Genomic DNA, 72,089 nt, shown 5'->3' on the forward strand with positions numbered 1-72,089 from the left:
CTATCCCTATATTCTTTTCTATCTGCCACCTCTCGCTAGATAATTTCATCATCACCTGTGGCCTAACTTCACCTATACTGATGACTCCTGAATTTATATCTCCAGCCTGACCTGCCTCCACACCTGTGGACCCTATGGATCCAATTGCCTATTTGACCTGCATGCTTGGACGTCCAACAGATATCTCAAATATAACAAGGCCTAACTAAATGTCTTGATATCCCTTTTCATCTTAGTACCTATTCCATATCCATTCTGTCACAAGTCAGAAAAAACATCCCCTTAAGTGCATAACAAAAATATCTACAAGTCACCTGTAATTTCTTTTGTTCCCGCTCACCAAACAGCAGAGCCAGCAGCAAATCTAAAATCTGTCCTGAATCTGACCACTTCTCACCAACTCCACTAATTAACACCAAAATTATCTTTTCCTAAGACCAGTATCACAAGGGTATATAGTCTGTCATATAAATGCACATATCCTAGAATTCAACTGGCTGGCTTGGTTTCAAATTCCAGCTATACCACTCAATATCTGTGCGACCTAGAACATTGTCCTTAATAACCCTATGCCTCAGTTTTCTCATCTATAAAATGGGGATAATAAAATATCTCCCTCATGGAGTTGCCATGTGGGGCACAGGATAAGCCTTCAATAAGTGTTCATTGTCATGATTATTATCACTATTACTGCAACTACTTCCTAACTAATTTTCTTGATTTCAGTCCTTCCACTCTCCAGCTGCTAAAATGTTCTCTCTCTCTCTTTTACTTTAAAATCATTATGGAGTATAACACACGTGCACAAAAGGGCCATCTGCATACAGCTCAGTAATTTTCAGAAAATAAACATCCATGAACTCAGAGCCAGGTAAAGAAATAAGATTTTGCTAGCACCCCAGATGACCCCTTCATACCTTTTCCCAATGAACACCTCCCATCTTCTTCCCCAAAGGCAATCATTATTATTTATAACACTATAATTCAGTTGTGCACCACACAGTATGCATTATTTGCTATCTGGCCTCTTTTGCTTAATATTATGTTTGTGACCTTCATCCACGTTGTGTGCAAAAAAAGTTCATTCACTTTAACTGTAATATAGTAATGTAGTACTTCGTTATATGAATATGTGAAAAAATTGTATATTTAATCTACTATTGATGAGCACATGGGTTGTTTTTAATCTTTAGCTATCATGAATAGTGCAGCTGCAAACAATCAGGTAGGTGGCTCTTGATATACATCTGCATACATTTCTGTTGTGTATGTAACTAAGAGTGGAGTTTCTGTGTCATAGTTGAGTGTATGTTCAGTTTTAGTAGACAATACCAACCAGTTTTGCCAAGTGGCTGCATCAATTTACACTTCTGTCAGTAGTTTGAGAGCTTTACTTGCTTCACCAAAATCTGGTAGTAAAAATCTGTTTAACCTTGTTAACTCTGCTGGGTATATAGTGACATCTCACTGTGGATTTGAGTATCATGATGACTAATAAGTTTGGGAACCTTTCCAAATATTTATTAGCCATATGGATATATTTTTTAAATTTCACAGCTGGGGACCAGACACCCAGTTGTCACCTGACATACAGATGTGTCAGGTGACTGGAAGCAAGGGGAAGGTGAACAGGGGCTATGTGTCAAGAGGGAATTTGAAGTCTTGAAGATAAGTCTACAGTGATGGAAGGAGTCTGATTCAAGTAGCCAGATTCAGCTAAGTAGTCAAGTTCATGGTTTCTGAGTCTTGAAAGCCTTCCTGACCCAGCTACCCTGCCTACCTTTGAGAACTGCCGGGGAAAATACCTGTGAACATGAACTAAAAGAGCCTTCTCACTAAACTCTTAAACATCCCTCCCATGGGACACACACACACCAAGGACTACACACAGTGGGTGACACAGTGACAATGACCCTACAACCTGGACATCTCTCAGTTCTGTTGAGACTTAAATCCCAGTGGTAAAATATTAGCTTTGAGAAGACTGAGTTCAGCAAAGGCAAAAACAGCATTTCCAGTTTCCGGTAATGATTACAGAATTTCTGGTTAAGGACAATTACATTTTGAAATTTCTATTCTGTCAGAAATGGGCAAGTATTATTATCACAAGCAGAAATACAGGCCGAGATACTGAAGAAAGCCACAGTAGCAAAAAGAAAAAAATAACAAAAAAAGAAAAGAGAAAAAATATCGATGAGATAACCACTACACAGCTCTTAGAATGGCCAAAATCCAAAAACACTGACAAATAACAAACGCTGTCAAGAAAAAGAAGCAACAGGAACTCTCATTCATTGCTAGTATAAACGCAAAATGGTAGAGGCACTTTGAAAGACAGTCTGGTGGTTTCTTCCAAAACTGAGCATACTTCTACCATAGATCCAGCATATCACTGTTTATAGTAGTTTTATTCACAATTGCCAAAACTTGGAAGCAACCAAGATAGCCTTCAATAGGTTAATGGATAAATGAACTGTGGTACATTTAGATAATGGACTATTACTCAGTGTTTGAAAGAAATAAGCTATCAAGCCATGAAAATTCATGGAGGAAACTGAAATGCATATTACTGAGTGAAAGAAGCCAATCTGAAAAGGCTACATACTGTGTGATTCCAACTATATGACATTCTGGAAAGGCAAAACTATGGAGGCAGTATAAGAGTAGTATTGGTTTCCAGGGGTTGAGGGAGGGAAAGATAAATAGGCAGAGCACAGAGGCTTTTTAGGGCAGTGAAACTATTGTGTCTGAAACTATAATGGTGGATATGTCATTATACCTTTGTCCAAACCCATAGAACATAAAACACCAAGAGTGAATCCTAATATAAACTATGGGCTTTGAGTGATAATGACATGTCAATGTATGTTCATCAAATATAACAAATGTACCATTCTGGTGGAGGATAATAATATGGGAGGCTATGAATGTATGGGGGTAGCGGGTGTATAGGAACTCTACACTTCCTGCTCAATTCTATAGTGAAACTAAAACTGCTCTAAAAAATAATGTCTGTTTTTAATAAAGAAGATAAGCAAAACAGGAAAATCCTATTGGAAGCACTTTGAAACACACACAAAAAAGAAAAAAAACCAGTGGGGCTCAGTTCAACTAATACCAACAGATACAATAGATATGCCAGTCTTCTGCTTAAACCCTTCAGTGGGTTTTGGGTTGGGTTTCTAAGACACTGAGATGAGAATTCATGTGAAACAGATTTATTTGAAAGTATTCCCAGGAAAAATGTGGGCAGAGTGGGTCAATGGGACTGGGGTGTGGGGGAAGGAAGCAAACAAGGGCACACTATCAAGTTAGTCCCACAATGGTAACTTTCTAGGAACCCTACAGGGAAGATGAAGACAGTGTTGGTCACTCCTGAAACTCCCATTAGGACAGGGAACCTTTGTGCACTACTGATGAGAATATAAACTGGTGCAGCCACCATGGAAAACAGTATGGAGGTACCTCAAAATATTAAAATTAGAACTGTCATATGACCCAGCAATTCCACTTCTGAATATTTATTCAAAGAAAACAAAAATACTAAGTCAAAAAGAAATATGGGTGGCACAGTGATTGAGAATCTGCCTGCCAATGCAGGGGACACGGGTTCGAGCCCTGGTCTGGGAAGATCCCACGTGCCGCGGAGCAGCTGGGCCTGTGAGCCACAACTACTGAGCCTGCGTGTCTGGAGCCTGTGCTCTGCAACAAGAGAGGCCACGATAGTGAGAGGCCCACGCACTGCGATGAAGAGCGGCCCCTGCTTGCCACAACTAGAGAAAGCCCTTGCACAGAAACGAAGACCCAACACAGCCATAAATAAATAAATAAATAAATAAAAATTAAAAAAAAAAAAAAAGAAATATGCACCCCAGTGTTCAATGCAGCATTATTTACAATAGTTAAGATATGGAAACAACCTGAGTGCTCACTGATGGATGAATGGATTTAAAAAACATCACACACACACACACACACACACACTAGAATATTATTGAGCTATTAAAAAAATGAAATCTTGCCATTTGCAACATCATGGATAGACCTCGAGAGTATTATCCTAAATGAAATGTCAAACAGAGAAAAACAAATACTGTATGATCTCATTTATATGTAGACACTGAAAAAAAAAAAGGCAAAAATAAGTCAAGCTCATAGATACAGAGAACAGACTGGTAGTTGTTGCCAGAAGGTGGGATGGGGGGAGGGGTTGGAAGAGAAATGGGTGAAGAAGGTCAGAAGGTACAAACACTCAGTTATAAAATGAACAAGTCATGGGGATACAGTGTACAGCAATGGTGACTACAGTTAATAGTACTGTATTGCATATTTGAAAGTTGCTAAGAGAATAAACCTTAAAAGTTCTCATCACAAGAAAAATAGTTTTGTAACTCTGTAAGGTGACAGATGTTAACTAGACTTATTGTGGTGATCATTTACAATATATACAAATATCGAATCATTATGTTGTACACCTGATTTTATGTCAATTATACCTCAATTAAAAAAAAAAACAGGTTTAACAGCACTAAAGAACAAACTGAAACTTCTGTAACTTGAAAAACACCATAGACAAGGTCAACAGAAAAACAACATAAATGATAGAAAAAATCGTTTTAAATATATAAATATTTCCCATACATTGACAGGAAAAATCTAAAAAGGAAAACATGGTATTAAAAAAAAAAACCCAGGACCTGGTAATCCATCCATTAAATCGTAAAAGCATTTGGCTCATTCAAATATGAAAAGATGCTTAGATTCACTAATAATCAAATGAATATTAATTAAAACAGAGATATCACTTTTTAACCTATCATATTAACAAAGATTTAAAAATAACAACAGTATATATGTGAAAACATTGGGAAGCAGGTACTCATATTATTGGTCGGCATATAAATTGGTACCACCTTTTGGAAAGAAATTTAGAAGTGTATATCAAAATCTAAAATTTACTGTACCCTTGACCCAGAAATTTTATTTTAAGGAATTTATCCTACAGAAGTACTAATACAAGTTTACCAAGATAGTTATACAAGAATGTTTGTGTAGACTTATTTATAACAAAGAATTATCATCTAAAGAACTTTAAAATATTTCCTTAAGAGTACCCTATAATTATGGCATAGTCATAAAGTAAAATCATCTGTAGTCACTAAAAAGAATAAGGCAAATCTGTATATACCAATAAAGGAAAATGTCAATGGCATATTAAGTTACAAAAGCAAATTATTAATACATACTACATGTTTGAACTTCAAAAGCATTATGCTATTCAAAAAGACAGCTGTAAAAATCACACATTGTATGATTCCAATTACGTGAAATGTTCAAAAAAAGCAAATCTATAGAGATGGAAACAGATCCCTGGTTGCTTGGGACTGGGGTGGGCACCACTTGCCTGCAAATGGACATGGGAATCTCTGAGGTGATGGAAATATTCTAAAACTGAACTGTGGTGATGATTGTACAGTTAAGTGTCAATTTACTAAAAATCACTGAATTCACTTTGTGAACTTTATAATACATAAATTACACCTCAATAAAGCTGCTTCTTAGAGACAAAAAAGCAAAATACTGATCAGTATAGTAATAGCATGTGCATATGCAGGTGTATGTACATTTCCACAAAGAAATCTCTGCCTTAGAACATTGTTATATTGTTTGAATATGTTTCAATACGAATACTACTTTTACATTCAGAATAAGTTATAAAGACAAATAAAAATATTATCTTTGAAAGCTCTTGGATTAGATATGGTTCCCACGCCCCAGCCTCCAAAAAAACAAAACCTGACTTCATATATTGTCTGACAGACACGGCAGTCTGATATATTTTGAAAAAGCAGAGTAAATCAAGAAGACCAAGCCATTTGTAAATGCAACACTGCAGAATGGAAGGTAGTAAAGGTCGTTGTTAACACAGACTGCTGCTCTAAGTGCTCTGAATGACCTCACCTATTTCATCCACATAACCACTCAATGTTGCAATCCAACCACAGTGCACCTGGCAAAGACCACAGAGCTGGTGAAAGCAGATCAGAGATTTAAGCCCAGGTGGTCAGACATCAGGGCCTGGGCTCTAAAAACTCAGCCAGACTGCCCTGTACTGAGGCTGTAGTCATATTATACATACAAACCAATTCTTCTCTGATTACACGTTTGCTTCAATAAAACATTTTCATTTTGATTTTGGTAGTCAGCTTTTAACTTTTTAAACTATTTCCACATTGCCAATTCAAGTCAATGGAACATGTAAAGTAGGTAGTCAAGGCTCTTATACAATGCTAAATAGCTAATACAGGAAATGGCACAAAATGGGGCTTAGAAAATATTTGTTGAATTATACTGAACGCTTTCAACAACGCTGCTCTCCACAAATTCAGGTTGGCTGAATGTTTAAAAAACAACAAAGAAGGCATATACATGGAACAAAATCCTTCCCATTTCCTTCAAGGTTTAAGACATCAGGAAGCCTGATTGAGTAGGGACTGCCCACCGAAAACTCATCGCAGCTCAGGCTTCCCTGGTGGTGCAGTGGTTAAGAATCCGCCTGCCAATGCAGGGGACATGGGTTCGAGCCCTGGGCCAGGAAGATCCCACATGCCGCAGAGCAACTAAGCCTGTGCATCACAACTACTGAGGCTGTGCTCTAGAGCCTGCGAGCCACAACGCCTAAAGCCCGCGCACCTAGAGCCCGTGGTCTGCAACAAGAGAAGCCACCGCAATGAGAAGCCCGTGCACTGCAATGAAGAGTAGCCCCTGCTCGCCGCAACTAGACAAAGCCCGCACGCAGCAACAAAGACCCAGTGCAGCCAAAAATAAAATAAAATAAATTAAAAAAAAAAAAAGAAAAATCATTGCAGCTCATCACATTTCACTATCACTCACTATCAAGTAATTAATAAGCCAAGCTCCCAGAGACGGTGATCATAGTGATTGTATACCAAAGAGACGTGGCCGGATCTTCTACACCTCCCACCGAAACAGGTAATGCAGCATGTTAGCACTGAAAGTAGGATATTAAAGCCCATGTAGATTCTCACATCATTAGATAAGGAAGAGAAACCTGGCACTAATGCTTGACTATGGTTTCCTCAAAATGATGCTGATCTCCTAAATCCCATAATTCTGCAGTTAAAGGTTACAGATGTTCACACCACAAAATGAGCTTTAGAAACACAAAGATTCCATTGGTCTTAGAATTTGAAAATAATAACCTATTTTCTCATGAAGTGACCCGTAAGGCCCAAATAAATGCAAATCCTAGTATATCCTAGTGTACTTCTTCCCTTGTCTTGGGTTACTGATATTATCCCTCCACCTTTCTTCATCAAGCTGGGATAAATGTTAACAGTTCTCTGAAACAGCTGGGTTCACGACTCAATCTAAAAAACCTCACTTAAATGTAGCCTCATTCATTAATTTTGTAATTAAGTTATATCCGCTCTTGCCATCTCAATGTGAAAGTCCTCAAATATACATGAAAAAGTTATTATCTTATTCTTCTGCAGTGTTTAAAAATTAATAATGGTGAAATCCCAATTTTCAACTGGCCACATCATGGAATTAGAGTCAATAAATTGCATAGATTTTAAGAAGTTCGGGCATCATTACTAATTTTAGCCCCCTGTGAACTTATAACCAACATTCATATTCTGCCAATATCATATTAAAACTCTTGGCATTATAAAGCTAATTTTACACACCAATTTCTCATTGGTTGTCGTACTCCATAATGGGTAATATTTTCATGTTAAGCATTGATATAAAGTCTCTTCTGGCTGAATTCTTACTGAGAAACTGAATTCTGTTTAAAACGTCAGTTTCAATCTCTGGAACGCTGACATGAGCTTCCATATTTTGAGTTTAACTTTTATATTGTTTCTGATTTTAATTTTGATGAGAATCATTGTTTTAGATCATCTTCTGTTACACAATTGAGGAACAACAGGCTTATGTCTAAAATACACACTAAATTGTTAATATACCTAATGACTTAGAGGGAGGTGTGAAGGATATCAGCTTTGTTGCACAGATGTGGTGAGTTTTCATGGATTTTATAACAATCACCTTAAGAATGGTTACACTACCTTGTGATCAGGACTGTTACAAAGACAGCCTCTGTAATTTTGATTTGCTTCTCCTGACAGTTAGGGGAAGTGTCTTATTTTGTGTCCAGGACAGTTCCTGGCACACATCAAGCACCTGATAGGAAGGGAGGAAGGAAGGAAGGAAGAGAGGGAGGGAGGGGGGAGGAGGAAAGGGGGAGGGAGAGGAGAGTTGGTATTCAAAAGTGCTTTGAGGGCTTCCCTGGTGGTGCAGTGGTTGAGAATCTGCCTGCCAATGCAGGGGACACGGGTTCGAGCCCTGGTCTGAGAAGATACCACGTGCCGCGGAGCAACTGGGCCCGTGAGCCACAATTACTGAGCCTGCGCGTCTGGAGCCTGTACTCTGCAACAAGAGAGGCCGCGATAGTGAGAGGCCCACGCACCGCGATGAAGAGTGGCCCCCGCTTGCCACAAGTAGAGGAAGCCCTCACACAGAAACGAAGACCCAACACAGCCATAAATAAATAAAAATAAATTAATTAAAAAAAAAAACAAAACACAGAGGTCCCCCCATCACTGCTCATGAAACCATTGTTTAAAACAAAAAAGTGCTTTGAAAACTGTAAATTCCATGCATATATAAATGCTCAATATAATTATCATTTTCATAAGCACCAGGAAAGTGGCTGATCTTATGTGATTAACTGCAGTTAGAGCATGTCCTCTTCAGGATACTGTGTCTTGCTCTCTCAGTAGGACTGAATTAACTGTCTCCTCTTAAGGCCTGACAATTCCTACACCAAAACAAATCCATCTTCTTAAGCAAAAGGAACGACTGTTGTGTACCTAAGTCTAGCTGACAGGGGAATAAAAAGCTTTTCCATTCTACAAAAAAAAGAAAAGAAAGTAGTCTCTGTTTTCTTTCAAATTTCACACCTCACTCAGACTTGCAGATTCCCCCAAAGAAAGGATGAGCAGGCCAATAGGCCATTGAGATAAATGTCACAAAGAAAAAACTACTCAAAATAAACACCACAGTGTTCGTTGTCTTCAGACAGATTTATATTCTTTTTTTTTGATCCTCTCACAATGCCTTTTCCTGAATTTAGAAAGTATCTTAAAATTACATTTAAAATAACAAGACCATTCTGTGAAAATCTGTCAAGATGTGTTGGTTTTTTTCTAGGTATGATTGTCCAGTTTTATTTAAAAGAACAACAAAACAGTAACACTGCTGACATATAAAAACACATTCAATACAAGGACCTGAAAACAATGCATATATACTGATAAATTGTGTGTGAGAGTGGGGTGGGAGCAGGGGAGAAAGGGGAGGAGGGGGTGGGAGGGAGGAATATCCCATACTCTCTAGACCATATCAAAAATATAAGATTTAATTCTAGTTGTCATATTTTGAGAGGAACAATGAAAACTGGGATATTTACAGAGAAGAAAGTGATCAGTCTAAGAGTGTTGTTACATGAGGACATTTGAGTGAAGTAGGTTTATTGAACCTGGATTCCAGAGAATCTTAGAGGAAAAGAGGTGTGTCTGGAAAAGAGGTGTGTCCATTTTCTTTAAGTATTTGAAGAAATCTCCTACAAATATGAAAGTGGCATGTTTTGCATGCCTCTTGACAAAACTAGGACCAATGTATTCAACATAAAAACCTAAACACCTTATGGGATATTCAGTTCCCAACAACTTAAGGGGGAAATTCAAGAGTTAGGTTTGGGAAATGTAATTTTGGGATACCTAGTAGAAGTTTAAATGGAGATAGATAGATAGATAGAGATAGATAGATAGATAGATAGAGATAGACAGACAGATAGGAAAATACAGACACACACAAATATAGGTATATATAGACACACCACACACACACAAATTTGAGAGTTGAGATTCTGAAAAGAAGACAGCTTGAGGCCTAATTTTGATGATATTTGAAATCTTAAGTTTGGTTGAATTCACCTAGGAAATATACTTTTGTTCAGAAAAGTGGTCCAAGGACTAAGCCCTTGGCTATACTAACATTTAGATATCCGAAAGATAAGGATCAAGAAAAAGAGACAGAGAAGTGTCTTAGTTTGAGTTTCCCCAGAAGTAGGCCCTGAAGCAGGTGTTTCAGTACAAGTAATTTACTTGAGAGGTAACCCCAAGAAACAGTAGTGGAATCAGAACAAGAGACAAGGAAGGGAAAGCAGTCAATAAGGGTGCCTTATCGAGCCAGTTTATCATCGTGCACAGCTGGGGCTTAATTCCCCTGGAGAATGCTGTCAATCAGTATAGAATGCATGCCTCAAGGTTATCCTTCCATAAAGAAAAGAAACTAGAGTATTTAGATACCAACTGCCGTCAGTCTTTAGTTGGAAGGTGGTCCCAGGAGGCATAAATATTTGGAATTTTGATATTTTGAGCCTCCCATGCTTCTGAACTGAGTGGGCTCCAGCAGCCAAAAAAAGGCTCAAATGTTGACAGTTGAAAGTTAGCTGGAGGACACTGACCTGATGGAGTATGGGCAAGGCCACAGCCTCTATACAGGATGGAACAATCAGAAAGACGGAGGAAAAACCAAAAAGAGGGCGAAATCCCAGAAGCCAAGTGAATCATGAGTTAATAATGCAAAATGGGTCCCTGCATTATGTTTAATATTAGGGACATGCCCTCTGTTCTTTCAGCAACAGTTTTCTGTTATGTTAACCAGTAGAAAAATAAAAAAATCATTGGCATAGAGTCCCCAAAGTGAAACGCTCCTTCTTCCACCTTTAGAATGAGTTCTGTACAATAGGAGATAAGTGGCTTATAAAGATGCATTGAACAATATGTTAATTAAAGGAGTAGTGCCAACTGCAGGAACATTTATAACCTTCGTGGCAAAACGAAAACTTTCTTTTCAGAGGACACCATGGAGGGCTATTGCCTGTGCAGAAGATATTAGCTGAGCAATCATAAATAATGTTTACCACTGAGTGTATTATACCTTTTATAAAATCCTGAGAATATGCATATTGGCTTCTAGATCCAGCTTCGATTTCACTAGAATTTAATGACTTCCCAGATAAAATTCCCCAATTTGAAAATCCCAAAGCCTCATCAATTATGTTCCCTTACTCACTGTATCTGTTTCTTTTTAAAATATTTTCTACACTGTTTGAAAAATCATTATGGGTATTCTTTTAAATTCTTACCTGTGTGCAAAAGAACTGGAAGCGAAGATTTATCTGCAGGAAAGTAAATAAGTAAGTGAGATTTGTTCTTCATCTCACCTTCAGGTAGAAAGGTAACCTTTTGTGACTTTATCATCAGGAAAAAGCAGACAGCAGGGAAACTTGCTGGGTAAATAATGGCCTGTGGCAAGATTAGAAGCAACCAAATCCTAAAGCACTCTTTCTTAAGCAACTCATGAAAAGATACTTAGCATCTCATCACTGCTATTTTGCGTGTAAAAGACACCACTTCGAAATATAAGTACCTGTATACTGCCTGAGAAGGCGTTAACTGAAACTCGGAATCGGACATTTATTTTGAAGACATTTCTCAAGGAAAATCATCACGGCTGCTGCTCTGTGGGACTGACAGTACCTCCTCAGCTGTTTGCCTTTAAGAACCATTTAAAGGATCAAGGGAAGAAGGGAAATTGAAAAGCAAATTAAATGTCACAAGAGAAGGGCTGTCACCCTCAGATTTAATAATGTCGTTATTGAAAGTTAAATACCAGGTAATTATGAATATGAAGATATGCAAGAAATCTACAGCATAATTACATATAGCCAGGATTTTTGGAGCTAAGAAGAATTTAACATCACCTGAAGAACTTTCTAAACGACGACTAGCATACACAAAGCCCATCCTTACCAGTCCACCAAATCGAGGTAGTTAGAAATTACTTGAATTATAAGGATGGAATTTGGATTATTTTTACTCAGATGCAATCGATTTAATTTTTTTCTTATGCTTTGTTTGATTTTAGTCCTTTAAAAATGGATGTGGCCAAGGTGTTGATGGTGTATATGCCTAGTTACCTAGCAAAATGGTTCCCTCTGCAGGCAAATACTTTGGGATTATATGATGCTAAACATGGATAATAATTGTATCACAGTTTTCTTGGGGATCATTCAAGAATGCACAGCACACAGACTCATCCCTCAACTTCACTCCTCCATCCCTATTCTAACATACATCACCGGAACGATGACATTCAGGACCATAATTCATCAGCACATGTCTTTCTCCTGATGTATTGTGTTTCATACCATCTCTTTGAAAGTGACACAGAATTCCTAGTGAGCAAAAACTCATAAATAATATTACAATTAAAAATAAAAGATTACTTACAAGGTAGCAAGTATATTCAGATGTGACTTTTAAATGGCAGATGCGTGGCATTTTTCAAATCTCAGAAAAACCTATTATGTGGGCCATGAGAGACCTGGGGAGATGATGGATTTCTTTTATATTTCTGTGCTTTCTTGGTCCTTTCTCAGATAAACACACACTCAGGGAGACAATCTTACAGCCAGATTTTAGGGGTCTTGGGGATGGATGTGGAAGTGTGTTCAACCCTTTTGTATTTGAGACTGTAAAGACATCTCTTAGATTATTAACCTTCTCAGAAGTGTCAAAAATAGTCTATGTACTGATTTTCTTTTTTACTGTCCTTTCCTGTCCCTCTGTCTTCCTCATTTCTCTCTGGTCAGTCTGGACAGGATAAATTGAAGTGGAAGAATAGTTTGGGGAGAGCAAGGAGCAGCAGATATCTCTCAGGCCAAACCTAATGACCACTATTGCAAACCCTACTGAAGATGCCAAGCTACTATGGGACGGACAGTTAAAAAGCCACAGGTACTTTGTGTCCAAGGGCTAGCAGAAGGGACTACTTAACCCATAGAAACCAATCCAGGACCAAGGTAGCAGCTAATTCTTTTGCTCAATTATTTAACAGTTATGTTTCATACATCTGTTTATTACAAAAATATTTCATTTACAGAGTTAAAATATCACAAGGTATAAAAGTATAAACAATGAAATGTGAGTCTTCATTGCATCCTAAATCTCCAATTCCACTCCTCACATGTAACTGCTTTTAAGTTTCTTGTGTATTTGTTACATCACTACTGTCTGCACTGAAATATCATGCAGGCCACATATGCAATTTTAAATGTTTTAGTAGCAGCATTAAAAAATTGAAAGAAACAGGTGAAATTAATTTCAATAACATATTCTATTTAACCCAATATATCCAAAACGCCATCATTTCAACATGTAATCAACAGAATAGCATATTAATGAGGTATTTTGCATGATTTATTCTAAATCTCCTAAATCCAGTGTGTATTTTACATTACAGCATATCTCAGTTCAGACTAGCCACATTTCAAAGACTTAATCATCAGTGGTCATTGGCTACTGTAGTACACAGTGCAGTTCTAGATATTTTCTCTGATTTTATATATATATGTATATGAACAAATTCAACACCTTGTTCTGTATCCTACTTTTCTCAATTATTACAAAGATTTCAGTATCAGCAAATGAAGATATGACTCCGTTTTTAACTGCTGCATTTTGGATGCTTTCCTTCTCTTACTATAATTATCCTTTAAAATTCATCATTTCTTGCATGTGTGAGTATACAGATTTCTGTGAATTCCTTGATCTAAGAGCATATACATTTAAAATCTTGATTTTTGATGCCAAACTACCTTCCAAAAGTGGAAGATTTACGTTCCACCCTTTAGTCTCATTCTTTTTTTTTTTTTCAAGGTGCAAACAGGGTTTATTAGTCTCATACTTTTTAATCTCGGTCAGTTGGATAACCTAAAAATATGGTGTTTTGTATTTCCCTGATGTCCAATGAAATGAGCATCTTTGCAGATGTTTATAAGCCATGAATATTTTCTGAACTGCCTTCTCATGTATTTACTCCATTTATCCACTGAGTCATCGTCCTTTTTCATTGACTGTCAAGGACGTTTTTAATATTAAGAAAATTTGTCTTTCCTCTGTCAAATATGTTGTAAACTTTTCCTTTAGTTTGTGTTGGGTTTTTGATACTGTATATAGTATTATTTTGCTGAACAAAAATTTTTAATTTTATCTAGTTAAGTTTATTAACCTTTTCCTATATTATTTCTATCCTTTTTGCTTATTCCAAGATTATGGAAAAATCACTGTGTTTTCTTGTAGTACATTTCTTGTTGTACTTTATTATCTTTTGGAATTCAGGTGCACAGAATTGGATTAAACATAAATTTTCCTCCATTCCCTTGTATGAATGAGTTTTAATTAGTTTGTAATTTAGTTATTTTTAATAATGTAAAAATCATCACAGCCCAAAATCAAAGTTATAATATTCACAATGAATAACAATTTACTATATGTTTCCCCCAACATTCCATCCTCCTGGTTCATCACCACCCTCAGAAGTAATCATTTTTCTGAATTCTGGGTTCATCGTTCCCTTGCCTAAAATTTCCTTTTTAGGTTATTTATTGTAAATATTTATTGCATTTCCTTTTGTATTTAAAAAGTATGTGTGTGTATATGTGTGTACTTTTAGCTATTTTAAACTTTACAAAGGTGTCGTGCATATCAGGAGTTCCTTTTTAAACTAAGTTATACAGCTAAGATTCAACAAATGTTGTATTGTTAACATAAATATATCTTGTTTCCTATCACTGAAGTTCATTAATACACTATTCCACTGTGGGCATATCCACAATATATTCATCTATATTCTGATGGGTGGCATTTGATTTAGTTCCAACTTTTGGTACTGTAAACAAGCCTGCTATAAAATGCTTGAAAATGTCTCCTCTTGGAAATGCAAATCAAAACTACAATGAGGTATCACCTCACACCAGGCAGAATGGCCATCATCAAAAATCTACAAACAATAAATGCTGGAGAGGATGTGGAGAAAAGGGAACCCTCTTGCACTGTTGGTGGGAATGTAAATTGATACAGCCACTGTGGAGAACAGTATGGAGGTTCCTTAGAATACTAAAAATAGAACTACCATATGACCCAGCAATCCCACTACTGAGCATATACCCTGAGAAAACCACAATTCAAAAAGAGTCATGTACCACAATGTTCATCGCAGCTCTATTTACAATAGCCAGGACATGGAAGCAACCTAAGTGTCCAGCGACAGATGAATGGATAAAGAAGATGTGGCACATATGTACAATGAAATATTACTCAACCATAAAACGAAACGAAACTGAGTTATTTGTAGTGAGGTGGATGGACCTAGAATCTGTCATACAGAGTGAAGTAAGTCAGAAAGAGAAAAACAAATACCATATGCTAACGCATATATATGGAATCTAAAAAAAAAAAAAAAAAAAAAAAACAATGGTTCTGAAGAACCTAGGGGCAGGACAGGAGTAAAGACGCAGACATAGAGAATGGACTTGAGGACACGGGGAGGGGGAGAGGTAAGCTGGGACAAAGTGACAAAGTGGCATGGACATATATACACTACCAAATGTAAAATACATAGCTAGCGGGAAGCAGCCGCATAGCACAGGGAGATCAGCTTGGTGCTTTGTGACCACCTAGAGGGGTGGGATAGGGAGGGTGGGAGGGAGACGCAAGAGGGAGGGGATATGGGGATATATGTATATGTATAGCTGATTCACTTATAAAGCAGAAACTAACACAGTATTGTAAAGCAATCATACTCCAATAAAGATGTTATAAATAAATAAATAAAATGTCTCCTCTTGTACATATGCAAGTTTGTCTCTTAGGGATATAACTAAAAGTGGAACTGCTGGGTCATAATGCTTATGGATGCACAACTTTAGGAGAAAATGCTAAAACTTTTCACAAAATGGTTGCAGAAATTTACACTCCCATTAGCAATGTGGCTCTGAGTCCACGGCCTCTTCAAACTTGGCATTGCCAGACTTTTTTTCTTTAACAGTGAAGTGGGTGCTATATGATATCTTAAGATATTCCATAGTTTTATCAGCCATTTAATTATTGTTTTTTGTAAACTGGCTGTTCAAATTATTTGCCCACTTCTTCTTTGGGATAATTTGGAAGAGTTCTTTATATATTTTTGATATGAGGGTTTTGTCTGTTATATATAAACAAATATCTTCCCTCATTTTCTGCTTCATTTGGCACTCTATTAAGGTTGTCTTCTGCTAAACAAAGAAAGAGGTTCAGAGAAAAGGAACAATATATGCAAATGTCCTGAGGCAGGAAGGTATCTGAAGTATTTGAGGGACAGAGAGAAGAAAAGTGTGATCTTCAATAGAAAAGTGGTATAACTTGAGTATAGGCTTTTCAAGAAATCTTTTAATGGGATGTGGGGTTAGGAAATGTATTTTAAAAATTATCCTGGCTTCTGTGTGGAGAATTGCTAGGGAAAGAAAGTGGATACCTGAACACCAGTTACTGGAATAGTACATGTGATACTAAAGAACATCTTCATTTAAGTGGTGGCATTGGAGATAAACAGAAGGTGGATTTAAGATAATTTGGAAGTAGTATACCACCATTCTCCATGTCTCCATTCTACACTCCAGCCATAATAAACTATTCAGTATTTCCCAACAGAGCATGCGGGTTCACACATGCCACTGTGCCCACACTGCTCCAGTGTCACTTTCTACCACAAGCAAAAAAAAGACTGTCATCCTTATGTCCCCAATATGTCCCATGGGTATTTTATAATAGTAGCTCCTCCAGATAATATGCGCATGTTTTTATTACTTCTCCCAGATCTGGCAATATGCCTGGCATACACCAAGAAGACTGACTAATAGTTGCTTATGATATCACTACACCCTTTTGCCTATCTAATAAAATGAAACTCTTAAAAAAACCCACAAACTTCCTTCTCTGAGTATCCTAGATCATAGAGATATAGAGAACCTTCTTATACTTCCTGCTACATCTTATTCTCCTATATATTTCCCCAGAAATGGGGAGCTGGAAGTACCATGTTTCAAAGGGCATCATGTCAGTATCAATCTCTGATGCAGCGGTTGGTGCTGGATGGGCAAGTAACCCTGGGATCTTCTCTCCAACCTCAGTAACACTGCACAACAAACCAGAGCCCACCACCAGACAATCCCAAGGGACTTAACTCCACTTTGCCTACAAGGAAGGCATAAAAGAATGATACCAGCCCTGCTTCCGGTTCTTGGCTCCTCAAGTCAGCAGCCCTGCCCTCGTACCAGACACCATCCTTCATTAAGGTGAAACACAACACCCTCAAGTGTCTGTGGCAATCACTTAAGGAACCCTTTTACCTTCCTTACACCACACTCCAGGCCCTATCCTCCTCTGGCCTTTACACTTAGTCAGTGTACTTGATCTCTCGTGGTCAACCTTTGTCCTTCCTTAACAGACTGAGACTTGATTTTGCCCTGAGTGCTTCATGCTCTCAACGGTCTTGGGCTGAACCTCTCACTTTAACTTCATTCTTATAAAACGGAAATCCTAATATTAAATAGCCCTAGATTTAGGCTTGGCAAAATTTTATCTTCTTCTAAAGACCCCATCCTTATGACAGTATGATCCAGAAAAATATTCATGATAGACTGAGCTTGGAGAGGGAGAACAAAGAAAATCCAGCTGTAGTACTCAGTACTCTCAAAGCCCATGAAATAAAGGTGGGACATCTAACTAAGCTGTTATCCCTCTCTCTGATCAAGTGTAGTGGATCTGTCTTCTTTTCTCTAGACTGTAACTAAACTGGAATAATACAGAATTCATTTAGTGGGTGTTTGTGTCTTACTGTAAAGGAAAAGCTATCAAGAGGTTAACTATAAGTATTTGACCATTCAAGACGTTATGAATGTGACTGGAAGTATTTCCCTTCCCCCATGGACATAACTTGAAATGGAGTCAAGAGGATTGATGAGCCTGTAGAGATGATGAGGGGACCAGGCTGAAACTGTCGCTGTGAATGTCATTAAGGAGATTAAGTGCACGTGAATGCAGTTCCGTCTGGCAGCAGAGATGTTCTCCCATGTAATTCACTCCCAGATCAAACAGTGTGGCCATCATTATCTCAAAACAACAACAACAACAATCAGTATGGAAGTGGCAGATTTTGAGGACATCATCTCTACAGAACAAAACTGAAGGAGGTAGAAGACCAAAGTTAAGACCTAACCAACAAGAATACTTTTGAAATATACTGATAATGTTCCAAATCTCTGTTATGGTTATCAAATAACTGTGAGATATGGAAGAATCAAACTGTTATCTTTACTTGAGAATATGAAGAGTACACAACCCAGAGAGGCTGAATGTAACAGCACTGAAAAATCCTGGACACAAAATCAGCATATTTGAAACTGAGATTCCAGAAATGCTGAGCTGAAGCTACTTCATGGTGACTTTACCGTAGATAGATAAGTAAAGGAATGCAGCTCCTCTGCCATGGATGTCTCCCTAAACATATCCAGCACCCTTTGCTGTTCCCAAAAAGCGTTTGAAATTTCCTTTATATGGAGATAGTTTCCTTCTAAGACACAATGTTGTAGATGTGTCTTACTTGCTCTGGGATAGCTCAGAGGAAGTTCAATAGTTGACCTGTCCAATACGGTAGCCACTAGTCACACATGGCTATTGAGCATTTGAGATGTGGTTAGTCCAAACTAAAATGTGCTGGAAGTGAAAACTGCACACCAGATTTCAAAGACTTACTGCGAGAAAAAGAATGTAAAACATCTCATTAACAATATTTTATGTTAATCACACATTGAAATGTTATTTTGGACATATCAGGTCCAATATAATATATTATTAAAATTAATCTTAGCTCTTCCTATTTTTTTAATGTGGTTTCTAGTGAATTTAAAGTTACATAGGTGACTCATATTATAGTTCTATTGGACAGCATTGCTCTACAGGATTTGGGGGATGGGGGAGTTATGAGGTTAGCATAAACCAAGAAGGAACGGGATTACAGAGATTCAATTGTTGATCTGGTCTGAACAACCACGTAAAAGCTTAGGGATAGAACTGGTTGCATAGGGTTATGCCCAGTGTGATTCACAGGATGACACTAGCCTGCAAACTGTCACTGGTCCATGACAAGTACAGAGATTAAGGGTACCTCTTTAGAAACTTTTATACAGTTTGACAGAGTCATTCTACATCTGTTGAGTTTAATGTTTTTCAACGGGCTCGTGTTTTGTATGTCTCTGTGTTCTTTTATTTCAGGTTTATTTATTTTTGTAGATAACCTTACAAAATTGTCAGTCTGAGATGTTGGGAATATGATCTTCACCACCAACAGTTTGAAACACACTGAGATGTACAATGCTGGCGAGCCTAATGCTTAGTTCTGATATCCACAGGAACAGAGATTTGTGGGTTTCATATATACTTACTGAAAGCCAGTGTTTAATGGAAAACAAAAGTATTCCATTTTCTTTTTTTTATAAATTTATTTATTTATTTATTTTTAGCTGCATTGGGTCTTCATTGCTGCGCACGGGCTTTCTCTAGTTGCGGTGAGCGGGGGCTACTCTTTGTTGCGGTTGGCGGGCTTCTCATTGCAGTGGTTTCTCTTGTTGCGGAGCACAGGCTCTAGGAGCACGGGCTTCAGTAGTTGTGGCTCACAGGCTCTAGAGCACAGGCTCAGTAGTTGTGGCGCACGGGCTTAGTTGCTCCGCAGCATGTGGGATCTTCCTGGACCAGGGCTCGAACCTGTGTCCCCTGCATTGGCAGGCGGATTCTTAACCACTGCGCCACCAGGGAAGTTCCAAGTATTCCATTTTCTTATCCCTACCTAAAGGGTAGCTCTATCTAAATCTTTTAAAATGTGTAACCAGTTTAAATATCAAGCAAAGGAATGGGCTAGACCCCTAACTCTATAGAAACATTCCATTTCTGTAACATGTGGAAATCTGTAAAATTTCTATCTAACCAGCTTCAGAATTACAGAATTTGTGCAAGTCCGAGTTTACATGAGGAGCTGGTTGAAGTCTCCATTATAGTGGGTGCTAACCCAGCCCCCCACTAGGTTAAATTGGATGTGTGATATATTTTGGCCTGGAAATGTGAAAGGAAAAATTAGTAAAAGCTGCTTGATAATAATGAGAAGAAACAATTTGGAGTTAAGTGTAATCCAGTTTGGCAGTTCATTAGCACATAACTGTTCACTCTGCCAAAGTATGAAAACCAAAAAATCCTGCTTAGAAGAATTAAAGATTTCTCCCCTTCCCTTTGAAACAAAACAAAACATGTTCAACCCAGACACGGCAACTGTAGTCCCTGCATAAACGTATCACAGAGTCGGGCAACTCGGATCCGACAGCAGCGCACTAGGAGATCTCTTGAATATCACAAGAGCACGTCAACCCTTGATTTCATAAGATGCTCTCAGATACAGGGTCCATGATAAAAAGGCATACACAACAAAATAACTGAGAATTTTTAAGTTTTTTTCTCATATCCTCAGATTTAGCAATTCACCCAGCTTGATTCCTACAAATTTTAGAAGAGGCCACAAACGACCCCTTGATAATGTCTTCTTGCTCAGGTGTTTTCAAGGCCCTTTCTATTAGGCACCGTAACCATTAATCTGATTATCCTCCATTCCATTGACATTTGATTTGCCAAGAGATATAAGACAACTCGGGGTCTTGAGAGGGTTGGAGAAAACAGGTACGGACAGTCCCCATTCCAAAAACATGAGAGTAGTGTATTCCAGATGTCAGCTCCTGAAGGGCAGGCACTCTTTCTTGCTCACAGCATTTACAACTCTCCTTGGCAATTAGAAAACCACTCAATAAATACTGTGACTGACTCTAAGCAGATAAACACTAGTGAAGCATCTACTACGTGCCGACACGGACTGAGCATCTTGTTCTTCAACATAATCCTGTAAGCTAGGTGTTTTGGATGTTGAAACTAGAAGTTTGATAACAAATTCAAGTCGCCATCTTCCCCTCCACGGTTACACGTCTCCCACCTAAAGGAAACATCCCAGGTGCACTTACTGAACCATCTACTAACTCTTTACTAGTATTCCCTCATGACTTCCCTTCTGGCTCTGCCTGGAGGTGAGTGGGGAAAGCTCTGCTCTGGAAATTAAAGGAGGTTTCTTCAGTTGCCCAGCCTAGGTTTTCTTTGACCTTGACTTCAGCTTTGCCTCTGTGAATACTGTGCCACAAGTTGACATGTGAGAGACTCATTCCACGTGCATTTGAGATTCTCTCTTGTCACCAGATGTCCAAGTTGCTCATTTCCCTTATTTGTTTTCCCATTATTTACTTGCTGGGCAGAGAAAGCCTGAACCTGGTCATTCACCAAAGAGAGCAGCTCAGTAATGATTCCCTGAAAGAGCATGTAGACTTTTCTTCCCCCCAAAATACACGGAAATTCTCTGTGTAGAACTGCCCTTATGAGTATACAGATTAAGCTGCCATCTGTGACAAGGGTCCTTCCTTTTACAAGGTAATGTTTCTACCACTTCGCTGAAATCTAAGTCCCTTACAAAGAACACAAAGGAAGAGTTTTCTCTTCTGCAATTAGAGGAAGGCAGTGTGCTCAAAGGCTGTGAACATGAACCCTGCAATCAGGCTGACTTAGGTTCCAGCACAGATTGCTGCTTAATTACTGTGTGACTTTAAGCAAAACTATCATCAGAGTTTAATCAGAGAAGCCAAAACATTCTAAGCATTTCAAGCAGGAAGAAAGTACATTTTAAAAACATTGAAAGGACTAGGGTAGTAGAAAAGAGGGGAGAAGGAAAAGTGGTGTTATCCAGCGCTCAGGAGCTGTAGGAAGCCTGACACCATTGCTCCACCCCCCTCTCCCCTGCACTGCCTCAGCTGCTGCGGGAGCCCCCAAGCCAAGCTCCCATCACATGCTCCCTCACCCTCACCCCTGCTGTAGGTGCCCACATTTCTCATGCCGTCACCCAAGTGTACCGCCATTGCTGCTGCCAAAGCCAGAAGAATAGCTTCTACCTTCCTTCTGTTTCCAATCCCAAGGGAGAGCCTCCTGTTGAAAGAACCTAAACCAAACCTTCTAGCAAGTGGATCTAGGAAATGTAGTTTCTAGGCTTTTTCATCTTCTGACATACAGGGGAGAGAGCGACACAAAATAGCCATTATAAAAAGTTACATAACCTGTCTGAGCTACAGCTTTCACCTTCATAAATAAGTGGCTTGATGCTATATTCATGTTTGTAAGTGTTTACTATGTGTTGAGCTATTATATGCTGGGTATTAATCAAACTGTGGATATGAGGTTTACTTTAAGTACAGTCTCTTTCACATGATTACATAAATACATATTTAAACAGAGAACTGTAATAACAGTTTAATGCCAACTCTATGCACAGGGTCACATAATATCACACCAAGAAAAGGCGGGGGTTATCTAAATAATTCTGGGAAGAATGGAAAGAGTTTCTAAAGGAAGTGATACCTACTTGAGTCTTCAACCATGGGGAGATTTAGCCAGGCAATTGGTAGTACAAGATTGGGGGTGGAGAGAATTCATAAGTTCAGGAAGAAATAAAAGCTAGTACAAGAGAGCAGATACAGCATAGAGAATAATGTCAGCAGTTTTAAATCCTGGAGAATAAAACTCAAGGAAAATAATGAGACGAGAGAGAGAGGCAGAGGCCAGAGCAACAAAGGCATCCTTTAACCTGTTAAAAAAGTTTAGACATCAACCTACTAGAAGAGGACATACTTAAGAGCTTGAAGTCCAGCTGTGGTGTGATCAAATTCGTGTTATGTTGAGTGGCTTTGAGAGGAGGGTAAAATATGAGCAGAGAGGCCAGTTAGGAAACTTCCAATAGCTCTGGAATGAGACAGTGAAAAGCTAAATTAGGACCAATGCAAAAAAAAAAAAGGGGAGTCAATCAGACACACTCTATTACAGGCACTAAAACAACACTGGACATGTAACTATGATTGAGCATCCTATATTTTCCAATCTACTTTTGGGCGTAGAAGTATATGCATTTAGAAGGAATTCTTTGATAAGACGACTGGAGTGGGAAAGAAAACTGTCCAACTCCCAAGGGGTCATACCTTATATAAAGAATGTATGTTCAGACAAGTATAGGGCTTTTATTTTGCTGGGGTGGACACAAAGCTTGGAGCAGGGCTGGATTACTCTGGACAACAGAGGAGAGACTGATCCTACAGCCACCAGGAGTCCTGATCTCTGGCTAGATTAGTGAGAGCAGGAATAGAGGCAAAGAGATAGATTCTAGAAATAATGATAAAATTGTCAGGATCTGATAGCTGGTTAATGTGGAAGGTGCCAAAAGCCAGAAATCAGGAGTTATTAAAGTACATAGGCATAATCCTTCATCTGAAACCCATGTGTCCAGAAGTGCTAAAGGATATGGAAAGTTCCAATTTAATAAAAATAACATGGTGTCTATATCATGTTTTCCAGAACAAAAGCAGGAAGGTGTACACCAGTGCCATGCTCCAACATGTTAATATTTTTTCAATGAAGTATATGAATATTCATAACAAGTGAGACAAATAAAAAATTGAAGTAACTTCATTTCATTTCAGTCAGGTTTTAACGCAAATGAACTGAGACAAGGTCAAGTTTCATTACCAAGTGGATAATGAAAACCTCTCCATTTTCAGAGCTATCCCAATTTCAGAACCATGAAACCCATATTTTGCTGGGACAGAGATGAGAGTGTTGGGTTCTGGGTGATTGAGGCAGGTTGACATTCCATTGGCTTCTGTCTCCAAAGGTGGGGACCTTCTTTTCTATCATGAACTGAGGTGGGATTATGGATGCCCAAGGGGCTCAAGAGCTCTGTGAGAAAACACTTGACCTCAGCCATATTACCAGACCTTATGGATTTTGTTATGATCTGGGTGTGTCATCTAGGAGTCCATTTTAGAGACTGAGAGAATGAAGTCTCTGAGAGAATATTACCATGAGATAATAAGAAATTTATCCAAATATGCCAGACTGAGTATACTGGGTACCTTGACTCAGAGACTGACTCCAGGTAAAGAGTGAGTCTCTGCCTGACCATCTCACCAGCCAGACTCCCTCTCTTCCCACCACCAGACAACTCCAACAACCATTAGGAATACCTCTCTCAATGAGGTGGTCATCCTGGCCAGAAAAGGAGAAGAACACAGCGTGTGAGTTGTTAGGGTGAGGTGGGGGGTTAGTAGCGATTCAGGGAATGGTCCATGGAGATTAGAGATCTGAAGGAGGCCAATGGTACAGAAGAGAAGTAGAAAAGGTTTAGGGATGAGCAGCAGAGTGTGAGGAATCCAGGGAGCAAAAGAGGGCTAAAGTGAGAGACAAGAGACCATGGGGTCTGCAGAGCTGTCAAGTGAGGACTGATCACAACACCCACCCCTTAGTAATTGAAAGAGGATCATTGCAAAAGCAGAGAACTAGGATAAATGACTTTCTTGTTTAAGAAAATGGGGATAGTTTATACTTGGAGAATTACTATGCATCTTACTATATATTTGTACTCACTAGCAAGAGTCATGTGGAACACATTGTTTATAAATGACTCAAAGGTCTACAGCTAGGATAACTCATTGGATATTGGTGCTACCAAAGAAAATCTTTAAACAAAAAACCAAAATTTTGGGGGAAATAGGGTTACTTCAACTTAACATAATAAATGGGGTCATGTTAAGCCAAGGTGCTCACATATCAGGCAGGTGGAGCTATCTAGTGAGCTACTGGATGTATAATTTTCAAGCTGGTAGGAGATACCTGTGCTGGAGATAATGATTTTAAGGTGTAGTGTAAAATAAAACCATAAGAATGTTGAAATTACTCAAGGAGAAAAGTCGGTGAGAATATACTCGTTGGTTGATGATGGAATCCTGAAGAATAACAATAAAGAATGAGTAGTGGGACAGAAGCCAACAGAAGAAAAAAGAAAAAAACGAGAAATAATAGTAAAAAACTAACAAGAAGAACTGATTAGTACAAAGTCAGGGGAGAATGAAGATTGATAAGGATGTAATGGCTGTCAAGTGAGAGAAAGAGTAAAATGTATCCTTGGAATTTAGAAATGAGAAGGGCATGGAGATATAAAGGCAACAACTTCAATGCACTGGTCCAGGTTGACACCAGGTTGTAGTAAATGGATGAGGAGTTAAGTGAAGACAGTAAGTACAGAATAGTCTTTCAAGGACTGACAGAGATTAAATGAGGTAATTTTTTAGTAGAGTGTTTGGCAATTAATGGGGCTTCAGATCACATAGAGGCATAAAGAGTGACGTCAGGTCCTTTCCTGGGAATGTATTTGTCTAAATGAGAGGAGAAGATGGTTGTTGATGCCTTGTTTACTCTCACTACCTATCTCTGGGCATGCCCAACACTCCAGGCACCTGGAAGGGGGAGGGGAACAACCTGAACAGCAGGCTTAGTGCAGGTAAGATGCTGGCGGTGTAGGGACCAGAATGGTGGGGCCCAAACTGCTTTAGAAACTTCACTTTGGTTCCCCACCCTACAAGAAAAGAGATGTACTATATTTACTTTGAAACCTGTGCATTCATTGTCAAAACCCTAGACTTGTAACCACCCCAGTGTATTACCTTTAAAGCATTTTCTTATGATATGATAGCTGACTTCAAAATCAACCCAAGTACCATGATTATTTGTCTAAAATCCCTGGTAGTTATAGAGTTGTATTATTATATTTTAATCTCCATATCTCAGAGATTCTTCCCATTTTCCCCTGAGGGCAGAGGACCTTGCAATATGCCAAGCGATTTTCCTGTCACTCTATCCTATTAATCCTCTCCTACTTCCCTCACTACTCTAATCAAGGATGGGGGTGTTGGCTCAAAAACATGGCTGGCCAAAATTATTTGTCAGAGATTATGATCTTCAGGTAGGAAAATACCTTCCAGAACAGGTGGTTTTCACTCTCCCCACAGCACGCAGTTAATCGTGTTGAAGTAGATGACTAAGCAGGTAGGTACAGGGTGACCATGACTTACTGACAGGGAGATCAAGCTCTCAAGTTTCACAGTCTCCATATCCTCACAATCATTTTTCCTTTGGGGAATAGAAAAAAGCAGCAGAAGCCCTTCCTTTTTTCTATATTCTTTGTGGAAATATCTAGCTCCCATTTCGAAGGAGATCGCTGTAGATATTTTGCTTTTGCTTTCAGAGTGGGTGTGGAAGACAACTCTCAGCGATGATTTATTGCAGTTCTCCAGCATTCTGTTTATCTGTCCATGGCCCAAATCTTCAGAGACTCCTTTATCCCCATCCCTGGGCACTGATTCCAAACCAATTTATTCTGGTCGTCAGAAAATTAGCTTTCACCTGTCTAAAGTTCCTTCCAAAGAGCAATGCTGGTGGGCATGCCACTATATGACTTACGATTTAATTGTTTATGATTAAACCAGCGAACACAAAGCACGTCTGCAATAACTCAAAAGTGAACTCAGGTAAGCAGGCTTAAGTTAATCCTTTTGTCCCTATACAAATTATTCAGCTCATGAACCACCCTCCAAACTCTTCCCTAGACCATTTCCAAAGGTGGAGCTATTTGGACCACATGTTGCTTTGTCTCTAATTACAATATATTTAATGAACATGTAGGATTTTTTTTCCCATTAGGTTATCATCATCATAAGGTTGGGAACCCTATTGCCAGGGCAACCTGGATGGGAATATACACAAGTCAACCTCTATTAAAATCCTAACTCAGCTCGAATATAACTGTGTTCTCGGCTCCCCTGTCTAAAAAGTCAAAAGAATGCTAATTTCTCCAACTTGTCAGTCTCTCCAAAAACGTACCAGTGACTTGTATATATGTTTCCTTGAATTTACTGACCTCAGTGTTTCTGCTCACCAGCCTTAATACCCTTGCTTCCTCCCAGACCATCAAATTTCCTGTTGGATTTTCATTCTGGTCAATCCTGCACCCTGAGAAAAGGGAGCACTACAAAAGTAGCAAAGGGGATACAGAAGGAGTCTGTTCCCGCCACTAGTACTTTAAATTCTAACTATATTCAAGGCTCAGCTCAAGGTATGTTCCCTCCACGAATTCCTCTTTAAGCCTCTCAGACCTTTTCCCCTTCAGAACCTCTAACCTTCTCATTCTATGAATCTCACTGGGCATTAGCCTGTATAATTTGAACTGATAATTTGATATTTTGTATACTTTGACTTGCTCCACAATTAAATCATAATTTCTTTCTAACATAAATTCCTTTGACCACCATTTACTAAGCAATAACTGTGTTCTACACACTGAACTATGTGGTAAACTTACAAAAGGAAGAAAAGAAAAACTTGTCTTTAAGAAGTGCAGTTAAAGAAGCACTGATTTGCATATGGCATTGTCTCCCCAGGACACAAATGTTAAACTATGAAAAGGATAATCACATCAATAGGATAAAATAATAACTAGATTTGCCAAGTGGCAAAAGACTCCAGGAGAGGAACCAAGATGGCGGAGTAGGAGGACATGCTCTCACTCCCTCTTGTGAGAACACCAGAATCAAAACTAGCTGCTGGACAGTCATTGACAGGAAGACACTGGAACTCACCAAAAAAGATACCCCACATCCAAAGACAAAGGAGAAGCCACAATGAGATGGTAGGAGGGGTGCAATCACAGTAAAATCAAATCCCTTAACTGCTGGATGGGTGACTCCCAGACTGGAGAACACTTATACCACAGAAGTCCACCTACTGGAGTGAAGGTTCTGAGCCCCACGTCAGGCTTTCCAACCTGGAGATCCGGCAATGGAAGGAGGAATCCCTAGAGAATCAGACTTTGAAGTCTAGTGGGAATTGACTGCAGGACTTCGACAGGACTGGGAGAAACAGAGACTCCACTCTTGGAGGGCACACACAAAGTAGTGTGTGCATCGGGACCCAGGGGAAGGAGCAGTGACCCCAGGGGAGACTGAACCAGACCTACCTGCTAGTATTGGAGGGTCTCCTGCGGGGGGGGGGGGGGAGGGTGGCTGTTGCTCACCATGGGGACAAGGACACTGGCAGGAGAAGTTCTGGGAAGTAATCCTTAGCATGAGCCCTTCCAGAGTCTGTCATTACTCCTACCAAAGAGCCCAGGTAGGCTCCAGTGTTTGGTTGGCTCAGGCCAAACAACCAAGAGGGAGGGAACCCAGCCCGACCCATCAGCAGTCAAGTGGATTAAAGTTTTACTGAGCTCTGCCCACCAAAGCAACAGCCAGCTCCACCCACCACCAGTCCCTCCCATCAGGAAACTTGCACAAGCCTCTTAGATAGCCTCATCCACCAGAGGGCAGAGGGCAGAAGCAAGAAGAACTGCAATCCTGCAGCCTGTGGAACAAAAATGACATTCACAGAAAGATAAACAAGATGAAAAGACACAGGGCTATGTACCAGATGAAGGAACAAGATAAAACCCCAGAAAAATAACTAAATGAAGTGGAGATAGACAACATTCCAGAAAAAGATTTCAGAATAATGATAGTGAAGATGATCCAGGACCTCGGAAAAACAATGGAGGCAAAGATCGAGAAGATGTAGGAAATGTTTAACAAAGACCTAGAAGAATTAAAGAACAAACAAAAAGAGATGAACAATACAACAACTGAAATGAAAACTACACTAGAAGGAATCAACAGCAGAATAACTGAGGCAGAAGAACGGATAAGTGACCTGGAAGACAGAATGGTGGAATTCACTGCCGCAGAACAGACTAAAGAAAAAAGAATGAAAAGACACGAAGACAGCCTAAGAGACCTCTGGGACAACATTAAACGCAACAACATTCGCATTATAGGGGTCCCAGAAGGAGAAGAGAGAGAGAAAGGACCCGAGAAAATATTTGAAGACATTAGAGTCGAAAACTTCCCTAACATGGGAAAGGAAATAGACACGCAAGTCCAGGAAGTGCAGCAAGTCCCATACAGGATAAACCCAAGGAGAAACACGCCGAGACACATAGTAATCAAATTGGCAAAAATTAAAGAGAAAGAAAAATTATTGAAAGCAGCAAGGGAAAAATGACAAATAGGACACAAGGGAACTCCCATAAGGTTAACAGCTGATTTCTCAGCAGAAACTCTACAAGCCAGAAGGGAGTGGCACAATGTATTTAATGTGAAAAAAGAAAAGAACCTACAACCAAGATTACCCTACCTGACAAAGATTTCATTCAGATTCGATGGAGAAATCAAAAGCTTTACAGACAAGCAAAAGCTAAGAGAATTCAGCACCACCAAACCAGCTCTACAACAAATGCTAAAGGAACTTCTCCAAGTGGGAAACACAAGAGAAGAAAAGGGCCTACAAAAACAAACCCAAAACAATTAAGAAAATGGTCATAGGAACATACATATCGAAAATTACCTTAAACATGAATGGATTAAATGCTCCAACCAAAAGACACAGGCTGCCTGAATGGATACAAAAACAAGACCCATATATATGCTGTCTACAAGAGAGCCACTTCAGACCTAGGGACACATACGACTGAAAGTGAGGGGATGGAAAAAGATATTCCATGCAAATGGAAATCAAAAGAAAGCTGGAGTAGCTATACTCATATCAGATAAAATAGACTTTAAAATAAAGAATGTTACAAGAGACAAGGAAGGACACTACATAATAATCAAGGGATCAATCCAACAAGAAGATATAACAATTATAAATATATATGCACCCAACATAGGAGCACCTCAATACATAAGGCAACTGCTAACAGCTATAAAAAAGGAAATTGACAGTAACACAATAATAGTGGGGGACTTTAACACCTTACACCAATGGACAGATCATCCAAAATGAAAATAAATAAGGAAACAGAAGCTTTAAATGATACAATGGACCAGATAGATCTAATTGATATTTATAGGACATTCCATCCAAAAACAGCAGATTAGACTTTCTTCTCCGGTGCACATGGAACAATCTGCAGGATAGATCACATCTTGGGTCACAAATCAAGCCTCAGTAATTTTAAGAAATCTGAAGTCATATCAAGCATCTTTTCTGACCACAATGCTATGAGATTAGAAATCAATTACAGGGAAAGAAACGTAAAAAAGACAAACACATGGAGGCTAAACAATACGTTACTAAATAACCAAGAGATCACTGAAGAAATCAAAGAGGAAATCAAAAAATACCTAGAGACAAATGACAATGAAAACACGACGATCCAAAACCTATGGGATGCAGCAAAAGCAGTTCTAAGAGGGAGGTTTGTAGCTATACAAGCCTACCTCAAGAAACAAGAAATATCTCAAATAAAAAATCTAACCTTACACCTAAAGGAGCTGGAGAAAGAAGAACAAACAAAACCCAAAGTTAGCAGAAGGAAAGAAATCATAAAGATCAGAGCAGAAATAAATGAAATACAAAAAAAGAAAACAATAGTTAAGATCAATAAAACTAAAAGCTGATCCTTTGAGAAGATAAACAAAATTGATAAACCATTAGCCAGACTCATCAAGAAAAAGAGGGAGAGGACTCGAATCAATAAAATTAGAAGTGAAAGGGGAGAAGTTACAACAGACGGCGCAGAAATACAAAGCATCCTAAGAGACTACTACAAGCAACTCTATGCCAATAAAATGGACAACCTGGAAGAAATGGACAAATTCTTAGAAAGGTATAACCTTCCAAGACTGAACTAGGAAGAAACAGAAAATATGAACAGACCAATCACAAGTAATGAAATTGAAACTATGATTAAAAATCTTACAACAAACAAAATCCCAGGACCAGATGGCTTCACAAGTGAATTCTATCAAACATTTAGAGAAGAGCTAACACCCATCCTTCTCAAACTCTTCCAAAAAATTGCAGAGGAAGGCACACTCGCAAACTCATTCTATGAGGCCACCATCACCCTGATACCAAAACCAGACAAAGATACTACAAAAAAAGAAAATTACAGACCAATATCACTGATGAATATAGATGCAAAAATCCTCAACAAAATACTAGCAAACAGTATCCAACAACACATTAAAAGGATCATATACCATGATCAAGTGGGATTTATCCCAGGGATGCAAGGATTCTTCAATATACGCAAATCAATCAATGTGATACACCATATTAACAAATTGAAGAATAAAAACCATATGATCATCTCAATAGATGCAGAAAAAGCTTTTGACAAAATTCAACACCCATTTATGATAAAAACTCTCCAGAAAGTGGGCATAGAGGGAACCTAACTCAACATAATAAAGGACATATACGACAAACCCACAGCAAACATCATTCTCAATGGTGAAAAACTGAAACCATTTCCTCTAAGACCAGGAACAAGACAAGGATGTCCACTCTCACCACTATTATTCAACATAGTCTTGGAAGTTCTAGCCTCGGCAATCAGAGAAGAAAAAGGAATAAAAGAATACAAATTGGAAACGAAGAAGTAAAATTGTCACTGTTTGCAGATGACATGATACTATACATAGAGGATCCTAAAAATGCCACCAGAAAACTACTAGAGCTAATCAATGAATTTGGTAAAGTTGCAGGATACAAAATTAATGCACAGAAATCTATTGCATTTCTATACACTAATGATGAAAAATCTGAAAGAGAAATTAAGGAAACACTCCCATTTACCATTGCAACAAAAGAAAAAAATACCTAGGAATAAACCTACCTAGGGAGACAAAAGACCTTTATACAGAAAACCAGAAGACACTGATGAAAGAAATTAGAGATGAAACCAACAGATGGAGAGATATACCATGTTCTTGGATTGGAAGAATCAACATTGTGAAAATGACTCTACTACCCAAAGCAATCTACAGATTCAATGCAATCCCTATCAAATTACCAATGGCATTTTTTACAGAACTAGAACAAATAATCTTAAAATTTGTATGGAGACACAAAGGAACCCGAATAGTCAATGCAGTCTTGAGGGAAAAAAACGAAGCTGGAGGAATCAGACTCCCTGACTTCAGACTATACTACAAAGTACAGTAATCAAGACAACATGGTACTGGCACAAAAACAGAAACATAGATCAATGGAACAAGATAGAAAGCCCAGAGATAAACCCACGCACCTATGGTCAACTAATCTATGTCAAAGGAGGCAGGGTTATGCAATGGAGAAAAGACAGTCTCTTCAATAAGTGGTGCTGGGAAAACTGGACAGCTACATGTAAAAGAATGAAATTAGAACACGCCCTAACACCATACACAAAAATAAACTCAAAATGGATTCGAGACCTAAATGTAAGACCAGACACTATAAAACTCGTAGAGGAAAACATACGAAGAACACTCTTTGACATAAATCACAGCAAGATCTTTTTTGATCCATCTCCTAGAGTAATGGAAATAAAAACGAAAATAAACAAATGGGACCTAATGAAACTTCAAACCTTTTGTACGGCAAAGGAAACCATAAACAAGATGAAAAGACAACCCTCAGAATGGAGAAAATATTTGCAAACGAATCAACAGACAAAGGATTAATCTCCAAAATATATAAACAGCTCATGCAGCTCAATATTAAAGAAACAAACAACCCAATCTAAAAATGGGCAGAAGACCTAAATAGGCATTTCTCCAAAGAAGACATACAGATGGCCAAGAAGCACATGAAAAGCTGCTCAACATCACTAATAATTAGAGAAATGCAAATCAAAACTACAATGAGGTATCACCTCACACCAGTTAGAATTGGCATCATCAGAAAATCTACAAACAACAAATGCTGGAGAGGGTGTGGAGAAAAGGGAACCCTCTTGCACTGTTGGTTGGAATGTAAATTGATACAGCCACTATGGAGAACAATATGGAGGTTCTTTAAAAAACTAAAAATAGAATTACCATATGATCCAGCAATCCCGCTACTGGGCATATACCCAGAGAGAACTATAATTCAAAAACAGAGAGAACTATAATTCAAAAAGACACATGCACCCCAATGTTCATTGCAGCACTATTTACAATAGCCAGGTCATGGCCGTGACATAAATGGCCATCGACAGATGAATGGATAAAGAAGATGTGGTACAAATATACAATGGAATATTACTCAGCCATAAAAAGAAATGAAATTGAGTCATTTGTTGAGACGTGGATGGATCTAGAGACTGTCATACAGAGTGAAGTAAGTCAGAAAGAGAAAAACAAATATCGTATATTAACGCATGTGTGTGGAACCTAGAAAAATGGTACAGATGAACCGGTTTGCAAGGCAGAAGTTGAGACACAGATGTAGAGAACAAACGTATGGACACCAAGGGGGCGTGGGGATGGTGGTGTGCTGAACTGGGCGATTGGGATTGACATGTATACACCGATGTGTATAAAACTGATGACTAATAAGAACCTGCTGTATAAAAAAAATTTTTAAAAAGACTCCGATAATTCTTCATAAAATTGTCAGTCCCTTATTACCAACTTCCCTCAAGAATTCAAAGCAATGACTTCGAAGTCCCCTTCTTAAGATTCTGGAGGTCTCTTTTTGCCTTGGTATGCTGAGCAACCTCACTCATCTCTGCAAACTGTCTTCACAAAGAAACAACTTGGATTTCCCTGGAGAAGCTCAGGAAAAGAAATACCCTCCATTCCCCTTCCACATCCTTCACATCATTCTGAGAGTAATTTCCAGCCTCCTTGATGTCAGTGAGGCAGTTAAATGATGACCCTTGAAAACCTGATCAATTCTAGCTACTTCTTGAAGGGCTGATTCAATAATGAATTAACAAAACACTCCTCCATGATCCAAGACATGTATCATAAAATATTGCTAGGTTCAGACAAATAGAGCTGATGATGCCAGGAAAGTCCTTTTTATTTGTGATTAGTAAACAGAGTAACAATTGTGGGGATAATTTGGTTATTTACTCAAGACTCAAAAAAGTATTTGTGTACAAGCAGATTTTAACCATTGTTCCAAGTATCATGAAGCAAGAAGGACCCTGATGCAAACTGTCATGAGCCTTTTGGGATCATGAAAGCACTACTTCTGATATCCATAGACACTCCATCAAGACATTTGAGAGAAATTCATATGATAACTTTCCTATTCTTTACTGCACAAATCACAGAGGTATTCTGAACTTAAGTTCTGCCTGATTCTGAAGAGTAAAGGATTAAGGAGTAACACAGAACTACTCCTACGAGGATATGTTTAGTATCAGAAGAAGTGTCACTACCTCATTCGTTCTGCTCGGTGTGCTGTCAGTGTTATCCCTGTATTGTTATTAAAAAGACACTCTTTTCTCCAAATGGTGGGAAGGGTAAAACGTTGCTCCAATACAAACATCGCCAAGAATGATGTACGTAAATGAGAAGAATGCACCACACATAATAGCATAGGTCAACCCTCTAGTTATTGCTATTAGTAGATATCTAGAAAAATTACATCACCTAAATATTGCTGGGCACTCAATACTCTGGAAACCAAAAGAGGAATAAGCATGCTATTAGCGCTGCTCAGAACATCCTGTTAAGGGAGACCATTTCTGTCTGTCTCACGCATATTCATTCTACCTACATAGAGTGGGACAATGGTGAGAGTGCAAAAGATACACGTGACCTGGTGTCACTTTCTGTGACTTACAGCCTCGGTCATCACTGTCTCATGGAGGCATCTAGAAAATCTCGATTCTACTTTGTGTTTGCTAGGACTGGTTCTAGTAGAAACTGCCCCCATAATTCCACTTCTGCCTCATTTTAACCACTTTGGAAGCCCTGCTTATGTTTCTTATATCAGCCCCATACTCTTTCTCCTATACCTCCAAAAATCTGTTCTCTGACCGAGCAAAATTGGAGGATATCTTTGCATGATCCTTCCCCGGGATACTTGAGTCAACAAAAGCTGAAGTGAAATTTCCCCCAGCAGCCAGCAGGTGGAGGGGGGCCTTACAGAAAGAGAACTAAATCAGGGCTCTCCTGAGATGGCTGTGAAATCACACTGTGTACACAATGGCCAAACCCGCTTGTGAATGACTGGCCTGAAGTTAGGAATAAGATTCTAGGAAAACTATAGCTCCAACTGGCCCTGTTCCTTCCACTGTATTGGTACTCATTAAATGTTTCACAGCTTGGACACCCTAAAATCTCACCATTGTTTAAAGACTGAAGCTGTTAGGAAATCAGGAATCCCTGCTAGCTAAAAGAGAGACAGAGTTTGAGAAATAGTTATATAAAAAAACAGTTGAGCCTGAGCTCTGTCTGCTTAAAGGTCAAATTAAGCACATCCATACTGCTTCTGATTAACGGGACAAGGAAATACAAACCCTTGCCTCCCCTTGATTAAAGGAGATTTAACCAATACAAGCAGAGTGTCATTTATTCAGCTGCTTTCAGACAAATCTGCTCCAATTTACCTAATTACAGGATGCTCTCTGCCCAGAAGATTCTTCAGCACAGCCCAGTGAGGAGAAGCATCAGTAATTGGTCAAAATGTGTCAGGTACACAGTCTTTCAAGTAGAGAAGTCTCTGCAAAGGCCATTTCACACAACAATGAATTTGTTGTTAAAAGTTCTTGATAGAAAACCAAGGAAATGTGATGCCAAGTGGTATCAAAGGCAATAATACGCTCTGCTCGATGCATGTATCCCTTCATTCAATCAGTGAGCATTTACAGGATTTAGAATGAGGTTACTGAAGCCAAAATGAGGTTTTAGTACTCCTACCAAAGGCACAAATATACAGAGGTAGAGAGAGAGAACTTTAGTGATGGGAACAGAGAGAGTGCTAAAATAAATCCTCAGCCATCTACATTTGCCCCTCTGATTTTCCCCTCTCATTCTGGGTGATGGTTTGTGCACCTAAGTAATGATACACAAACCTAGACAAGGCATGATTTGGAAGGTGGCAGGACCTGGCTTAAAGAATTTCATAGCCAACAGGAAGAGATAAGACGGGAGAGGTAGAAGGTACAGGAGAAGCACTCAGGGAACTGTAAAACAATGTACCATAAGAATGTAAACTGATACAGCCACTATGGAGAACAGTCTGGAGGCTCCTTAAAAAACTAAAAACTATGAGACCTTCAAAATGGCAGAGGAGTAAGACGTGGAGATCACCTTCCTCCCCACAAATACATCAGAAATACATCTACATGTGGAACAGCTCTCACAGAACACCTACTGAATGCTGGCAGAAGACCTCAGACTTCCCAAAAGGCAAGAAACCCGCCCACGTACCTGGATAGGGCAAAGGAATAAGGAAAAACAGAGACAGAAGAATGGGGATGGGACCTGAACCTCCAGGAAGGAGCTCTGAAGGAGGAAAAGTTTCCACACACAAGGAAGTTTCCCTTCACTGGTGAAGACGGGGAGGGGGAAGGATGGTGGTGGGGGAAGCTTCGGAGCCACGGAGGAGAGCGCAGCAACAGGGGTGCAGAGGGCAAAGCAGAGAGATTCCCGCACAGAGGATCAGTGCCGACCAGCACTCACCAGCCTGAGAGGCTTGTCTGCTCATCCGCCGGGGCGGGCGGGGGCTGGGAGCTGAGGATCGGGCTTCGGAGGTCGGATCCCAGGGAGAGGACTGGGGCTGGTGGCGTGATCACAGCCTGAAGGGGCTAGTACACCACAGCTAGCCGGGAGGGAGTCCAGGAAAAAGTCTGGAACTGCCTAAGAGGCAAGAGACTTTTTCTTGCCTCTGTGTTTCCTGGTGCGTGAGGAGAGGGGATTCAGAACACCGCCTAAACGAGCTCCAGAGACAGGTGCGAGCTGCGGCTATCAGCGCGGACACCAGACACAGGCATGAGACACTAAGGCTGCTACTGCAGCCACCAAGAAGCCTGTGTGCAAGCACAGGTCACTATCCACACCTCCCCTCCTGGGAGCCTGTGCAGCCTGCCACTGCCAGGGTCCCGTGATCCAGGGACAACTTCCCCGGGAGAACACACAGCGCACCTCAGGCTGCTGCAACGTCACGCTGGCCTCTGCCGCGCAGGCTCACCCCGCATCCGTACCCCTCCCTCCCCCCGGCCTGAGTGAGCCAGAGCCCCCAAAGCAGCTGCTCCTTTAACCCCGTCCTGTGTGAGCAAAGAACAGATGCCCTCAGGCGACCTACATGCAGAGGCGGGTCCAAATCCAAAGCTGAACCCCGGGAGCTGTGCAAACAAAGAAGAGAAAGGGAAATCTCTCCCAGCAGCCTCAGGAGCAGCGGATTAAATCTCCACAATCAACTTGATGTACCCTATATCTGTGGAATACCTGAATAGACAACGAATCATCCCAAAATTAAGACGGTGGACTCTGGGTGCAACTGTAGACTTGGGATTCGCTTTCTGCATCTAATTCATTTTTGGTTTTATGTTTATCTTAGTTTTTAGAGTTTATTATCATTGGTAGCTTTGTTTATTGATTTGGTTGCTTTCTTCCTTTTCTCTTTTTCTTAAATAGATATATACATTTTTTTCATTTTTCTCTTTTTGTGAGTGTATGCTTTTTTGTGTGATTTTGTCTGTATAGCTTTGTTTTACCATTTGTCCTAGGGTTCCGTGTGTCCTTTTCTTCTTTTTTTTTTAGTATAGTTTTTAGCACTGGTTATCATTGGTGAATTTGTTTTTTGGTTTCGTCGCATTCTTCTTTCTTTCTATTTTGCTTTTTTTTTCTTTTTATTACTTTTTAATTTTTTTAATAATTTATTTTTATTTTAATAAATTTATTTTACTTTATTTTTTCTATCTTTCTTTTTTTCTCCCTTTTCTTCTGAGCCGTGTGGCTGACAGGGTCTTGGTGCTCCGGCTGGGTGTCAGGCCTGTGCCTCTGAGGTGAGAGAGCTGAGTTCAGGACGTTGGACCACCAGAGTCCTCCCAGCTCCATATAATATCAAACAGTGAAAGCCTTCCCAGAGATCTCCATCTCAACACTAAGGCCCAGCTCCACTCAACAATAAGTAAGCTCCACTGCTGGACACCCTATGCCAAACAACTAGCAAGAAAGGACACAAACCCCACCCATTAGCAGAGAAGCTGCCTGAAATCACAATAAGGTCACAAACACCCCAAAAGACACCACCAAATGTGGTCCTGCCCACCAGAACAAGATCCAGCCTCATCCACCAGAACACAGGTACCAGTCCTCTCCAAAAAGAAGCCTACACAACCCACTGAACCAACCTTAGCCACTGGGGGCAGACACCAAAAACAATGGGAATTAAGAACCTGCAGCCTGCGAAAAGGCGACCCCAAACACAGTAAGTTAAGCAAAATGAGAAGACAGAGAAACACACAGCAGATGAAGGAGCAAGGTAAAAACACTACAGACCTAACAAATGAACAGGAAATAGGCAGTCTACCTGAAAAAGAATTCAGAATAATGATAGTAAATGATCATCTAAAATCTTGGAAATAGAATGGAGAAAATACAAGAAACGTTTAACACGGACCTAGAAGAACTAAAGAGCAAACAAACAATGATGAACAACAGAAAAAAATGAAACTAAAAATTCTCTAGAAGGAATCGAGAGCAGAATAACTAAAGAAGAAGAATGGATAAGTGACCTGGAAGATAAAATAGTGGAAATAACTGCCGCAGAGCAGAATACAGAAAAAAGAATGAAAGGAATTGAGGACAGTCTCAGAGACCTCTGGGACAACATTAAACACACCAACATTCAAATTATAGGGGTCCCAGAAGAAGAAGAGAAAAAGAAAGGGACTGAGAAAATATTTGAAGAGATTATAGTTGAAAACTTCCCTAATATGGGAAAGGAAATAGTTAATCAAGTCCTGGAAGCACAGAGAGTCCCATACAGGATAAACCCAAGGAGAAACACGCCAAGACACATATTAATCAAACTGTCAAAAATTAAATATAAAGAAAAAATATTAAAAGCAGCAAGGGAAAAACAACAAATAACATAGAAGGGAATCCCCATAAGGTTAAAAGCTGATCTTTCAGCAGAAACTCTGTAAGCCAGAAGGGAGTGGAAGGACATAATTAAAGTGATGAAAGGAAAAAACCTACAACCAAGATTACTCTACCCAGGAAGGATCTCATTCAGATTTGCCGGAGAAATTAAAAACTTTACGGACAAGCAAAAGCTGAGAGGATTCAGCACCACCAAACCTGCTTTACAACAAATGCTAAAGGAATCTCTCTAGGCAGGAAACACAAGAGAAGGAGAAGACCTACAATAACAAATCCAAAACAATTAAGAAAATGGTAATAGGAACATACATATCAATAACTACCTTAAGGGTAAATTGATTAAATGCTCCAACCAAAAGACATAGACTGGCTGAATGGATACAGAAACAAGACCCATATATATGCTGTCTACAAGAGACCCACTTCAGACCTAGGGACACATACAGACTGAAAGCGAGGGGATGGAAAAAAGATATTCCATGCAAATGGAAATCAAAAGAAAGCTGGACTAGCAATTCTCATATCAGAAAAAACAGACTTTAAAATAAGGACTATTACAAGAGACAAAGAAGGACACTACATAATGACCAAGGGATAAATCCAAGAAGAAGATATAACAGTTGCAAATCTTTATGCACCCAACATAGGAGGAACTCAATACATAAGGGAAATGTTAACAGCCATAAAAGGGGAAATCGACAGTAACACATTCATAGTAGGGGACTTTAACACCCCACTTTCACCAATGGACAGATTATACAAAATGGAAATAAATAAGGAAACAAGCTTTAAATGATACATTAAAAAAGATGGACTTAATTGATGTTTATAGGACATTCCATCCAAAAACAATAGAATACACTTTCTTCTCAAGGGCTCATGGAACATTCTCCAGAATACATCATATCTTAGGTCACAAATCAAACCTTGGTAAATTTAAGAAAACTGAAATTGTATCAAGTATCTTCTCTGACCATAATGCTATGAGACTAGATATCAATCACAAGAAAAAATCTGTAAAACATACAAACACATGGAGGCTAAACAATATGCTACTAAATAACCAAGAGATCACTGAAGAAATCAAAGAGGAACTCAAAAAATACATAGAAAAAAATGACAATGGAAACACAACGACCCAAAACCTATGGGATGCAGCAACAGCAGTTCTAAGAGGGAAGTTTACAGCAATACAATCCTACCTCAAGAAACAAGAAACATCTCAAATAAACAACCTAAACTTACACCTAAAGCAATTAGAGAAAGAAAAACAAAAAAACCCCAAAGTTAGCAGAAGAAAAGAAATCATAAAGATCAGATCAGAAATAAATGAAAAACAAATGAAGGAAACAATAGCAAAGATCAATAAAACTAAGAGTTGGTTCTTTGAGAAGATAAACAAAATTGACAAACCATCAGCCAGACTCATCAAGAAAAAAAGGGAGAAGACTCAAATCAATAGAATTAGAAATGAAAAAGGAGAAGTAACAACTGACACTGCAGAAATACAGAGGATCATGAGAGATTACTACAAGCAGCTTTATGCCAATAAAATGGACAACCTGGAAGAAATGGACAAATTCTTAGGAAAGCACAACCTTCTGAGACTGAACCAGGAAGAAATAGAAAATATAAACAGACCAATCACAAGCACTGAAATTGAGACTGAATAAAAATCTTCCAACAAACAAAAGCCCAGGACCAGGTGGCTTCACAGGCGAATTCTATCAAATATTTAGAGAAGAGCTAACCCCTATCCTTCTCAAACTCTTCCGCAATACAGCAGAGGGAGGAATGCTCCCAAACTCATTCCACGAGGCTACCATCACCCTCATACCAAAACCAGACAAAGATGTCAAAAAGAAAGAAAACTACAGGCCAATATCACTGATGAACATAGATGCAAATATCCTCAACAAAATACTAGCAAACAATCCAACAGCTCATTAAAAGGATTATACACCATGATCAAGTGGGGTTTACCCCAGGGATGAAATGATTCTTCAATATACGTAAATCAATCAATGTGATAAACCATATTAACAAACTGAAGGAGAAAAACAATATGATCATCTCAATAGATGCAGAAAAAACTTTCAGAAAAATTCAACACCAATTTATGATAAAAACCCTCCAGAAAATAGGAAAAGAGGGAACTTACCTCCACATAGTAAAGGCCATATATGACAAACCCACAGCCAACGTCATTCTCAATGGTGAAAAACTGAAAGCATTTCCTCTAAGATCAGGAACAAGACAAGGATGTCCACTCTCCCCACTATTATTCAACATAGTTTTGGAAGTTTGAGCCACAGCAATCAGAGAAGAAAAAGAAATAAAAGGAATCCAAATCAGAAAAGAAGAAGTAAAGCTGTCACTGTTTGCAGATGACATGGTACTATACATAGAGAATCCTAAAGATGCCACCAGAAAACTACTAGAGCTAATCAATGAATTTGGTAAAGTAGCAGGATACAAAATTAATGCACAGAAATCTCTTGTATTCCTATACACTAATGATGAAAAATCTGAAACAGAAATTAAGGCAACCCTCCCATTTACCACTGCAACAAAAAGAATAAAATACCTAGGAATAAACCTACCTAAGGAGACAAAAGACCTGTATGCAGAAAATTATAGGACACTGATGAAAGAAATTAAAGATGATACCAACAGATGGAGAGATATACCATGTTCTTGGATTGGAAGAATCAACAGTGTGAAAATGACTATACTACCCAAAGCAATCTACAGATTCAATGCAATCCCTATCAAACTACCAATGGCATTTTTCACAGAACCAGAACAAAAAATTTCACAATTGGTATGGAAACACAAAAGACCCCGAACAGCCAAAGCAATCTTGAGAAAGAAAAACGGAGCTGGAGGAATCAGGCTCCCAGTCTTCAGACTATACTACAAAGCTACAGTAATCAAGGCAGTACGGTACTGGCACAAAAACAGAAATATACACCAATGGAACAGGACAGAAATCCCAAAGATAAACCCATGCACCTATGGTCACCTTATTTTTGATAAAAAAGGCAAGAATATACAATGGAGAAAAGACAGCCTCTTCTATAAGCGGTGCTGGGAAAACTGGACAGCTACATGTAAAAGTATGAAAGTAGAACACTCCCTAACAGCATACACAAAAATAACCTCAAAATGGGATTAAAGACCTAAATGTAAGGCCAGACACTATAAAATCATAGAGGAAAACATACAGCACTCTATAACATAAATCACAGCAAGATCCTTTTTCACCCACCTCCTAGAGTAATGGAAATAAAAACAAAAATAAGCAAATGGGACCTAATGAAACTTAAAAGCTTTTGCACAGCAAAGGAAACTATAAACAAGATGGAAAAGACAACCCTCAGAATGGGAGAAAATATTTGCAAATGAAGCAACTGACAAAGGATTAATCTCCAAAATTTACAAACAGCTCATGCAGCTCAATATCAAAAAAACAACTCAATCCAAAAATTGGCAGAAGACCTAAACAGACATTTCTCCAAAGAAGATATACAAATTGCCAACAAACAAATGAAAGGATGCTCAACATTGCTAATCATTAGAGAAATGCAAATCAAAACTACAATGAGATATCACCTCACACCAGACAGAATGGCCATCATCAAAAAATCTACAAACAATAAATGCTGGAAAGGTTGTGGAGAAAAGGGAACCCTCTTGCACTGTTGGTGGGAATGTAACTTGATACAGCCACTATGGAGAACAGTATGGAGGTTCCTTAAAAAACTAAAACTAGAACTACCATACGACCCAGCAATCCCACTACTGGGCATATACCCTGAGAAACCATAATTCAAAAAGAGTCATGTACCACAATGTTCATCACAGCTCTGTTACAATAGCCAGGTCATGGAAGCAACCTACGTGTCTACCTACAGATGAATGGATAAAGAAGATGTGGCACATATACAGAATGGAATATTACTCAGCCATAAAAAGAAATGAAATTGAGTTATTTGTAGTGAGGTGGGTGGACCTTGAGTCTGTCACATAGAGTGAAGTAAGTCAGAAAGAGAAAAATAAATACTGTATGCTAACACATATATATGGAATCTAAAAAAAAAAAAAAAAAGAGGTTATGAAGGACCTAGGGGCAGGACAGGAATAAAGACACAGACATTGAGAATGGACTTGAGGACACAGGGAGGCGGAAGGGTAAGGTGGGACGAAGTGAGAGAGTAGCACTGACATATATACACTACCAAATGTAAAATAGCTAGCTAGTGGGAAGCAGCCACATAGCACAGGGAGATCAGCTCAGTCCGCTTAGAGGGGTGGGATTAGGGGGTGGGAGGGAGACGCAAGAGGGAGGAGATATGGGGATATATGTATATATATATAGCTGATTCACTTTGTTATACAGCAGAAACTAACACACCATTGTAAAACAATTGTACTCCAATAAAGATGTTAAATAAAAAAAAAAAAAAACTAAAAATAGAATTACCATATGACCCAGCAATCCCACTACTGGGCTTATACCCAGAAAAAACCATAATTCAAAAAGACACATGCACCCCAGTGTTCACTGCAGCACTATTTACAATAGCCAGGCCATGGAAGCAACCTAAATGCCCATCGACAGATGAATGGATAAAGAAGAAGTGGTACATATATACAATGGAATATTACTTAGCCATGAAAAGGAACGAAATTGGGTCATCTGTAGAGGTGTGGATGGACCTAGAGACTGTCATACAAAGTGAAGTAAGTCAGAAAGAGAAAAACAAATATCTTATATTAACGCATATATGTGGAATCTAGGAAAATGTTACAGATGAACCGGTTTGCAAGGCAGAAATAGAGACACAGATGTAGAGAACAAACTATGGACACCAAGGGGGGAAATTGGGTACGGGTGGTGGTGGGATGAATTGGGAGATTGAGATTGATATATATACACTAATATGTATAAAATACATAACTAATAAGAACCTGCTGTATAAAAAATAAAATTAAAAAGAATACACCATAAGGTAAAAAGAAAATTATGTCCTCTTATACCATATGTTCTTTTGCACAGTCTTCAGTTAGCCATCTGAAGCCAGGAAACAGTTTTAAATGAATTTATCTCACTTCCAGTGATTCATGGACATGAAAGTGATATAGCACTTTTCATCCCAGGGACAGCAATATCATTAGAGGCCTTTTCATGTCATGAAGTGTGATAACAATAACTTTCAAATAAGCCCCTTAAAGAATTTAGCCACATGTCAGTAGACCATCATTAAACATGTAGTGAGGTCCTCTACAAGCCAGACGCCCCTGCACTAGGTGTGAGGGGAACATGAATGGTCAATGAGAAGACAGATATAGTGCCGACCCCACGGGAAATTCAGGATGAGGCAGGGGTGAGGGGAGAGGGGACAGTGGAGGTAGGCCATGAACATGTAACTAAACCTGTTGGGCTAAAACTGAAAACAGAGTACTCATCTCCATCCAGGCATGGATCACTCCTACCCCCCCACCATGGGTGGGTCCGAGATGTCATCTTCAAATGAAAAGGACCTCACTGACTGTGTCTCTGAGTCACAGCTCCAGGGAAGCCATTTAGCTTGCAGGAAAGTTCAGACTAAAGGACTTTTATTTCTGTTTATTTTCTAATCCAAATCAGTGCACCAAACCTTCGAATGCCTCCAGGTGACTGAATCATGAACACTCTTGTCAGTGGTACTTGACATTAACTTGACTGACTGTGCCAGAACAGAAACCAGCTGCATGATAAGCGATGGTGGCTTCCCTGAGCTGGAGAGGGTGGGGATCTTTCTACTTTCCATCAAGACTCTCAAAGTCAGTAGGAGCAGAGGATGAAATCACTATCTTTTAATGCAAAGAGACCTTATCATCCTCTTTTTCACTAGATCAACATTTAATGACTCACTTTATACCGTTTACTAAAAGCACATTCAAACTGACCAAACTGTATTTGAAATTAGATTTCATGTTTCATTACAATTATTCTTACAGAATGCATTATCACTTACATCAATTTATTATTTACATTTTTATTCTGACAATATAAACATAGTATTTATTAAATATCTGCTTCACACTGAGAAACAAAGACTTAAAACATAGTATCTGATTTGAAGGATTTGATCATTTATTCAGAGACAGCAAGTAAATATGTATGAAATAATTTATAAACACGCAAGCACTATGGTATATGAAACAGTGCTAATTCATAAACAGTAAAAATGCAGTTATAAACAATTAGAGAATATGATAATAATTCATCACACTTCATAAGCTTCTAATTCTGTATGATAGAATGAAATTAAGACGAGAATGATCAAGCAGGCTAAGATTTCATTTAAGAGAAGAAGCCTTCCTGAGAGAGATGAATTACAAAAGTTTGGATTACATATGTGCAGGCTGATTCAAAGTTGTCTATAAGCAGAGATCGGGTCTTATAAATCTTGTACATTTCCTCCACCAGGGCCACCCCTAGGGTGTATGAGGCCACAGGCAAATAATTTTGTGGGGTTTCTATCTAAATGAACAATTTGATTGAATAGTGTCTTTAAAACGTGTGAACCTTGTTGATGTGTAGTGATATATTGATGAAGATTTGGAATAGTGGGAAAAAAAGAGGTTTAGTGCCCAATAGTAAATGAAAAGGTCCTTTATAGTGTCCAGACACCACCTCTTCTTCTTCAGATCCAGGAACTATTCCTTTGTGGGTTTTGTCAGGTGTGTCATTCTTGGCTAATTTCTCTCTCTCACCTCAATAATGAGGTAAAAATGTTGCTATTCCTCAAAATCCTATGGCTCTTTGGAACCATTTGTATGGAAACAATATTGATCTTGCCTGGGCCAGCCCATAATAAGTTTTATACAATGCCGGTTGCATCATTACTCATGGTGCTGCATTATCTATGAATACTGGCTTCATACAACTCTCTCTCAGGTTATTACTGTGCTAGTTGATGAGAGACGCAAATTCAAGACATCCAAAATATGTAGGAAATGTGAATAATTCCTTGTCTAGTTATACTGAACTTACAGTTCAAAATTTTATAGTGTGCATGTAAAACAACCCATTTTCCACCATGTCTCTTTTTGAGCTCTTTATACCATTTGCATTGCACTCTTAGAATGTAATCTCTTTCAAGTTGACTATAGCCCCAATCTTCCAAATATTGCCACTGGATCCATGAATGGAAGGAGAAAGTGGTTCCCATTCACAAAGGAGTCTATTCCTGTCCAGCACAGTTTAGACTGAGCCAGGAAAGCTCGATGTTACCATATCAGTCAGAGGTAACTCTGAGAGGACACTTATCCAAAGGGCCTCTTGTTTTGGGGGAGCAATGATCTGGAAAGCCCTTGGAGAAGATAGTCCCCTGGAGGACTGCCTGACCTTGGCACAGAACTGGCAGAGGAGGTGGGTCACTGCCCTGAGTGCCAGTGCTAAGGACCCTCAGGATAAAGGAGGGCTGCTGCCCCTCCCACCGTCCTCAGATGCTATGGACTCAGGAGCCATATTGCATGCACATAAACACACACACACACACACACACCCAAGGCTCAAATACAAGGGTGAGTGAGAATCATCCAAAATCAGCACATCAGCACCATTCTGGTAGCCCAGTCTCATGTGATTCTATGAAAGGAATTCTGCACTGGCCAGAAGGAGCAACCATCTTGCCAAACTGTCCTCCTGCATCTGGGGCTCATCCATGGAGCCCTGGGAAGATCCCATCAAACCATGGGGTAGAGGATGGGAGTAAACCATGGAGAGGAAAAATGGAGACCAAAGGCCACATGGGTCCAGGGCCAGGCTCAGGAAAACTTACCCAGATGGTATTGCCAGCCCTGGTCAGACCCAGCCACCAGAAAGAGATTTACAAATTATTGAAGTAGGTTCTTCTGGAGACTGGAACCTATACACGATCAGGTCTGGACTTGGATCTTCCTGCCTGAATTGAAGTTCTGGCTGAAGCCCATTCTATGTACTGGAAAGAGACTTAGAAAATTTTAAGAAAAGGTCTTCACTATGAAGGATCCCTGAGGCCCAGTGGTATGTAATTATATACATCCATTATCAAATATTTCTGGCAGAGAGAACTTCTGAATGGACGAGGTGTTGATAAGGAACCTAATCCTCCATTTACAATAAACTTTTACACATCTGATGACTTCCAACTTCATACATTTCAAGCTTTCTTTGTCTTCTACTATGCATACATTTCTAGTCGTATCATAATATGACCTCTGGTCCGTCACTTTTTTGCCATGACACTGGTGGGATTGGCACAATGGGAGAGAGTTTGTATGGAAAACTACATAAATATATCCCAGTGAATACAAACTAACTGTATTACCAGCACAAGTTCCTCTCAGCCTCATCTCAGAATACCTGTGGGCACCCAAAGCCATCTGATATAATGGTAAGTATTTATAATAAAGGGGAAGTTGGACTGGAAAGAAATCTGATCTTAATACATTGAAATTAAAATATCTTACTTTTGCAAACTTTACAAAACCATATACTCATGTAGTCACATTACTAGGTCCCTCCTTTGAGCTGTGGAATGGTCCCACAACTTTGAGGGTCTCTAGAGCTAAAGCTTCATGAGCTTCATGGGAAAAACCTTCTCTGCTACAGAGACAAGCAATCTTCTAGAATGACAGTGATATAAACATCTGAATTTCTAGATCCATAAAATTCAACTATTGTATGGGTTAAATGATTTGAATGGGATACATTTCTAACATTTATGATCATTCTTTTTTGATGACCTGCTTATTAACTTTACATGAAAAGGCAGTAACTCATGCACCTCTGACTTATCTTGTTGAATTTCTTTGAGAAGGTGGACACAGCTCTGGCATGGTTTGATCTAGCCACCATGTTCCTTTCAGCATAAATTTGACTTCAACATGGCATATTTTTTGGACTACTTCCTTTTAACATTGAAGGTAACCAAAAAACCACAGCTCTCTCTTACAGAACGTCTATTCTTCTGGAAATCCACAAATTAATTTTCCTCACGAAATCAGAAGTCTCTGGGATCAAGGGAAACCAGCTTCTATTTACTCCCCTTATTCATTCAAAGCAGAATTCTAAGATTTTGCATATATAACTGCTTGCTTAATTATGTTTCTGGAATTGACACCATAATTATATATGTTTACACTGTTACTTATGTTATAATGGTCTTTCTATTCATCTGTTTGTGTTTCTGCAGTATTTTTACAGGCTTCTCAAAAGCCAACTTTGTTGGGATGGTTTTTAAAGAGTTAAATCCATCAGTGGGGACTACTTGGTTCTAAATTATCCCACTTGACTTCCAAAAACCATTCAGAGGGAAGAAGGGAAATGGAAATAATCATCATTTTCAATGGAACAAGTAGGCAGAGAAAACCCTAGCCTCCAAATTATAGCAAGTGCTGCCAAAAGCAACTGAGATGTTATGACGAAGAAAGACTCCGAGAACGTGGCAACAGAAAACAGGGAGTTCAGAGTAGCTAGCTGTGGTTAGCCACAGAAATCACTAGTAAATATACAGCAGCAGAAGAAATAGAACGGGAGATCTCAGATAGCACCAGCACAAACATACCTTTAAAAGTGAGAGAATAACCTCGGAATGCCATATCTGTGTCCTTTGGTAGAGGGAGCCAGTAAAAGATACCAGTGGAATGGACTGGTGGTGAAAATCCTCCCAAAGTTAGGTTTGGAGAGGCCAAGAAGACATACCTAAACAATGCACCATATATAAAAGAAATAGTCTATCATGGTAGCAAGAGCAGAGAGAACCTGTCATTTAAAAACTAGAAAGGCTACCCTCTCTGTCCCCTCCCTCTATTATCACCATAGAAATATCCTATAAACACGAATCCAGGGAATTTCAACTCATTTGGATATGGGTAACAAAAATCTTATACACTTAAACTCCATACAGAAAGAAAAATATGTGTAAATGACTATCCAACTTTCCTATCGGTGATGAGAACTCACCAGAAAAAAAAAATTGTCATGAAATAGAACAAAATTTTAATATAGTCTACCACAAACTTATTAAAAATTTAATGAAGCACCTATAGCTATGAAGGAAAATCACAACAGGAGGAAATGAAATAGGAATAAACAGACATCAGGAAAACATAAAAGGAAAATCATTACATATTTAAAGACAAAACTGTAAAGTGAACAAGGGAGAAAACATGCTTGGAAGGCCAACTAAGAGACATACAAGATGGAAATTAGACAATTAACAAAATGAAACAAAAAATTTTAAGTGAAAATGATTAATGAGACAATAATATAGTAGACAATAAACAGAGTTCTAACATTGAACATATTTGGAGTTCCTGGAAGAAAAAAAACAGCTGAATGCAACAGAACATAAAGCTTTAAAGCACAAGAAATTTTTCCTGGAATAAAAGAAGACTTTAATCTGTAGATCAAAAGTGCATACCATGTATCAATGAAAACTGACTCATATCAGTCAATACAAAAATGTGTTAGTTCAAAGATGACACAAACAGATGGAGAGATATACCATGTTCTTGGATTGGAAGAATCAACATTGTGAAAATGTCTATACAACCCAAAGCAATCTACAGATTCAATGCAATCCCTATCAAATTATCAGTGGCATTTTTTACAGAACTAGAACAAAAAAATCTTAAAATTTGTATGGAGACACAAAAGACCCCGAATAGCCAAAGCACTCTTGGGGGGAAAAAAAGGAGCTGGAGGAATCAGACTCCCTGACTTCAGACTATACTACAAAGCTACAGTAATCAAGACAATACGGTACTGGCACAAAAACAGAAATATAGATCAACGGAACAGGATAGAAAGCCCAGAGATAAACCCATACAACTATGATCAACTAATCTATAACAAAGGAGGCAAGGATATACAATGGAGAAAAGAGAGTCTCTTCAATAAGTGGTGCTGGGGAAAATGGACAGCTATATGTAAAAGAATGAAATTAGAACACTCCCTAACACCATACACAAAAATAAACTCAAAATGGATTAGAGACCTAAATGTAAGACCAGACACTATACAACTCTTAGAGGAAAAGATAGGAAGAACACTCTTTGACATAAATCACAGCAAGATCTTTTTTGATCCATCTCCTAGAGTAATGGAAATAAAAACAAAAATAAACAAATGGGACCTAATGAAACTTCAAACCTTTTGCAAAGCAAAGGAAACTACAAGCAAGACGAAAAGACAACCCTCAGAATGGGAGAACATATTTGCAAACCAATGAACGGATGAAGGATTAATCTCCAAAATATATAAACAGCTCATGCAGCTCAATATTTTTAAAAAAACAACCCAACCAAAAAACAGGCAGAAGACCTAAATGGACATTTCTCCAAAGAAGACATACAGATGGCCAAGAAGCACATGAAAAGCTGCTCAACATCACTAATTATTAGAGAAATGCAAATCAAAACTACAATGAGGTATCACCTCACACCAGTCAGAATGGGCATCATCAGAAAATCTACAAACAACAAATGCTGGAGAGGGTGTGGAGAAAAGGGAACCCTCTTGCACTGTTGGTGGGAATGTAAATTGATACAGCCACTATGGAGAACAGTATAGAGGTTCCTTAGAAAACTAAAAATAGAATTACCATATGACCCAGCAATCCCACTACTGGGCATATACCCAGAGAAAACCATAATTCAAAAAGACTCATGCACCCCAAAGTTCATTGCAACACTATTTACAATAGCCAGGTCATGGAAGCAACCTAAATGCCCATCGACAGATGAATGGATAAAGAAGATGTGGTACATATATACAATGGAATATTACTCAGCCATAAAAAGGAATGAAATTGGGTCATTTGTAGAGACGTGGATGGATCTAAAGACTGTCATACAGAGTGAAGTAAGTCAGAAAGAGAAAAACAACTATCGTATATTAACGCATATATGTGGAACCTAGAAAAATGGTACAGATGAACCGGTTTGCAGAGCAGAAATAGAGACACAAATGTAGAGAACAAACGTATGGACACCAAGCGGGGAAAGTGGCAGGGGGTGTGGGGTGGTGGTAGGATGAATTGGGAGATTGGGATTGACATATATACACTAATATGTATAAAATAGATAACTAATAACCTGCGGTATAAAAAAATAAATAAAATTAAATTAAAAAAAAAAAACATGCTAGCAAACATACCATCATAATAAAGGACTTCAACTATAAAGAAACTTCTTTGGGCAGTCATGCAAAATGTTCAAGTTGCATGTATAAGAAAAAGAAAATTAAGCTGGTATCAGGCTTCTACCCAGCAAATTCAATACCACAAATCAAGGGAGGGAAACCTACAAGATACTTGAAACAAGACAGTGTGAGTAAAGGAATTTATATACAGCCAAGGATTTTATATCCCTCAAACTATGAGACAGTATTTCTCACTTCTAGTTCATGAAGCATAAAGGCTGCTGAGAATTTTGAACATGTAATAAATCAGGGACTACTGTTTCCTTGAATCCTTCTTGAGAAAACTACCACTAGAGAGAAAACCCCAGCCCATCAAAATGGTGGGCAAAACTCTGGCAAAAGACTTGGCAGTTAAACTGAATATATTTAAGTGCAAAACTAAGACAAAAACAAAGGTGGGAAAGGGGGTCATAAATAATCTGACAAGGTAGGAATGTATGACTTAAAAAAAAGAAAGAAAGGGGAAAGAGGAGAGGTAAAATAAGCTCACTGCTTGCCTCTTCTCCACCTAATGGCAGTCAGAGTATACCAGGCAAAAGTAAGAAATCAAGAATAAAAGAATATGCATATTTCAAAATACAAAGATAAATGCTCAGCTTAGACCATCCTCTTGACTAAAATTGGGTAATATAGAAGAGAGTATGGCCAAAGAAAAATTATGTAAGCCAGTAAAATCATTGCTCAGAGTAGTGAACTTATTGAATCTGTTTAAAGAAAGAAGGAACTAAAGCCACTATGTTAAGGTATATTTATAAACAAATATGCATTTATAGCTAGAATAAAAAAAAATCTTAAACATCAGAAAAATTACAAGTTTCAAAAGCAAAGAAAACAGACTATATAGTGTAAGACCTTTACATTATCTAAAAATAATAAGCACATATAATTCACACTGAATATATCTGCCATATCAACAAATGTAATAAGCATAACTCATCTTTTAAAGGAAATAATTTTCAAATTAGATCACATTTGAAAACTCAATTCTGTGCTGTATACAACAGACACACCCAAAACAAGTCATTCAAAATGAAAAAGAAAAGATGGGGAAAAAGTGTTCAAGAAAATGTAAACAGAAAGAATCAGGAGTTACGATATTAATTCCATGCAAAATGAAATTCAGGTAAAACAAGCACAAAGATGGGTGTTTTATAAGGATAATGGGTATAACCCACAATGACACTCACACAGTTCTGGATACACATACACAAAATAATATATAAGCAACTTCCTAAAACAAATTACAGGAGCTATAATAAGAAACAACAACTGGTAATTGGGAATTCTAATTCAGTGCTCTCAATCAGCAACAGATCATGATGTCCATTTCCCCTAAGTTAATTAATGAATTTAACACCATTCCTATATATATGCACCACAAATTGTTTTCTGGAATTACATAAGCTGATGGATTATGAAATTCTTATAGAAAAATAAACAAAGAAGGATAGCCAAGGAAATTCTGCGAGAAGAAGAACAATGATGTGAGACTTGCCCCATCATATACTAAAATATTTAATGAAGTCCCCATAATTAAAATAGCGCAGTTCTGGCATATGACTAGACAAATCAGTGGCATAGATTAGAAAGTCCAGAAATAGTTACAAAAACATAAAGGAATTAGTAAATATTAAGGTGGAACCTCAAATCAGTGGTGTTAATGTAGATTATTTAATTGAGGGTGTTGGGACAATGAAGTTGCCTTGGGAGAAGAATCGGGGGGTCTGAGGAGGTAGTAAGATAAACTGTAATAGATCAAAGATTTAAACGTAATCAATAAAATCGTAGACACTAGACAAAAAGCTGAGGCAATTTTATTTATAACACTGGAATAGAGGAGGCCTTTTAATCATGATTCAAAAATCTAGAAGCCATAAAATATTTGATAAATGTGATGCTAAAAATAAAAATAACTCTATATTTTAAAAAAAGCCAAGTGAAAGAAAGAAAAAAAAAAAAAACTGGGATAAAATATCATTAGCTAATACACCCAGGACTAATATCCCTAATGGATAAAAAAACTTCTCAAATCAAAAAGAAAATGACAACCCAATAAAAAAAAGGCAAATCGCATAAACAGATAGCTCATAGGAAGAGAAATACTTAAACCTACAAAAAGATGCTGAATTTCATTCAGAATAAGAGAAATGCCGAAAAAAAATTATCTTGAGATTACATAATTCACCCATTATTTTGGCAAATATACCAAAGTTCAACAACATTCTGTGAGGCCACTCATTCAGTGCAAAGTGGTACAATCACTATGGGGGAGAATGTGGCAATATCTCCCAAAATGACAGACTCCACAATCATGTTCTGAAACTGTATCCTTCAGAGATCGCTGCATATATGCAAAATGATGGGTGTACAAGGTTTTCTATTGAAGCGTTCCAAGAGACTGGCAAAATCCTAAGTGTTTATGATGAGGACAGCCTAAATAAATTATGGCAAATTCATAAAAATGGAATACTCTGCATCTGTTAAAAAAAAATATGAGAAATTTCCCTACACCCTGATACGGAAAGATCTGTAAGATATAAGAAATGGAAAGAAGCAAGGTTCAGAACAGTACCTATAGAATGCATCTGGGTTGTTCTCCGTCTATCCCTAACCAGATTTAAAATTCACACTCCACGCTTCTCAGCCTTTTTCTGGGCCTTGAAAGCCTGACGCCTGAGAACTGCATCAACAGGTCCCCCTTACTGTCTCATTTTGGGTGGGTTTGACCAGTGGAGTCACAGACAGGGGTGAGAGAAGACCAAAAGAGTTCCTCCCCACCTTCCTCTTCACTTGCCTACCAAACTTCTGACAGCTCACCATGACTGTGACTCCTGCCTGGAAAGCAAGCCTCTGAGCTCCAGCTCTCCCTTGCTGGAGAGCTGGTAACCCTTTCTAATCCCCTTGCTCCATCAGGTCTAGGGCCAATAAAGGTTTCCCACTAGTCTCCAGGGGCATCAGCCTCCATTTTTCTCCATTAACACTATCAACCTCTGTAAAAATTTGTCTGGTTAAATCTATTCAGTTGAACTATCTTAGTGGAATTTTGTTTCCTGCTGGGATTCTGATTTACATGGTATACGATCTTTTACTTAAGAACAAAAAAAAAAAAAAATTGATTAGTGGTTGCTTGAATTTACATAAAGAAATATTGGAAGGATACACAAGAAAGCAATCTAAGTGTGGACCTTCAATAGGTCATGGAGAACAGAAGTAGGAGCAAGATTAATCACTAAAAACCTTTTGGTGGTCTCTTGCTAAACCATGAGAATGTATTATCTTCTTCAAGAACAAGTAAAAAGAAACAAAATGAGAAATATACAGAGGATTATATAGGATGATAAAATAAATCAAGCTTGGATGATTTTTTTTAAATGAAGCTACTTCTATATATTTATACAAAATTATCTCCCAAGATGTAGTAAGGGGAAAAAGAAGGGTAGAAAATGTGTATTAAATACTTCTGTTTGTGCGAAAGGAAGGAAGGAAGGAAGGAAGGGAGGGAGGGTGTGAGGGAGGAAGGAAACAGGGTGAGAGAAAGAGGGAAGGAAGGGAGGAAAGGACTGAATATAAATGTGTGTGTGCACAGAGTACCTTGGATGGTACACAGAAGACTTGTAATGTGAATCAGGAGTCTGGTGGATAGGCATGTGAGGAAGAATTATTTTTTACCTTATATTCTTTTGTACTTTTTGATATTTTTTTACCAAAAGTGCATAAGTAGTGTTTATTTTAGAAAAAGGAGAAAATATGGATAAATAAAATCACCAATAATCCTCACAATTTTTATTTTCCCTTTTTGCTCACCAAAATTTTTCCTTCTTTTGTAACGATAGTGAACAGGCTATGAATACAAACTTTGACGAGTCAATTTCACTTTTTAGTAATTTATTGTAAGAAAAGAATTAAGGATGTGGGCAAAGACTTGTTTAAAAGATGTTCACAGCAGTATTTTTTATAATAGTAAAAAATTGATTTTAAAAAACCTACATGTCAAAACTAGGGTATTAGTTTTGATGAATTATGATTCATCCCAACAAAGGTATAGCCTAGCACTATTAAAAATAATGTTGCAGAAGATTAATGATAGCCCTGGAAATATGTCCATGCTCTACTATTTAATATAAAAGCAGGTTCACAAAATACAATTCAAGAATATTTGTTTATAAATTTTAAAAACTTAATTGAGTGTCTATTATTTGTTAGGCATCCTACCAGGTATTAGGGACACAACAGTCAATAATAAGACAGAGTTATTTTGCCCCTCCTGGGGCTTTATGTTAGTCAAGGATGCAGGCAAGTAAATATGCAATAACTGTATAGTGTAAGATTTGTTGAGGGGGCAGCAGAGATGTCAAGAAGTAAAACAAAACTAACTAAACTCAGATTACACGGGACAGAGGGGACAGGGATTTAGTGGCTGGGAGGATGGGGACTGACACTTAAAGATGCTTCCCTTGAAGAAAGTGATTATATCAGTCACCTCTTGCTGTCTAAGAAGCCATTACAAAATTCTGTGGCCTAAAATAACTGTGGTTTATTATCCTCTGAGTTGGCAATCCTGGCAGTCTTTCTGCTGCTCTATCCTGGAATCACACACATGATTATGGTAATCCAACCTCCCTACTAGAATATCCAAGATGGCTTCACTGATGTGTCTGGCAAATGCTGTTGGCTATTGGCTGGGGTGGCCCAGTTCTCTACTTGGCCTCTCATCCTCCAGTAGCTCAGACCAGGCTTCACAGCAAGGTAGCATCAGTATTCCAAGAAGTTGAAAGCAGAAGTTACAAAGCCTCCAACTCTTATGCTCTGGAGTTCACATAACGTCACTACCTGCCACAATCTACTGGTCAAAGCAAGCCATAAGACCAGCCAAGATTCACAGGGTTGGAACTATGGATGCCACCTCTTGATGGGAGGAATCGCAGCATTCCACTGCAGAAGAGTTTGGACACAGGCTTGATTCACCATTACTGCAATAATCTTCCATAGCAATGTCCATGATGAGAAAAGAAAGGTAGGAGGAAAGAGTTCTAGGCAGAGAGACCAGCCATCAAAGGGGAGAGAAAGCACAACACATTCAAGGAACAATCAGTTCAGTGGGGATTGAGCCTAGAACTGATGAGAGGAAAGGAAATCAGAAAGAAGAAATGATAAAGGAAGTTATTTCAAAAATGAGACAAGTAGGATGAATACAAGTTAACTTGCTTAAAACAAATAGTTTTTTAAATGGCAGAGGAAGAGTTTGTTGTCAGTGAGAATGAGAGGGACAACTCTGAAATTCAGAAGGAATCAGGAAAGGAATGGGGCACAGCAGTCAAGAATGTGTCACACTGTATCACACACTGCTGGGTGACCAAGATCAGGATAAGAATCCAAGGAGATGGTCTTTGGCTTCATCTATCAGATGGCCAGCTCAATAACCTGAACTATGTCTGACTTACATAACAAGAGTGGAAACCTCTGTGTAGTAGAATTATGGATTTTTTATCTTCACATTTTACTTTCTTGTATTTAACTTTTTTCTACCTTTGAACAATCACTCGTAATATTGTCACTGATAGATAATCACTATTAAAAAGAAAGTCAGAAATACGTATATACACATTTTCATCATTAAGAGTCTATAAAAATTTTATATCACTGTAACTTAATTAGCGCTTAATCTTAGTGTTTAGAAGTAGACCGGCTCTATCAAAGAGCATGCAAACCTTACTTCCAGAAAAGTTCAGCCAATTTATACTCTTACATACCTATTGTTCCTGTCCCTCTTCAATACCGAAGCCTTAAAAAAAAGTCTTGGTTAACTTAATAGGCTAAAAATATATTAGATTGTTTTAACATTTCTATGTTTTGACCCTAATGAAGTTGAAGTTTTTCCATGTTTGTTGGCTATCTGTATTGCTTTTTTGGAAAAATCCCTATTTGTAACTTTTGCCCATTTAGAAAGTAATAGTTTATATATTAGCCCTATTTCATGGGAATAATGTGGTTGTTGAAATAGAAATCTCTTCAATCGATTTCAGGAAACAGGGAACTTATAGCTAGAGAAAAAGATAATCTCATAGAACCCACAACCAGAAAGTAGAACAAGATCTCCCAAGAACTGGAAAGCTATCAGGCATCTAGATATTCTCCCTCTCTCTGGGACTACTAGCCTCTTCTACTTCTCTCTACACAGCGCTTCCTTTCTGCTTTTCATAGACTCGTTCTCTTGATAAGACTTCATTTATATATTCATGGGGTTGTATATTCATGAGCCTTGAGGTTGTACAGCACCAACTCTGAGCCCTATTCTCCAAGGAATTAAAGCATGAATGTTCCCTTGAGTGTATTATAACCAGCTACATACCTGCATCTCCACATTCAAATATGCGAGTCTGAGAACCTTACTCCTGGATTATCTTGCTTTGAGCTAGACGCACACTTCTTGTGAAATTAGACACGGCTGCGGAGTTTGGGGTGGGGGAGGGATGAAGGGCAGAAGAAGCTCAAACGGCCTCTGCCGATTTATTTCATTTTCAGAGAAGGAAATAGGGGCAGCCTCACAAACCAACTGATAAACATCCTATACACCCTATGGTTCTCATACATGCTGCAAATATTTTTCCTAGTTCATCTGCATTCACATTCCAGTATTTCTGACAGTGGAAAACTTTAAGTTTTGATGTGGTCATGCCTACCAATCTTTTCTTTAGCGATCAAAATTCATTATTTTCACATATTTGGCTAGTTATACCATAACATTTGCTGGAAAATCCATCTGCTTCTCACTGATTTGAAGTGACAGTTTTTTCATATGCAAATATTTGTATATATTTGCATCTTTATTCCATTTCATTTATTGATGTGACACTTCTATATTGAGCCATGCAAGTATTCCCAACTTATTATTCTTTGTCAATATTTTCTTAACTATTCTCAACCATTTTTTTTTCCAGATAAATTTCACATCACCACTACGAGCAAGATAACTGTTTCATCTGGAAGTATCAACTGTTTTGACCCTGAAGAAAAATCTGACCATAGCCTACATAAGCCATGGTGCCACGACTCAAAAAGTATGTGTCTTTAAACTCTAGAATCACAGTTATCAGGGAAGATGTTCATGCTTTAATAGGATTATAGTAAGTGAAACTGAGCAAAGAAACAACAGGCTCTGTCTCTCAACTTCAACTCACAGTGTGGATGAGATAGATAGCAGTATTCCATTTTTATTCTCTCGCATTTTGCTGAGCACGTAGAACTGAATTCACATAACTTAAATACTTGTTAAATAAGACTCCTCTGTGTCGGTTATTCTTTCACCTCGCCTTATGGCACTTGCTAAAATTTTCAGAATAACATTAAAGAATAGCACCTCTAGTGGGCATCCTTATAATATCTGCAGAGACAATTTTGAGGTGAATGAAATTATTTCTACATTTGCAAAGTGAACCGGAGAAGAGCAATAGAGAGAAACAGTGAACTTAGAAAGCCAAATTGGATTCAGGTCTTAATATGTCACTAACAGTGTGATGTTTGGGAAGTCATTTAAACACTCTAGATAGTAGCCTCCATTGTGTCCCCCACCTGGGATGCCCTTCCCACCCACCAGTCTTTCTCATCACTGAAGACTTAACTGGGGAGTCCTCTCCTCCAGGAAGTCAACCTGGTTCCAACCGTACCAGGAGCTCCTCTTCTGTGCTCTACTAGCCTTCAAGGGTCAGTGACCTCAGCTCATGATTCTTTGCACCCTAGAACCCAGCATGTTACACTCCTCTTTAAATATCATTTACTAATGCATTCATTTAACAAGGGAATTGCCCTTCATAACTTTTAAAGTCCCTTCTGGTTCCCAAATTCCAAATCACAATATCATAGCAATAATTTAGGTTTCAGAACCAAAAATAGCCAGTCAAAACTTAGTGGTTTATTTTTGCTTTAAATCCTCAGATAGTTTCCTCAGTTTTGCATATAATCTTTTATTTAGGGATATTCCTTAACCATAGGACATGAGAGAGAGAGGATATTAGCTTGATCAAAAGACAAGGGTTCTGATCCAAATTCCACTATTTCCCAGCTATATGACATTGGATGAATCACTTAACTCACCCTGATACTCAATTTCTGCATCTTTCAAATAAGTATGATCCTGGCCCTTCCTGCCCTATGGGCTTGTTGTGAGCGACAATTGAGAGAATACAGTGAAAGAACTTTCATAAGACTATAAAGTGCTCTTCAAATATAATGCAGTAATTAAAATGTTACATTCATTATTATCATTATTGTTATGTCTATTTCTCATAAATGTGCTACTATACAGAAATAAAATATAACATCATTTATACTATTTTATTATAGCTACTTATTATACATATTTCATATGTATAAGTAGTGAGTAGAAAGTCACCCTGTCCGTGCTAAATCTCAGCTTCAACAAAGTTCTGACAGTCACTTTAATGTGACGTTGGCCAAGAAATAGCCTGTGTAAATTACTTTGAAAGAGAAATCAGTTAGAATGCCATTTCTCATATTTATTCTACAGTAGCATTTTACCCTCAAAATACAAGATATGACTTTTCACTTGATGAGTTGTTTCTTTTTGAAACCTGAACAATATAATTAAGTCTTAGTTATGCACTTGAACAGAAAGAGCCAGAAAGAACAAATTCCCAAATCCTTTCCTTTTGTTTTTGCTTGAGACAACCAGCTTGGTTGCATGAAAGAAACAGGTGACCAGTTTATTGAGCAAGACGGATATGACAGGACAGAAAAGAAAAAAAACACTTTCTTCTTTCTCACCATTGCCCTTCAGACAGGCTATGCCAGGTCACCTTCCCAACTCAAACTTGTGTTAGGGGGAGGGGAGGCAGCAATCGGCTGAGCCTCTCTTTTTCCTTGTGTAGTTACCTCGCTTTTCTTTCTAACTCAGCTTCTGACCCCTCCAGATCATAAAGCCATGGCAGTAAACTTTGTTCTTGAAAAATAAGGTCTTCAGCTAGCGTTGTGCTCTCTTAGCCTGGCAGATGTTGAAATCTGACTTTTTCTGATAGCCAAAGTTACCAGATAAAACACAGGACACCCAGTTAAAACTGAACTTCAGAAAACCATTCACTGCTTATCTGCGCAGTTATCAAATTGAACTGCGCATTCTGTATCTATTTAGGTATTTTCATTTGTTATTAACACTATCTACTGACACTACAGTGGTAGGGCCCTCCTAGGGGTTCCTCTAAGGCACTCTTCATGCCTCAGTTGCTGGAAGTTTCTCACCCAGCAATTCCTGGGTGGTTGCATCTGTATTCCTGCTAGTCCCTTACTCTTCCCAGACACCTTCCAAATCTGTTCTTCTGTGGTCTGCTCGCCCCAACAGGAGGCTCTCGTGGGTAAGACCTAGGCCATCTCTCTGCACCTGTGGCCCCATCTGGCCCAGCGAGGCCTGTATGCAGGGGGTCCACTCCCAGGGCAGTGCGTGCTCCTTGTCCTGCTGCCATAACAGTCAACCCCTTTTGGTCCAAGGTCAATGGGACACATATAAAGTTCTCCAAGTGATCTCCTGGAAGCCCATTTTCCTGGCACCTTCCACCTCATATTCTGAGACAATCACTTCAACACACACACAAATAGCACACACACCACACAGACACACACACACACACTGATACATCTTCAACCCTGGTTGAAAAAAATAGAAATGATGACTAAACTAACCCATTAAAAACTCACACATACCCACTTGTGAATTATCAAAACTTAAATAATCCTTGTTTGCAAAGCTACATTTTTCTTCAAGTGGTTATGCAGAAACACAGAATGGAAGAATTGACAAGCCAGGTTTTAATTCCAATTTATTTAATGAGCTAAAAAAAAAAAAAATCTCCAAATGTAAATTCGCAAATTAGCAAGATGTCTGATTAAACTGGACCAGTGACAGCATTTAGCTGGCATGTGGGCCCACCCAGCCTGCTTAGATGCATTTTCTTGGCAGGAGCTTTGGGAGAGTTTGGGCTGTTGACAGAATTTGTGTACTGCAAAATGTCTGTGCATCTATTCTGAACAGTCACACTTTTGTAACTGCAGAGAAGTGAGGCTGTGAGATATGGCTATCTTTCATTCCAGCCTACATGCTTCATGAAAGGCAACTCTATACAAAGAACTGGAAAGCATAATCACAAACCTGAAATCTAATCAGAAAGAGAAAATTCAAAACATTATTTCTGCTTCAAGCCTATATAGGGTGCAGTGCAGAAGGTCAGTGTTTCCTTTATTTTTTCCCCCATTTTCATAACAATGTCCAGAGATGCTTTAAAATAATAGAAGTGCTTATGGAAATCTTTGTGCCTGTTGCCAAGAAACTAGAACATCAGCCTACTGGGCTGTAAAGTATCACATAGGTTGGTCTTTCGAATCCCAAGGAATCACACGCTCTCCATCCTCAGCCTATTTTCCTTCCTGATGCCCACATCTGCCCTTTTGATGGCAGCATCCCACCCACCCTCCACACCCCTTCTAAGTACCCAGGGCTTGGGAACCCAGGAACTCTTAGCTGCATCACCAAGCCTCCCCAAACCTAACAAAACTTACACCTTCAATGTCTCATTAATCCAAGAATGCCTAGCTCTTCTAATAAGCTAAACTCAACCAAGGTGAATGACCAGTCATATCTTGTTTTACTCTCACTAAATCCTTTTTGTCCGAGGTAGCCATTTTATTTTCATAAATCCTTCAAGCCCTTCATATCTTTAAAACTTTGGGGCAGGCGGATTCACTTTTACCTCTTAAGTCACTCATGACTCCTGACCATCACCTCTGTTCACACTCATGGCCAAGTGTTTCTAGAGCCGCATCTCAGGGACCACCCATGGTATGGTGTATGCCCACATTCATCCATTCGTTAATTTAAAAGAAAACCAGGTTTAGTTTTGTTGAAAGATAAACTGTGGCCCATTGAAATTTTCCAGAGATCCTTCGTACATATGTTGATTTAAATCAGACAGCGTCCATCTAAAAGTGGCTAGGTACGCTCCACAAACAGGAGCTGGGGAGAGGGGTTTTATAGAGAAGACGCAGAAGCAAAGCAAGTAAATTATTTGATTGGCTTCGGCTTAAGCAGTTGCCTCATTTTGCAAAGGCTGGTTGGCTGTTTGTGGCTGGTTGTCCTTAAGTTTCATTTTCTCGGATACGAGTGCATTGACTGACTTCAGGCTTTGGTTTGCTCACATAGACGACCAAGGCATTGGAGCCACCTCAGTCTAATGGCTTCCTTGTTTAATTACATTAACAGTTTCATCAAATACTTTTTTCTTTTAATAAACAATTAGTTGCAGTTAAATGAATCGAGCGCTTCCTTTTTTAAAGCAAACATGAACCTAGTCTTGAGAAACAAGCTAGATTTTAGGTACAAGTATGATATGGAGTTGGAGGTGGGAAGCAATGCTCATGGCTGCTACCATCCCATCGTCAATATTGTCAGGTGTTTGTCCCTGAATGGTACATCCTGGTCTGTCTGATTTTGGTTCAGTGCAGATCCTGCCCTCAGAAATGATTTTGTTCTCCCTTCATCAGAAACAGCCCTGTCTGCTGAACAGAGGGGAAAGATAGTTAACTGTGATATCAAGCCATATGGTTTCGAGAACAGATAGGAGTAGTCATTCCAAACATTAGTACAGTTTCTTTCAGGTTTTCATGGAAGTGACACACACGAACATCAATAGGCAAAAATAACAGATAACATTTTCAATCATCTCAAAATCTACTTGGCAAAAATCAAAAGTATAAATTGGTTGGCTTGTGTTCCTAAAGTACTGTGAATTTGATAGGGTAAAAAAATTAGGTTGGGCCTAAAAGAAACCAGATTCTTCGTTCAGTCATTCGACAAATATATACTGAGCACTGAATTTATGCCAAACTGCTGGATTTGTGGGATAAAATGGTGAACAAGTCAGTCTTTGTTCTAGAGGAGCTACTGGTCTAATGAAGGGAGATTATCTTAATAAATGAACTGAGAATTACAATGCAGTGTGGTAAGTGCCAAGATAAAGGACAGCAGGAGATACCCTGAGAAGCTACAGAAGGAGCACTCATCCCAATCTGGGGCGGACTGTCCGGGAAGACGACAGAGAAGTGGTATCAAAGCTGAAAACTGAACATGTAGCAACTGCCCAGACAAAGAGCAAGTATGGTGGGAGGGGGTAAAGAGGAGAACGCTTCATACATGTCAAAGATGTGGAGGTGACAAGGCGACAGAGACAGTGACATTGAGTTTAAAATAGGCTGCCAGAACAGAACCTTGGATAAAAAGAATGGAATAAACTCTATAACTGGAACTTGTTAACCAAACATCTACTCATCAGAACTCAGCATTACCTCAGGTCCTGGTCTAAACTGAAAAGAATGAGTCGCAACAAATCACCTCTGAATTACATATCACATTCTATAAATCTATTTGTAGCACAAAAACACAATTTGAGATACTTAACGTAGTTATATATTTATATATAACATATATATTTATATATATTATACACACCATACATAGATGCATAGAGAGAGAGACATGGAAATGTGAACTGTGAAATATATAGGGGGTCATATATATATATGTGTGTGTGTATATATATGGCATCTAAATTATATAACCAAAATGTTTCATACCTGAAAGCGATTTTTTTAATCCTGCAGAACATTGAAAATTGTTGCTTTCCAAAGAAAATACCCCGAGAGGAACTGAGCACACACCAGCAGTCAAGCTGTTAATCTGACTGAGTGATTTCAGGATCACTTTTTCAAAGATACTGAATGAAAGGTGAAGACAGTATAAAGGCAGAAAATACGCAGTCGTACTAAGACTGTGCAAACGTCCTTGGAGAATGTTATCTATGCACTTGTAAATTTCATAGATGCCTTGCAAACTCCTAGCTGATATTTTCCTAGTATGAGCCCCTAACAGAGCTACAGCAGGTTTATCATAACTTGGAATGCTCCAGCTTTCATCCCAAGGGAATTGTGAGATTCAGGTGGTTCGGGTAAAGTTAAGTACAATCAAAATCTTGTTCTAACCACTTGTGGCTGAACAGAAAATAATAATTTTTTATTTTTAATGAGCATTTGAGGCAAAGCCAGTAGCTGAGAATATGGCTGAAATTGGTTTCATCTAATATGCTTTAATTGATTATTTTTATAAAGCATCCCTGAGTTACTGAAGATGGTACAGGTATAGAAATTTAATGAAACCAAAATTAAGCACTCTACAAGCAAGATAAAATGTTTCATGCTGTCTGTAAGAAGCCTGCCCAATGTTTTTTCTCCCTACTGCATCAAAGCAGAGCAGCATTTCCCGTGTCCTCCCCCCTGGGCTGTTGTCAGGTAAGTACTGATGATGAAATGAAAGGATAATAGTGTACACACACACACACACACACACACACACATTGTTGAGAAAGAGGAAAGGAGTAAAGTCTATTCATAAATCCAAGTTTGAGAACACCTACTAAAAATTCAGAGGTAAATAAATTAGTGAATTGTTTTACTATATTCTAAATATTTTTCATATAAATGATGAACACAAAGGGGAGAGCAGAGTTGGGGACTAACAATCTATCAGTGTGGTAGATTTCATACTGTCTATAATTATTCACTTGCTCTCCCTATAGGAATATACCCAGTGTGGGTTTTCCCTTAAATTTATTCTGACTTAAATAAAAAGATCAGGCCACAATTAAAAGGAGCCACTTAGAAATCCACTGGGAAGTCAAGATCATTTTAGGAAAACAACTGAAATTGCAAAGAGATACAAATGCCTTTTCTCCAAGAAGACAAATAGAGAAAGAAAACCTGTCACTTGATATCCAATATTCTGGAGCAAGTGACCCAGAGCAAAGGAGCTTAGGAGCTGAAAGACATCTCCAGTCTAGAGGAGAGTGGTTATGCATAGTGTATTGGCTACAGTTGGCCTCTACAATAACAAAGTGTTTACTTAGAGATTACATTCACCATAAAAAGTGTTAATACCACCATCCCTCCATTCCAGAACAGATGTAACTAGTTCCTTTTTTTCTTTGATGAGCCTGGACATAGCCTCCTGTTGCCCCTCTTAGTCCAGCAGAATTAGTACTAAAGATGAACCTTATTTGGCATCCCTACTCTAAAACTTAAAGAGGAGATTTTAATTTATGTCTTTTATGTCTAATTGTTGTATTGCTTCAGTTTTGCTTGAAAGAGAATAACTTTAGTAGCTACTGATGAAAATTTTAAAATAGGGATAATGAATGCTTGGCACATATATATTTACTCTTTTAATGGAGAGCTCCTGTTTTCCAGAAGAGCAACATAAGAATTGGATTGTCCTTTTTTTGTTCTGTTTCAGTTTTAATAAACTTCAGTTTTTAGAACTGTTTTAGATTCTCAGCAAAGTTGAGCTGAAAGTATAGAAAGTTTTCATATACCCTCATGCACATACAGACAACCTCCCCTACCATGGACATCCCGCATGTCCCGCATGGACATACCACAGGGGTACATTTGTTAAAAATGATGAATATACATTGACACATCATTATCAAAGTCCACAGTTTAGATTAGGGTTCACTCTTGGTGTTGTACATTCTATGGGTTTTGACAAATGTATAACAAGATATCATTACGGTAACATACACAGTAGTTTCATTGCCTTAAAAAATCTCTGTGCTAAGTCTATTCATGCTTCCCTCTCCCCTAACTTCTGTCAACTACTAGTCTTTTCACTATCTCCATAATTTTTTTAAATGTCAAATAGATGAAATCATAGAGTACGTAGCCTTTTCAGTTGGCTTCTTTCACTTAATAATATTCATTTAAGTCTCCCCCATGTTTTTCATGGCTTGATAGCTCATTTACTTTTAGTGCTGGATAATATTCCATTGTCTGGATGTACCAGATTATTTATCCATTTACCTACTGAAGGACATCTTGGTTGCTTCCAAGTTGTGGCAATTGTGAATAAAGTTACAATAAGCATCTAAGTGCAGTTGTTTATGTAAACATAAGTTTTCAATTCATTTGAGTAAATATCAGGGAGCATCATTGCTGGATCATACGGTAAGAGGATGCTTAGTTTTGTAAGAAACTGCTAAACTGTCTTCCAGTGTGGCTGTACCATTTTATATTCTCACCAACAATGAATTAGAGTTCCTGCTGCTCCTGTCCTCACAAACATTTGGTGTTGTCAGTGTTTTGGATTTTGGCCATTCTAATAGGTGCATTGTGGTCTCTCACTGTTGTTTTTATTTGCATTTCCATATGACATATGATGTGGAACAGCTTTTCATATGCTTAATTGCCATCTATTTATCTTCTTTAGTAAGGTTTCTGTTCAGAGTGTTTGCCCATTTTTTAATCAGGTTGTCTGTTTTCTTATTTTTGCATGTTAAGAGTTCTTTGTATATTTTGGGTAACAGTCCATTATCAGACATGTCTTTTGCGATATTTTCTTCCAGTCTGTGGCTTCTCTTCTCAGTCTTCTAACTTTGTCTTTCACAGTGCAGAAGTTTTTAATTTTAATAAAGTTAAGCTTACAAATTATTCCTTTCATGAATCGTGCCTTTGGTGTTGTACTTAAAAAGTCATCACCATACCCAAGGTCAGCTACATTTTCTCTTACATTATCTTCCAGGAACTTTATAGTTTTGCATTTTACATTTAGGTCTATGATCCATTTTGAGTTCATTTTAGTGAAGGGTGTAAAGATTATCTAGATCATTTGTTTTCTTATGCATGACCACTTGTTCCAGTACCATTTGTTGAAAAGACTATCTTTGCTCCACTGCCCTGCTTTTGTTCCTTTGTCAAAGATCAGTTGACTATATTTATGTGGGTCTATTTCTGGACTCTCTGTTCTGTTCCATTGATCTACTTGTCTGTTCTTTCACCAATACCACACTGTCTTAATTAATGTAGCTTTATAGTAAGTCTTGACATGGGTAGTGTCTCCTCTGACAATGCTGTCAGAAGTGATGTGTAGTTTATTTACAAAGTAGACAAATATCCAAGTACTACTGGGTTCTAGAAGTGTAGATCCCTTTATGACTGCTGAGACCCCAATTACAGATTCAGTGAGGTCTTTCCTAATCCCTTCTAGTTTAGATTAAAAGAGGTGGCAAAGAACACAAACTCGGGAGCAAGACTGAGTCCCAATCCCAGCTCCACGCTTACCAGCAGTTGGGCCAAATTCTTTAGTCTCTTTACATCTCAGCTACTTGGGAATGATAATGATATTACATGTGCCATAGGCCTTGTGGAAATTACATGAGTTAAGATATATAAAGCTCCTAGAACAGTGCCTGGCACATAGAATTACATAGTGTTAACGCTGGTGAGACCTTTCTAATAACCCGCACCACAGTCGTGGGACTCTAGAACAGAGAAAAAGTTGCAGTAATGCCTGAGATATTGATCCTTTACCCCTTAGGGTGGCCAGAAGAGACCCAGACCAATCACCTCTGGCCAGATATGCCATTCAAATAATTCTAAATTTCTCTGTATGTCAGGATGTGAAAGGGGATTGGGAAGCACTACATTTTTCTGTTTCCTATAAGGATAGTGTACATTATTAGAGACCCATAATATCTTTTCCATTTTTTCTATTTCATTTTACTGAAAAGAAAATATCCTGGAATCTAAAAAAAAAAAAAAAATGGTCATGAAGAACCTAGGGGCAAGACGGGAATAAAGACGCAGACCTACTAGAGAATGGACTTGAGGACATGGGGAGGGGGAAGGGTAAGCTGGGACAAAGTTAGAGAGTGGTAGTGTATATATGGACATACATACACTACCAAATGTAAAATAGATCGCTAGTGGGAAGCAGTCGCACAGCACAGGGAGATCAGCTCGGTGCTTTGTGACCAGCTAGAAGGGTGGGATAGGGAGGGTGGGAGGGAGGGAGACACAAGAGGGAAGAGATATGGGGACATATGTATATGTATAACTGATTCACTTTGTTATAAAGCAGAAACTAACACACCATTGTAAAGCAATTATACTTCAATAAAAATGTTAAAAAACAGAAAATATCCTGGGAAATAGCCTCTGACTTTTTTTATTTTAACACACCATTACAAGAGAGCCTGTACTGATTACCCAACCATGGCTTTAAAAAGCTGAACAATTTTACACTGAACTATTTATGTTGCTTCCTTAGGGCTTGGATTTCTGCATGGGAATGGCACCGAAATTAATTATGGATTATTCTGACCAGACTCTGGAGCATTTATATTTATTCCAAAAAATTCTTCTTCTGTCTGCCCCCTAAAGTGGCATGTACCTGGCAAATGCTGCTATGAATCAATTGGAAAGAATGAGCACAGACTCGTCCAAGAACCAGGGGGTACACACTTTGGATGTTTCAGGTTGAAAGTTGACTTCCTAAGCCCTGTGTAAAGTTCAAAAGCCCTGGTTAACTGTCCTGCTCCGGTGGAATTGCCCATCATCTCCCCTCAGAATAACCATGGCACCCCATTAATGACAGCACAGATGCACCATGCTGCTTTCATGTTGCTTAGCAATTTTCCTTAACGTTACAGTTTTATAAATACACAGGGGGACCCTAGCAGGTTGAAGTTTTTGAGTAATTCAGCCCTAATATCTCTGAGAAGGAAACAAAGTTTAATCTTTTTCCAACTTGGGGTTGTTTTTATCACAAATGTAAATATTACACACACCTGTGTGCATACACAGTATCACTGTGACTTTGTAGTTCTATAAGTTATTTTTTTTTCAGATTGTTTTCTAGTTTATGAGCAACTACACCAGATTGTAATGAAATCTTTTCTACTTGTAAATAGCCTGAGAATTGCTCAATACTGTCATGTTGTTTAATAATCGTTACTGTCATTTTGAAAAAGTGAAGGAAAGAAGACATTCCATGAAGGGGAACAATGGAGAGAAAGGAATGTGTCAGGAAGAAATTTTCCTCTACCCTTCTAGGTTCTTCTGGCTGGTCTAAGAGTTAAATTGACATGAGACAGATTAATAGAAGAAAATGAAACAAAAGTTTAATAACATGTACACATGGGAGAGACCCAGTAAAACTGAATAACTCACCAAAATGGCCAAAACCCTCACCTTAAATACCATCTTCTGCTAAAGACAGAAGAGGATGTTGAGGGTAGTGGCCTGGGACTTCAAAGAAGAAGAAGGCAATTTAGAAGGGGATGGAAAAGCAGATGATTGGTAAACAAACGTTTGCTGGGTCAGGCAGAGACAATGGGACACAAAGGGAATTTTAACAAACAGACTTTGCTAGGTCCCTCCCTGTCTACACACCTAGTTCATAACTATAGTTATCTCTGGTGATAACTCCCTTCCTGGAACAGTCCCTCTATCTACATTCTTTTAGGCAGCTAGGGGAAAGGTCAAAGTTTTTTCCAGAGTCTTTTGGGCCTTGATTCTTTTCAGCTTGAAAGAATCTACATGCCAAAGAGACATATTGGGGTGGCAAATTTTGCTCCCCTACAAGTGATTTCTAAATTTTGTTGTTGCTATAGTTATAGGAAGAATGCACTGAAAAGTTGCAGAGGTACTTGGTAAACACAAAACACATTCCAGATTTTTAAAATAGAAAGTATTATATAAGGTAGAAAACTCAAAGCCAGTTCAACCTAACTCCACTTTAAATGCTTTTAGCCCTGCTTTGGTACCAATTTTTTGCACTCTTTCAGGATCTCCATTTCCTCATCTGTAACATTAGGACATGCATTAAATGGGATTTACATTACATCTAGAAAGATAAGAATAAAGTCTTCCTGATTTTAAGATGTTTGTGTCTAAACACATTAGGAGGTTGACTAACATATCCATCACAAAGGGAAACTTCAAGGAAACATTTTCGTCTCCTTTTAAGACTTTGTCTACATAATGATCCCAAAGTAGATCAAAACCTTTTAAAGGATAAAGTCTATTTTGGAGCTTGTATTAGAAGTGGAAATATTTTATCTCAGCCTTGGCCTGGTCCATAAACTTCAATATTTTGCAATCATGTTAGCAGAATGTTTTGTTCACAGGTTATGTTCCCTTTGGCTTGTAGCTTGTACAGTGTTTGTTGAGTGTCTAAGACCAACAAATAGAGCCAGCAAGTGAAAACTATCAGCTAACTTCCCCTGCACTTTTTACTAAGGAGAATTAGTGAGCACATAAAACCTAAATTCCTTCATAAAGTTTTTTTATTCATCTTTTCCTTCATGAAGTCTGTTTTCTGGTCTTCAAAATAAAGACCTTAAATTAGATAAAGCCTGGAGTCCTTTATTCCTTAAATTATCAGCTGATTGTAAGATTCTAGATCTTTAGAAGACATTTGAAAAAATTCACAAGTACTCTTGCTCTTTCAGAAGCCAACTGAACCAACAACATTCTCATCTCAGAAACTTGTGTATGTCATATGGAAAAACATCAAATCTATAATGGCTTCCAGTAATGACTGACCAGGTGATTAGGACCAACTATCCCACTGACATAGGAAAACAAAGAAACAAAAGCCCTTTGTGCATTATTGGTGCAGCTAAATATGGAAAACAGTAGGCAGTTCCTCAAAGTATTAAACATGGAGTTACTATATTATCCAGCAATTCTACTTCTGGGCATATTCAAGAGAACTGGAAGCAGGGTCTTGAAGAGATAGTTGGACACCTGTGATATAATAGGAAATACATATTTGCTCTTTGTTTCTGGTTTCTGGCACAGAGCTTCTAAAACCCTGGGGAATTTCATAAGCCATAAAGTCTCTTTTGTATACTAATGAGATGACCAAAGTCAGAAGGCCACTGAGTAGTTTCAAGATGGGGACCAGAAAGACCAAGCCCTGATTAGAAGGTGGGAACTTTCAGCTCTATCCTCTCCCCACCTCCAGGGAGGGGGAAGGGGCTGGAAATTGAGTTCAATCACCAATGGCCAATGATTTAACCAACCATGCCTACATAATGAAATGTCCATAAAAACCCTTAAACACAGGGGCTCGGGGAGTTTCCAAACACACTGAGATACTGGGATGGTGGCATGGAAGCTCTGCTCCACTCCCCCTGGACCCTTATACCTTGCCCTATTCACCTCTTCTATTTGGCTGTTCCTGAGTTGTATCCTTTATAATATACTGGTAAATGTAAGTAAAGTGATTTTCTGGGTTCTATAAGTCATTCTAGCAAAGTACTGAACCTGAGGAGGGGGTTATGGGAAACCCTGAGCTTGTTTCTGGACAAGCAAAATGTGGGTAGCCCGGGCACCCTGCTTAGGCTGGCATCTGAAGTGGGAACGTTCTTGTAAAACTGAACTGCTTAACTCATGGAATCTGCACTAATTCTGAGTAGTTAGTGTCAGAACTGATTTAAATTGTTGGATACCCAGTTGGTGCCAGAGAATAAGACAGAGAATTGGTGTTGGAAAGACACCATGCATTTGATGTCAGGGAAATAAAGCCAACAGCCATGTTTATAGCAACACTATTCACAAAAGCCAAAAGGTAGAAACAACCCACATGTCCATCAACAGATGAGTGGATGAACAAAATGTGGTATATACATACAGTGGAATATTATTCAATTGTACAAAGAAAGGAAATTCTGACTTACGCTGTACATGGATAAACCTTGAGGACATTTTGCTAAGTCAAAGAAAACAGTCACAAAAAGACAAATAGTACATGATTCCACTTATATGAGGTACCTAGAGTAGTCAAATTCATAGGGACAGAAAGGAGAATGGTGGTTAACAGGTAAAGGGGAAATGGGAATTCTAGTTTAACCATTACAGAGTTTCAGTTTTGCAAGGTGAAAAGAGTTCTGGAGATTGGCTGCACAACAATGTGAATGTACTTACACTATTGAACTGCACCCTTAAAAATGATTGAGATGATAAATGTAAGCTGGTTGACTGACCCTAAGGATGAATGAGGAAGTCAGAACTTAACTCTGCCAAGGTATAAATCCTAACACAAAATCCCTCAAAGGCTCCACTCTGAAATGGAGTTACGGATTTAGAAAATTCCAGAGATCATCTAGGTGACCC

The sequence above is a fragment of the Eschrichtius robustus genome, chromosome 14 (genome assembly GCF_028021215.1).
Source record: "Eschrichtius robustus isolate mEscRob2 chromosome 14, mEscRob2.pri, whole genome shotgun sequence".
In the NCBI taxonomy this organism is placed as follows: Eukaryota; Metazoa; Chordata; class Mammalia; order Artiodactyla; family Eschrichtiidae; genus Eschrichtius; species Eschrichtius robustus.